The 72,089-nt window shown below is 40.0% G+C and overlaps 3 protein-coding genes and 2 long non-coding RNA genes across 5 annotated transcripts in view; 1 reads left to right on the forward strand and 4 right to left on the reverse strand.

The window, feature by feature from the left end:
* Positions 1–12,383: 12,383 nt before the first annotated feature.
* On the reverse strand, positions 12,384–23,175 carry eif4eb (eukaryotic translation initiation factor 4eb). Its single transcript, XM_034210065.1, has 7 exons — positions 23,027–23,175; positions 21,641–21,744; positions 19,426–19,521; positions 19,077–19,140; positions 15,294–15,407; positions 13,114–13,253; positions 12,384–13,020 (listed from the first exon to the last, which is right to left on the reverse strand). The coding sequence occupies exons 1-7, from the start codon at positions 23,042–23,044 to the stop codon at positions 12,906–12,908; spliced, it is 651 nt and encodes a 216-aa protein (XP_034065956.1). The 5' UTR covers positions 23,045–23,175; the 3' UTR covers positions 12,384–12,905.
* On the forward strand, positions 23,077–45,391 carry metap1 (methionyl aminopeptidase 1). Its single transcript, XM_034210054.1, has 11 exons — positions 23,077–23,298; positions 24,485–24,536; positions 24,708–24,817; positions 25,310–25,370; positions 40,069–40,160; positions 40,246–40,329; positions 40,413–40,551; positions 41,765–41,896; positions 42,549–42,692; positions 42,801–42,866; positions 43,769–45,391. Exons 1-11 carry the CDS (start codon positions 23,143–23,145, stop codon positions 43,933–43,935), a joined length of 1,203 nt encoding a protein of 400 aa, XP_034065945.1. The 5' UTR covers positions 23,077–23,142; the 3' UTR covers positions 43,936–45,391.
* LOC117542409 lies at positions 29,416–30,645 on the reverse strand. The gene is made up of 3 exons (XR_004568431.1): positions 29,827–30,645; positions 29,617–29,696; positions 29,416–29,513 (listed from the first exon to the last, which is right to left on the reverse strand). It is a non-coding gene; the product is annotated as an uncharacterized LOC117542409 (long non-coding RNA).
* Positions 45,392–48,374: 2,983 nt separating the features above from the next.
* Positions 48,375–64,972, reverse strand: LOC117542400 (alcohol dehydrogenase class-3 chain L). Its single transcript, XM_034210058.1, has 9 exons — positions 64,917–64,972; positions 57,560–57,661; positions 56,651–56,792; positions 56,487–56,574; positions 55,392–55,611; positions 54,195–54,455; positions 51,602–51,737; positions 50,742–50,880; positions 48,375–48,477 (listed from the first exon to the last, which is right to left on the reverse strand). Exons 1-9 carry the CDS (start codon positions 64,932–64,934, stop codon positions 48,453–48,455), a joined length of 1,131 nt encoding a protein of 376 aa, XP_034065949.1. The 5' UTR covers positions 64,935–64,972; the 3' UTR covers positions 48,375–48,452.
* Positions 64,973–66,839: 1,867 nt separating this feature from the next.
* LOC117542410 overlaps positions 66,840–72,089 on the reverse strand; it is a 12,492-nt gene continuing 7,242 nt past the window's right edge. Inside the window, exon 2 of the long non-coding RNA XR_004568432.1 lies at positions 66,840–67,554. This is a non-coding gene — a long non-coding RNA (uncharacterized LOC117542410). The remainder of the gene's footprint in view (positions 67,555–72,089) is intronic.

A 72,089-nucleotide genomic window follows, 5' to 3' on the forward strand; every position in this document is an offset into this window, starting at 1 on the left:
ATTGTTGGTTTGTCGTTTGTCTGTGACTGTGTTCACCGGGGAGTGTTCTGATTTTTGACGTTAGCCTTGAAATAAAGGATTTTTCTGTGTTTGGGTCCTGCTTGCTTCACTCACCGTAACAGAATGGATGTAAATCAAATCGCAATTGTCGAGAAGGCTCATGTTTTTCAAATATTGAATATGTATCTTTTGTTTTTATATTTCTTGTCCACTACCTGCACAATTGAAAAAAAATGTTTGGCTTATGTATTTCCTTAATGCATTGGATGGTGGGAAAGCAGAATGCTCAAAGCATGTTTAGAATACACTTTTCCAGCGTGAACACACTAAAAAATCAGAAGTTTAACTGGTATGAAGTAGGCTTACGGAGTTTATCCACATGGAACACAGCTTGTGTGAATAAGAGATTAACTGGCTGAAAGCTCCTGTAGTCCAATCCCAGCACCAGTGGAAAAACCAAATGTACAATAATTGCCAAGAAAACATGAATCTACCAAAACACCATTGAGCGAAAAGGAGCAGGGAGAAGAATACAATCTTATGTGACCTGTCCCTTTCTAAAAAAAACAAAATAAATACAAATAGATGGTCTGCCCTTCATAATTTTTTTCACAGCCAAACATAACAGTATCTTAGGACACTAAGAGAAACACAAAAAACAAAACTTATTTCCCACTTGACGGTTAACGGAAAGAAACAAAACAACAAAAAACAACACCAAAACATCAACACCAAAACATCACATCTATAAGGAAAAGAAAAGAAAAGTGCAACAGCCTCATCTGAGTCCTACTGGAGAAGAATCGTTCCCAAACTATGGTTAAACAAAAACAATTGAAACCAAGGTACACAGACTTTGCGGCACTAATAAATTAGCTTATATCAGCAATATATCAAATGACTAAGTGTATGTGAAAGGGGCTGACGATAGTGAGAAACAATATGTAATATTCGCAAAAATCGGGAGTTCCTCTCAGCTCTACACATTTTTTTAGCATTCCTTTAACTAATTTGTGTTGGGTTACTGGTCCGCAATGCAGTGTTTCCTTCTAATACTACATACACGTTTTCTGACGTTAGATATGGAGTACTTCAAGGCTCTGGTCGTGGCCCCCTGCTTTTCTTTCTCTATATTTCCAACCCTGTCTCTTCAAAATTACGTCCCCACAGAACTAAACTGCATTGTCAATTACGTTTAGCTAGAAACTTATTTTCTCCCACATTACGTTTGTTTTGGACGTATCTCAAATACATTTATCTTCTACATATCTTTGCCATTTATTCTCTTGCTTTCCTACAATGCGCCCGACCACGCACAGGGCTGCTTATTAATTCGAACAATCTTGCTGGCCTTTATTATTATTATTATACGTTTATACAAAGAGAAAATAATGTTACGAATTTTACACCCGGAAGTATTCTCTCTAACGTCAATTGATTTTACAGTGATATCTGCATTACTCATCAACTCAAAAACACCAGATTATCCTTGTTAATTACACAACATTGATTGGTTTAAATTGTGTGCAATGCTTTTGTGTTTTTCCCCTTCGATTCGGAGAAACAAATAGTTTTTTCAGAGTTTAGGATAGCCGAAGACACTACACTAACCAAAAAATTGAGGTAAATGTGTGATTTGTTAACATTGTTTGCTATCACGTTTGCAGTAGCAACTTTAGGAGGATAGCAATTCAATGTTCAGCTTGATATGCTGCTTCCAAGCGGCCATAATGAACTGATTAACGCAGTTTAGGACTTTGGTTTTAATTCAAATCTATAGACCCTCCTCTGCACAGTAATCTAGGTTGGTAGTCATTTAACACTTTCACCAACACATCGTTTTTTCTGGTAAATGTCCTGCTTAGTATGTTTCTTGATCATAATTACATTTATTCATTAACACAATGTTGAACATTGCCAGTGGATTGTGGGTTCAACAGAATAGTATGAAATTAAATTTTAGGAAAATATTTACCTCAATATGTCTAACACAAATTGAATATGACTACTGAATCTCTCAAGCTCATTTATCACAGATGAATGAGGCATGGGGTTATTATTACCAGGCAATTTAATACATAACTGTGCAAACACTGTGAAAACGTCACAAAAGGCTACTAATGAATTAATAACTAATTAATCTCCAGTTTATGTCAGACCTTCCAACTGTGACTTCACCATCCTTTGAGATTATAAAATGCAGAGCTCAAATTAACTGTTCCACTTTTTTAATCGGAAATAACTACATTTTGTTCCATGCTTTCTTTTCAAAGCAGTTGTTTTTACATCCTGTGTTCTAATGAGGAATACTAACTACAATTAAAAAGATAGATAACCAACATTTCTGTGGACAATATTGACAACCGCTGAAGTAACTAATCACCACAATGCCTACTAAATGTCAATTCTTCAATTAGTAAAGAAAACAAGTAAAGAGTAAAGTGTTTTTTAGCAACAATTAAATGAGCAAAAGTCACAAGATGAACCCATGTCAAAGGATATGGGATATGACAAATGGCTTTAAGGAATAGTCTGGCATTTTGGAATAAGTTACTTACTTTCTTGTGAAGAAAGAGAAGACATCACTCTTATATCTTTCTGTTTATATCTTTTCAGCTAGCAGTTGGATAGCACAAAGACTTGTAGCATGCTAACCAAAAAAAATGGTTTTACACTTTGGCTGTTTACAAATTAGGTACACTTGTTGGTGGTTAATTACCAGAGTTGGTCAACCTTGTCGCACTGCCACTCCAACATCCAATCACAGGGCTTGATGACTAATCACGGGGTTTGTAAAGCAAGGCGGATGTTGTAGTCCCAAACGATAGCTGGGGATTCTGGGTAGCGTAGTGTCTAAACTCCGAAAAAACTATTTGTTTCTCTGAATCGAAGGTTAAAAACACAAAAGCATTGTACACAATTTAAACCAATCAATATTGTGTAATTAACAGTGGCGGCGGGTCATTAGGGGCACAGCCCCACCTAGTGTCAGAAGAAAGTATTACAAATAATGATTACAAAAAAATACTAAAAAATAAATAAAAAAACATATAAAATATATTTTAAGGTCATGTTTAATAATCTGATTCGTCTGTACATTTCTGTTTTAGTCTGTGTTCTTCTAATTAGTGTCTAGAGTGCCGTTTTGAGCTGTTTAGAGCCATGTGGGACAAAACCCGATCCTGCCCCTCCCTCTCACAGTCTAAGTGAACGGTGATTGTAAAAACTACACTGCGCATGCTCAGAGTATTTTTCTATTTAATGTGTGTGGCAAAAAAATAATGATCGTAGGGGCATAGTGCTCCCATCCCCACCATACGTCATCTCACATAATTCAGAATTGATTGGCTGTAAGTACTCACGTGTGCAGTGCTGCGAAACGTCACGTGTAGTTTGAAGAGGAGACGAGAGAGCAGCATATAGCTAACATCACCAGCGATTAAAAGAAGTAAAAAACTGAAAGAAAATGAATGAAGTTGACCATTTACTGGAGCACACATTTGAGACACTTAGTCTCGGAGAGAAACTGGAGGTAAAGCGCCTCGGTGCCCACCATCCACCGGATTTCCAAATGGTCCAGACTGCGGGCAAAGTTAAACGTGGGTTTAACGCTGAGTGGTTTGCTAAAAATAAATGGCTAACGGCGAGCATCCAGAAGAATTCCCTCTTTTGCTTTCCTTGCCTGCTTTTTGGTGAAGATTAAGGTACTTGGTCGAGGACAGGTTACAAGGACTTAAAGCATCTTTCGGAGAGGACAATGAAGCATGAGAGCAGCAACAGTCATTTGGAAAATGCCGTAAAATTGGGATTACTTGGAAGGGTGAATGTTGCAGCTCAGATTGACAGCGCCTACAGACGCGGCATTGATTCTCATAATAGGAAGGTGGAAGAAAACAGGTACGTGCTTGGTCGGATCATCACCTGTATTAAACTGTGTGGGAAATGTGAGACAGCACTGCGGGGCCACAACGAGTCGGTGGACTCTCTGAATCCAGGGATATTCAGGTCAATTTTCGAGACAATGTGTGAGGGCGATTCCAGGCTTCAACGGCACTACGAAGCTCAACTTGTTTTCAAAGGGACATCAAGCACCATACAGAATGAACTCTTGGACTGCATGTATGATGTGTACAGGGAGGAAATAGCCAAGCAAGTGGACAACACATCATTTGTTGCCGTTCAGGCCGACGAGACAACCGATGTCTCCTGTAAATCGCAAATGGTGATTGTGCTGCGATACATTATGCCTGACCTCACAGTTACAGAGCGTTTTTTGGAGTTTGTGGAAGTAAAGGACAAAACTGGTGTAGGTCTCTCTAACAGCATCAAGGCTGTTCTGGAACCCCTGAAGCTGAAAGAAAAGCTAATCGCTCAGACCTATGACGGGGCGGCCGTCATGAGCGGTAACGTGCGCGGGGTACAGACGGTGATGAAGGAGACGTACCCAAACGCTCAGTTTGTTCACTGCTACGCCCACCAACTGAACCTGACCCTGCAGCAACTGTGTTCAGCAAGGATGAGCATCCTGAAGGTGTTTTTTGCAGATCTAACTGCTTTTTCCACTTTTTTCTCCGGTGCTCCAAAACGTGTTGCAGCTCTTGCAGAGGCAACACAGAGACGCATCCCACGGCCACCGGCTGTGAGATGGAACTTTAAAAGCAGAACTGTGAACGCGGTTTGGGAGACCCGAGATGCACTACTTCAGTGTATGAAGCATATACGCGCACAACCAGGATGGGATGCGGTCACCATAAGTGAGGCATACGGCCTGTCAAAGAAACTGCGGGACCGAGCATTTATGCAGCTCCTGGAGTTTTTTTCGTTGCTTATGCCAGAAGTGGATGTTCTATACAACACTCTGCAAAAACGAAGCATCGATGCACCTGGGATCAACAGCGCGCTCTGCCGTTTCAAGGAAAATGTTCAGAAAATGAGGCAGAAAACTGATGCATTGGCCGCCACTGCTCATGATGGAACAGACGAGCCAGGCCGACGAGTCAGCAGCACAGCGCCGGTGATGAAGGAGGCTTGTGACACAGTCATCTCACAGGTGGAACAGAGGTTCTCACAGAGTGACCATTTGATCGCTGCAAAGCTTGTTGACAGCTCATTCTTCCCACAGCATGTCCTGTCATTTCCTACACCTGAGCTTGACTGCGCCGTGAAACTGTGGCCTGCGTTGGGAAACAAGGAGAAGTTGAAGTCTGAGCTGACCACGCTCTACCGCCACAGTGAGCTTCACACTGGAAACACTGCCCTGTCTCTGTTGAAATCCATTCACGAGAACAACTTGGAGGAAACGTTTGCTGAGACTGTTATTTTGGTCAAAATAATAGTGACAACTCCGATGACGACATCCGAGTCAGAGAGGAACTTTTCCACCCTCAAAAGGATAAAGACTTTCACTCGCAACACCATGGGACAGCCGCGACTTAACGCATTGGCCATGCTTTCAATTGAAAGCCAGTTGATCCAGCAACTACAGGACTTCATCCCCAAAGTGATAGACACATTCTGTCAGAGGAAGGACCGCCGTGCCGCTTTTCTTTTCAAGTGAGCCTTCAGCTTTGGTAAGTTCATTTATGTCATATATTTTGTTGATCTTCTGTGTTTGGCCTCTGCTGGATCGATTGATATTGTGACCTCGATGATGAGTGTCTGTGTTTTCCTTATATTTACAGTCTATGGTGTTTTAATGCTAAAGCATTACGGTTGTTGTTATTGTTAAGAATTACTTTGTGATGGTGACCTTTACTCCATGTATGAAGGTGCATTACTATGACATCCCCACGCTGTGTACGTAAATGTATGCGCTCACAGTGTTGCTCCTGTGGTCTTCAGTATGTAATTTGACACTCCCCCACTCTCTCTCCTCCCCCCCCTCTCTCTGCCCCCCCTCTCTCTCTCCTCCCTCTCTCTGTCCCCCCCCCTCTCTCTCTCTCTCTCTCCCGACCTCTTTCTGCCCCCCCAGTTTTGTACACCTAGAAACGCCACTGGTAATTAACAAGGATAAACTGATGTTTTTTAGTGGATGAGTAATGCAGATATCACTGTGTAATCATTTGACAGTGAGGGGAATATATCCGGTTTTATTATGAAAACTTCGAGACCGGAAAAACTGTTTTCACCCACGCTAACTTTAAAGCTGCATACACGTTATCCTGGCGAGATCTCAAATCATCTTCGTAATATCTATCAAACTGTAGATCCTACACATTGACTGGACCTGGATTCTAAGAGTACAATATACACTTCTCGCCAGAAATCGAATCAAAAAACATTTTAATGGCCAAACTAAGTTGACAAGGTTATGCTGAGCGTCAAACAGATCTATGAAATGGAATGGAACCACGGCAGACTTTCCAAAACTGGAATCATCTTCGTAATATCTATCAAACTATAGATCCTACACATCGACTGGACGTGGATTCTAAGAGTAGGCTACAATATACACTTCTTGCCAGAAATCGAATAAAAAAGCATTTTAATGGCCAAACTATTCCACAATTTAGGATTTTGCAGAGAGGGTTATTTGTGACTAAACGACCCTCCGGAGCGTTTGCAATGAACGGGCCGGGAGCATGTTGTTTCTTACACGACCACCTCTAGTGGTCGTGTAAGAAACAACATACACTTTAAAACGTGTCTCTGGGTCGTAATAAGGGCATGAACAATCGGCCTATATGGTCGTTTTTTGTAGGAGGACAGGCTGGTTTCTTCATAATTGTCTGTCAGGAGTTGAGCTTTATATACAGTTCATACAGACAAGTGTACAGGGAGTTTGGATCAATGCTTTTAAAAGCACACACCATGTGTACAATGACTGCTTTAGACTGCACTGTTGTGTTCTTTGTTATTGCATTGATTGTGTCTCATGGGTCCTCCTACGTATGTAATGTATATGTTATCCGAGCGTTCTTGGTCGCAAGTATAGGCTTACTGCCTCTCTGATTACCTTCCCCATTCATTTCATCTGGGTTAACAAATCCCACCATTGATCCCTTTACTACTGGGAGAGGAATGAGCGCCCGAGTGGACCCTGGGGAAATGGATCAGCCATATACAGAACGTTAAGCTGATAAAACACTAGGCTTCACAAATGGACGCAGCTCAGATGCTGATACACATTGTCATTTCCTTATTAGCTGCAACATGTGCCATGGTACACATTTCTTTGCTCAACTCTGCCAGTCGTACTTACACATAAAAAAATCCTTCTTGATGTTTTATGCTTTTGCTGATCATCTGAAATTCCCTCCTCACCTCAGCACACAAACATTACATTTTCCATCTTGTGTCGCCACCTAAGTTAATTTAGTTTCCTCTGAATTGTGAGCTGCCACCATCAAAGCCCCAGATAAGAAAAACCCAGGCAGACAAACAAGACCACATTGTAATCCACACAACACTGAGTGCCTAAATCACTGTCTTTCAAGTTTAAAGCCTGCAGGATGTTGACTTGTGCCTTCAACAAATCCATCCCTGTTACTGCCTACTGGCCTTTCAAGCACCAGTTTAAAGTTAAATGGGGTTGCAGCTCCCTCCAGTGTAAAGTGATGGACAGCAGTGAAATGATTACCTTAAAACCTGCCTTGAGTCTAGACAAAATGCCCCCGAGCAGCCCTAAAAGAAGTCAGGCGGATACATATTTCCAAGTAATAATGTTTTCGTTAAGGCTCTGTGTGCTTTTCTGCTGGATTCGGGTCGGAGTTATAACTCAAAATCAGATTACGTTAGCGACACATTTTCTTTCGGAAAGTCTATTCTTATTTTAGCTTTCATTTCATATTTCCCCTGCTGGATTATGTCCTTCTGCCCGATGGATTTGACCGGTTATCTCGAAATCAGTGGTCTGGGATTTCAATAAGTGCCTCTGATTGGAACACAAGGAGGTCCTGCCTGTGGCAACTGAGGCCGACTGGAGACCGAGAAACTGTGCTCAATTCAATTTACCACATTGATTACATTCATTGCTGCCAAGGTTAGTCTGTAACCCCATCTAATAAAGTGGCCGTGTCAGTGGCCTTGTGTTTACCTGTCTGCACAGGTAATGGTATTTTATTAGTATTCACAACAGAGAGCTGGGAAAATATTATATTCACCTGTGTTGGTGGATATTTTTGTATTCAATGCAAATTGTGGACAAACCTGCATTTATTTTTTTATGACGGTTGCAAAATGAATTTCAGTCGTACATTTCTAAATTGTACTTCGGGAATGCAACTTTACAACAACTGTATTTTTCTGATTGGTAATGTTTCTTTTTTGTTTAGCGTGGTGGAACAACACAGGAAAGTTTAATATGTTTAAAATATGAGAAAAAATTACTGTAGCTTTGATGAAAAGTCAACATGGTATAGTAATTCCAAAATATCAGAAAACAATATGTAGTATAATATGTTGAAACATCTACAACATGGACATGGTATGATATGTCAAAGCCATGTCACCTTGTTACGCAATGACAACAAATTATCCTTGAATTATTTAATTATTGGCCATATCTTTACAAATAATAAACTGAATAATTGTATTTTTTATTGTAATAAGAAACAGTGCAGCATGACATTGAGAATTCATTGATTGAATGTGTCCATTCTATTTATATAAGAAAGTTGACTAAATATTAGACCCCCCCCTTGGTATGACGCAATTCAACTTTACCACAAACTACAGCCTTTAAAATGACAATAAAGTAGAGCGTTTCCAGCTTTAATATGTTCATAATAACAGTTATTCAGATACACTGCATTGAATAATTGAAAGGCCTGCGTATTAGAATGTATTACCTATAAATATATGAATATGATGAAATAATAATGTAGAGTATAATGCACTTTTAATGACCATTTACAGATAAATCCATTATCAATCAATGATGCTTTACATCAATCAATCAATGTTTATTTATATAGCCCAATATCACAAATGTTACATTTGTCTCAGTGGTCTTCACAGTTTGTACAGAATATCAGTATGACAATACGACAGCCTCTGTCCTTTGACCCTCACATCGTACAAGGAAAAACTTCCGGAGAAAACCCACAGTTTAAAGGGAAAAATGGGAGAAACCTCAGGGAGAGCAACAGAGGAGGGATCCCTCTCCCAGGACGGACAGCCGTGCAATAGATGCCGTGTGTAAATCGAAGAGATAATACATTTGCAACATAGGTAGTCCAAATGTTTGGAAATGCATGTGTGTATAATAGGAAGATGAATCCACGAGGATATCCATCCAGGACTTATGATCTAGGACCACAGCCACGACTCAAGATCCAGGGCTCACGATCCAGGACACAGGATTATCCATGACTCTGGATCCCGGCGTATATAGACACCAAAAAGAAAGACATTTGGGGAAGCTGGGTTAATCAGAACATGTACACAGGTATAGACAGAGAGAAGGAAGAAGTAAGATGTCCCCCGACAAACTAAGCCTATATCAGCAAAACTAGGGGCTGAATCTAATCAGCCCTAACTATAAGCTTTATCAAAAAGGAAGGTCTTAAAAACGGATAGGGTGTCTGCCGCCGAACACAAACTGGAAGCTGATTCCACAAATGTGGAGCTTGATAAGAAAAGGCTCTGGCTCCCATTGTACTTTTAGAGACTCTAGGAACAACCAACAACCCTGCATTCTTGGAACGCAATGCCCTAGTAGGACAGTAGGGTATAATGAGTTCTTTAAGGTAAGATGGCGCCTGCCCATTAAGGGCTTTGTAGGTGAGAAGAAGAATTTTTAATTCTATCCTGTGTTCTATAGGGAGCCAGTGTAAGGCAGCCAGAACAGGAGTAATGCGGTCCCTGTTCCTAACTCTGGTTAGTACACGAGCTGCAGCATTTTGAATCAGCTGAAGCGACTTGACTGACTTCTTGGTACACCCTGATAATAAGGAGTTACAATAATCCAGCCTTGAAGTAACAAATGCATGGACTAGTTTCTCTGCATCGTTTTGAGGCAAGATATGCCTGATTTTTGCAATGTTACGTAGATGGAAGTAGGCAGTCCTTGAAATTGATTTTATGTGGGTGTTAAAGGATAAATCCTGATCAAATATAACACCAAGATTCCTTACAGTCTCACTGGAGGCCAAATTAATGCCATCCATAGTTAGTATATCTTTAGATAATTTGTTTCGTAGATTCTTCGGGCCAAGTACAATAACTTCAGTTTTGGTCGTGTTTAACATCAAAAAGTTTAAGGTCATCCACGTTTTTAAGTCCTTGAGGCAGTCTTGAATTTTATTTAGATGATTAATTTCATCAGGCTTGATTGATAATTATAGTTGAGTATCATCCGCATTACCATGAACATTTTCAGAATGATTCCTTATAATATTGCCTAATGGAAGCATATATAATGTGAACAAAATAGGTCCGAGCACTGAGCCCTGTGGCACTCCATGGCTAACGTTGGTTTGCGTGGAAGATTCATCGTTGACACGTACAAACTGAGAGCGTTCAGATAGATAGGACCTAAACCAGTCTAAAGCAGTTCCCTGTATGCCAACTAAGTGCTCTAGTCTTTGCAATAAGATATCATGGTCGATAGTATCAAATGCAGCACTGAGATCGAGCAAAACAAGAATAGAGACAAGTCCCTTGTCTGAGGCTATTAGAATGTCATTTGTGACTTTAACCAGAGCTGTCTCTGTGCTATGATGTGTTCTAAAGCCAGACTGAACAAATTCAAATAAATCATTGTTTTTTAAGTAATCACACAACTGTTTTGCGACCGCTTTCTCAAGAATATTTTAGAGAAACGGAAGATTAGAAATAGGTCTATAGTTGGCTAAAACCTCTGGATCGAGGTTGTGCTTTTTAAGAAGCGGTTTTTATCACTGCTACTTTGAATGATTGTGGAACATAGCCTGATAATTATGTATCCATTATGCATTTTTACAATACAAATAGTGAAGCAGAGTCATTATGAGATGTATTTTAATATAATCAAAATAAAATGATTACAACTAAAAATGTATTTCATTGAATTGAAATGTTTTTAGGTATTTTATCAATTAAGTACATTTTAGGGAATTCCCCCCTATCAAAATGCTCTATCTTCCCCACATGATTTGAATATTCAAGTATTTACTACATTAATTATTTGAGTTGGTGTATTGGGGTACGCATTATTCATATTTGTAATTTGTTTGTGCACTCTCATATTGCTTTTACTTTGTTGCTATTGTCATCTCCTTTGTGATATCAGCTCTGAAGGTGCTATAAAACATGAATTCCCTCACTGTTTATCATTCTCATGCATGCTTGCCAAGGATCTTACATGATAGATCAGCTGGCCTTTAAAGGTTACTAGCACAAGCATTCCATATCTTCCAAAGGAACCTAATGAAGCCTCAACAGCCACTTAACGCTTCATCACATCAAGAAGGATCTAGTTGGGGATACTTGTGCCTCCTGGCTTAAAGAATGCCGATACTTGAGGTTGTGATGGCATTTGTCATGATGTAATGACATTTTTAAAGGTGGCAATGAACTGAGAAAGGAAACCAATGTTGCCCAAAGTAACCTTTTCTTTCAGGGTTCTTTTTAGACTGACATTTCAAGAGATCCTGGGATGATGGGTTGGAGGTGGGAAGGTTGGGATTCTGGCACTTGAACGCTGAATCCTGAGCTATTTGGAAGCTGAAGAAAGGGACTTTCCTGTTTTTCTGAGATTCAATACAAAAATTGAAACGTAAGCCCATTTTGAACGTGTTTTTGGTTAAATGCGTGACATAAGAAATGTGGTTTGCACAAGCTAAAGCTATACAATTACCTTACTCGTGAAATTCTAAAGCTTCTGGTTCTTAAATATGAGACGCCATTAGTTTAGCGGTAGTGACGTGAATTATAGCTAATGTGATGTAATTTGCTTATAGCCTAGAAACATTTTTGTTCGGACACAAATTGTTTATACCCCACTCGTGAATGTCTGAAACTTCTGTGACTTGTAAAAACAGAGGTTGCTAACAAGAGACTAAATTAAATTGTCATCATTTCAAACATTAGCTGTTTTTAGCTTAGCGCTGACGACAGGGGTCATCTGACTGTCATGGAGTTTGTTTACGTTAGCTTTTTACTTCTTGTAATAGCATTTATGCATCAACAATTATAAAACTGTTAGGTGGAGATGTCCTGCTGAAAAACTGTAAGTATCATTAATGTTTGTTTGCCACCGAGCTTATTTTTGGCAATTTTCAATGGAAACAACCTGTTGCAGGAGCCCATGCAACGCTAACTTCCAGTTGGACATAAAGAAGATATCCTACCTGCAACACTCTATTCAGTCTCCTTGAGTATTATTTTATTGTCTACAGTGGAAATGTAGACAATAAGGAAATATATATGATAATACAAGTATTACACAATTGAACAACTAGTAATTGCAAAACCAATGTTTTAATTATATTAACACACAAAGTGAATATGAGTCATGAAATACTTTTTTTAAAAGGTTGATTACGTGCAACAAGGAAAAAAAGAAGCATAAAACAGAGGTCTAACAATCTAATCATATGCAGGCAAATTAATAATAAATTAAAAGGCTTTCATGGCATTAAGGATTACAGCAACCAGCAGTGCTGTAGTAAAAGGGAGAGAAATGTACTCGTTTCCCTCGCATTTCAGGATTCCCTGACATTAAAGAAAAAAACGAAACTTTCTTTAGTAGAGTATGCAGCACTCTAAATCTCATTCACTATTAATCCCTCTTATTGTTTTGATAGATTCATGTTCTTCTGTGTGTTTTTACAAGTGGATCAAGTTCTGGGTATGTTATGGAAACATTTGGCACGTAGGATTGGATTTTTCTTTCTTCCAGATTGGATTTCGCAGAGTCTTTGCAGCGCAGTAAACATATGAACCAACAACAAATAAGACAAGAAAAGGAAAGAGGCACGTTCTCAAACAACAAATTTGTTCTTGGTGGTTGAACCACTTTTGCTAGATGTGTCTGCGTGAGATTGGAAGCCGATTGTCATCTTCATGGGAATCCCCAAGCGCTCTTTGTAAACTCTCCTGTTGACGGTAATGACACCGTTAGAGGATGTGAAAGATGCCTTCAGCTGCAGTTATGATTGTAAATACTTTAAAACTGTATACCAGCCTCACCCAATGTGTGTCACAGCCTCCCGGTTCTCGTAGTCCGCTGTCCACACAGCGAGTTTATCTCCTTTTGTGCGGATGTTGACCACGGCTCCGCAGACCTGATCGCTGTGGTCATCAAAGGCCTCTCCGACTAAGCACAGGAGCTGGTTTGAGGATAGGAAAAAAAAAAAAGTTTAAATCCCACCTTCGATTTGACTTGAACTATAAATTCTCCAATTTCTCATAAAGGAGCCTGGACCTGGGTAGTGTTAGCTTTCACCTTCATGACATTTACAAGAAAGCTTTTGCTGCCATTTCCTGCAATTCATGTTTTAAGTTCAGTACGGTAGTAACAAATGTGCTTCTTAAAGAGTTTATTACATGAAGAATTTCATTTTTAAGTACAAACTTATAGAATTGTTGGGAATATATAGCAAAATATAAACTATACAAATATAAAGTAACTCATTGTAACTATTTGAACAGAAATCATTGTATGCCTCACCCACTTTTCCCCTTTTTTCTTTTAAGAATTCTCATGTTTATTTCTTCCAAGATATTGCCTGGACCGTGGTAGAAAAATGTAACACCGTCTGCCTAGCGGTCTGCCATTGAGGCAGGAGGCTTATATCATATACTTATCAAATCTTACTAATCTAGTTAAGCATTTCTCACAAACACAAAATCCATGTAATAGAGAAGTACAGTGTGTCCTGGAAATGGGTAAGCATTTTACTACTTATTTTTTTGGTTGGAAGCCCGAAAGGAGGTCTATGCATGCTTAACACAAGCTTAAGCTTTTTCAGGTTTTGTTCTTTGACATAAAATGAACCGTCATTAGCCTAGCCGTGGTGACGTCGTGAAGACACAGGAACGTGATGTAGTTCGTTTATAGGCTAACTTTAGGACTAAATACCAAAATCCGGTGAGTTATCATTTTTGCAACAACCAGTTCTCGAATGTAACTGTTTTTGGTTAGATGCCTGAAATAAGGTCCGTCAACAAAAGCTTAAGATTTTTCATGTTTTGTTCTGTGACATAAAATACGTCAGTAAAAAACACTTTAAGTCATAAAAAATACAATTGCTAGTCTAAACGAGACTACTACACGTAATCGCAATATGTGTAATATGTTATGTAATATGTTCGATTTACACACGGCATCTATTGCACGTCTGTCCGTCCTGGGAGAGGGATCCCTCCTCTGTTGCTCTCCCTGAGGTTTCTCCCATTTTTCCCTTTAAACTGTGGGTTTTCTCCGGAAGTTTTTCCTTGTACGATGTGAGGGTCTAAGGACAGAGGGTGTCCTATTGTCATACTGATATTCTGTACAAACTGTGAAGACCACTGAGACAAATGTAACATTTGTGATATTGGGCTATATAAATAAACATTGATTGATTGATGTGAAGCGCTTTGAGCACTTGAAAAAGCGCTCTAACAAAAAATGTAATGAATTATTATTATTGCACCGAACGTTAGCCGCCTTAAGCTAAGCGGTGGTGACCTAAGTCATGTGACCGTGATGTAGTTTGTTTGCTTTTTACTTGTGGCAATTGCATTTACGCTTCAAAAATCATAAAAGTGATGTGAATATGCAGAGTTTATCCCGCTGAACAAAAAGTGATAGTATCAAAAAGTGTGGGGCCACATCAGGGCGCCTTTTTCTGCAATGTTCTGAAATCCAAATTAGAAATCCCATTGTATTTGGTCGAGGGAGCCCTATGCCATGATAAATCCCAGGTCATCACTGCACCGGTCAATATGCAGTTAGAGATCCATGCAACTGTTGAGACAATCATTACATTTCTTTTTTGTTTAAAGCTTTATACGAGAAATTTGAGTGTCATTAACAAACAACATTACCCCCTTCCCCCTAGAAACACCAGTGGTAAAAAGCAGTAAAATCAGTGCCGTGTGCAAACTGGCAGGTCACGGCTTTCTTGACGCCTGTATCACTGTCAGTGACCTTTAGGGCTAACACTGTGTGGACTGCAGACTTAGCAGCAAGCAGGCCAATTTTCAGCTGCTCTAGTTAGACTTTTCATCAGCTCAGCATAAAGTCAAGGCCACAGTATATCGTTTCTAGATCTTTGACTCACTGCAGGTATGACAGGATGTAATGATAGAAGTGGTATGTAGGTAACAAATGTACTTGAGGCTCAAGACATGAGTAATAGCATCACAGATTTAGTCAAACGTACAGTTTCCAGCCAGAAGCGGTCCAGGTCTAATCTCCTCTGCTGCTTGTTGAGGGTGAGGAGCCAGCGCCCGCCACGCTTGTTCCTCTCGTCCTCCCACATGGGTTCAATTCCATCCTGCAGCAAAGGTTCAAATTGTCAATACACATCCCAGGCCACTGCACCAAAACTTCAAAACAGCCTTTTTAGTGAGGTTTCAGCATGATCTCAGCACTACAGTAACTGCAAGAAATTCATATTTTACTCTTTAATAATCCCAACAGAAACTCTTAAAATGTGATAGCAGGTGTAATACTTAAAGTGTTTTTTCATCATTTCCGCTTAACATTCTGACCCACGCAGCAGGGTTTTGTAAAAAAGCTGCATTTTCTAAGAATACAATTAAAATGATACACGTTATGAACTTATGATAAACAAAGTCCCCTGCCGTGAATATAAGGTGATCTTCACCAGAGGTGATCATGCTAATGATTTCAATAAGAACACACTGATTACAGACTGCAGTGATGTTGACTACCTTCCCATTTATTATAATGTCTCACACGGTATAATTAGTGGCTGCAATTTAACTAGTAAACTAAATAATAGCCGAGTTTGACACGGAGAGAACATCGTGTCTACACTCCAGTAATGATGATGTTTATATTTCATCAAGTATTTTTTCCTTTTTATGTTGCGTTAGGTTTTCTCATTGCAATTACATTTGTATTTTAAAAAACTGCAACAACTTTGCACACTTGTAAAATGTACAAGGTATCCTTTGCGTGTTATTCTCTAGTAGCAGGTTGGGCTATAATAGTGTATTCTAACACATTCTGTATGTTTTTGTTGTCTATTCTGAGACTCAATGGATAAATATACATTTGAACTGTTGCTATTTATATATTGATTGTTTATATTTTATTTTTCATTTGTATGCAATGGCTAGTCAACATGACATAACATAACAACATAACATAACAATTCTCCAATTTGAGATCCATTAAGAATATATAATTTACATCATTTTGATGTTACAATCTTGTTTTGGGGGATTTCTTGTGAACTTGTGATAGGACAATTTGATTGGATGTTTTAATTAAACTATTCTCACAAGGATGTCAATTTGAAACTAAATGAATTGAATGTTGTTAGTTAGCTTGCAACATAACGTCTAATGATGTAAATGTAGTCTCTCCTATGGTCCTTTTAGTTTAATTGAGAAGAAATGGGGAGAAAACACTGCTATCAACCTACACTCAATGCAATGTAGACACTGGTGTGACATTTTAATTATCTAAGCACAAGAGAACGTATAGGCATAACAAAATATTTTAATGAGGACATATTCTGTTAGTGTCTCTACTGGGACGTGTCTCCATGCTTTAATGTTCAGAAAGCTCTTTATTTTTCTCATACTGCCTGTGCTGCAGCACCTCTTTTCACCCTCTGTCTGAAACCAGAGCCCATTCTGCTCTGATTGGTTAGCTGGCTGGCTCTGTTGTCATTGGTCAAGCACTTAGAGATGTCCCGCTCCCTTAGCCTATCACGTACAATGGGTTGGAGTGCTAGTCAATAGAGTGCCACAGTCCTAAAACCTGGAATCCGGTTCCTTCGACAAAAACGCAATGCAATTTCTCCATAGGATTTAGGAAAATAGCTGGAAATAAGGTCTGTGGTTGAGAGACATTTAAGAGACGGATCACGTTTTGTTCAGCCGGATAATATCCACATGTCTATCCTACTTTTATAATTTTCTAATCATAAATCTAGTCGCCAGACGCAAAATGCTAACGTTATGCTATAAAGCAGGGGTGGGGAACCTCCGGCCTCCGGGCCGTATACGGCCCGCGAGATAATTTGGTACGGCCCTCGAGGTAATTTATAAACACACGCAAAAAAGAAAAAAATGTAAGAAATCTAGACCGCAAAAAAAATAAACAAGCGAATGCCTGTTTTTCCTGGCCAAGGTCAGGTTCCTTGAACACAACACGAGCCTAACGTGTCATCACGTGGTATATGTCTCGACTGACAGGGTCGAGACAACCTGGGGAGTGTTCTGACAGAGAGCACCAGAACGTCACTCCGGCACTTCAGAAATTGCAGTACCGATAAGGAGCCGTACACATGCCGCAGTTTCTGCGTGGCTGTGTCTTTAGTTGAAAGCCCAGTGGCGATCTGTTCATCTGTCATACTGATCATACAGTCAATAACTTTGTTGTTATTAGCATCTGGTTAGCTAGCTATGCTAACGAATATAAGAAGCTTTTTCTCCAACCAGTGAGGTAAAGGTACATCTTTATATGATCATTATAGTTATAAAAAAATAAGAGAATAAAGTAAAACAGGTATAAAATATACGGAAGAGGATTAGGGCCACATAAAACATTTTTTTGTGAGGATTTGAAAAAAAAAAATTTTTTTTTTGTTCTGAGAAAAAAGTCAGAATTCTGACAAAAAAACATTTTTTTGAATAAATAAATATTTTTTTCAAATCCTCACACATTTTTTTTTTATGTGGCCCTAATCCTCTTCCGTAAAAATACTATATGACAGTAAAAAAAAGTTGTTATTAATAAAGAAGAATACAGTTTGAAAGGGGAGTGATTTGTCAAATATCCATAAAGAAAAATAAATCTGTTTACAGTTCTGTTTCATATGGGTGTTGAGAGATGTATCCATAGATCTCCTAATTTTGCTCTCAAAGTGCACCAGATTGATGCTTTTAACTTCAACATTTTAAAAAAAACCTTCCCGGGGGAGCATGCCCCCCGGACCCCCCAAGAGGAGGTTAGGTCCCCCCCCCACTTAAATCAAGTTCACATGGATAGGAAACTAAATACATTTGCACACATCTTGTTTCCATATCTTTCTGTTTTGGTGGTCATGCCACACCGTGCATGCATACGCGAGTCATGGTGAGATATCTGGATTCAGAGGTTGCTTTTTCTTTGCACAGAATGAAATGAATGGGCTGTGATTTTAGTTTTTTTAAGCAGAGGTCAATAATTTGTACGGCCCTCTGAGGATATTGTAAAAATTGAAATGGCCCTTGAGAGGAAAAAGGTTCCCCACCCCTGCTATAAAGGAACTACAGCAGGGTCGCTGCTTCAACGCCACGCCAACTTAAGATCGATATTCAAAAATACAGATTCTAAATTGTTCAAGTTGAAGCGTTTGTTTGAACAGTTTGCAGGAGGCAGGAACTTGCTTTCAAGCAGAACAGGGCAAACAAACTTAGCGGGAGTGTTTACGTGTTCGGCGTAATGACGTACAACGGCCTCGACAACTTCTGTAGTCCTATTCAGCCACTTGGTAACAACCATCGTTTTTCAGACACGTAAACTCTTCAGAAATCACCAGTGTCGTAGAACAAAACGTGATCCGTCTCTTCAATGTGTGTCAAACACAGACCTTATTTCCAGCTATTTTCCAAATCCTATGGAGAAATTGCTTTGATATTTGGCGAAGGAACTGGAAATGGTAAAATGCTAACTTACTTCCGGGTTTTAGGACGCGTCACTGTGGCACTCTATAGAAGCGCGGGTGTTACATATTGATGTCACTATGTTACGGAAGTAAACAAATGAGTCGAATGAAGGTGTTTCAGGCAGGGGGGAGGTTTGTGGGAGAGAAACTCCCTCTGGAGGGATTACGGGGAATTTAGCCTTTGCAGACCGTTTACGTAAAAAAAAAACCTATAGAACAACAGGAAGGGGACATCTCCAAAAGGCAGAATAGGCCTCTTTAATCTGTATTAGAACGTCTAAATCTCATTCACATACATGGTAAACAAATCAAACGTACCTTAAAGAGGGAGTAATCACAGCCTGACATGAGGTTGCTTGACAACTGGATATGGTTGTAGAGACTGAAATAAAGAAAGCGCAGCATTAACAAAACGGTATTTCCAACACAGAATACAGGCGTGTGGCTTAGTGGGTAGAGCGTTGGTGTTCGGATCAGGGGGGGCACAGGTTCAAACCCCACTGCAGTCAGCATGTCGTTGTGTCCCAGGGCAAGACACTTCACCCCAAATTGCTCCTGTGATTGTCCACAGTATTGAGTATGTAAGTCACTTTGGATAAAAGCGTCTAACAAGGAACATGTCATGTAATGAAAGGAAAGGAGTATGGAGAGATGTATTGCCGCTTACGCCCAGAAATCTTCAACTGTGTCGAACTTGGAGATGAGCCGCAGGTTGGCCTGCCATGTTTTGCTCTTGTCATTCTTGAAGAACCACAGGGACCAGCTGTTGAGGTGAAAACAGAAAATTAATTTGCATAATTGTAACAAGCCCCTCATTAAACACGAGGTAAACAAAAAGTAACCAAAAGCTTTTGATGCAACGTGTGACACAAACTGTTCTATAAATCATGTCATCACTGTCATGGTCAATTAATTGTGAACGCTTTGTCATATTGTCCGACGCTGAATCCTCTTATAGCTCAGCAAGTTCTTTATTTTGAGGAATGATAAAGCAAAATGTGGTTGAAGACACTATTATAAAAGCCATAAAAGCAGTTAGTCTAACACAGTCGAAAGCACAGTCCAAATAAAGGCAAGAAAATTAAATACTGATACAAATGTAATTCTCTTGAGTGGCATTGTATGAGTACAACAGAACATTAGTTGGGCACATATGACTTAGTTTATGATATTTGTGTATTATTATTATTATTAGCTTATTTGACTGTTAAAATATTGAAATGTTTGATTATAGGTTATAATGTAAGGCAGCACATATTGTATAGTCCATTAGACGGAGCTTTACAGGGTTTCTCTTTGCATTCTAATGCGTGCTGGGATATCCTCATGCACAAATGACCCCATAAAGAAATAATAGGCAGAATTCATATATCCTAATGCTGTTTATCCTCACTCATTTCAATCATATAAAAAGGTCAACTTGGGGTTATAGTTGCCATTAGAATGCTACTGATGCATTTCAAACGGTCATACCTTTCCTTTGGCTGGCTTTCAAGTTGAGCTTGTTTTTTCTATTTGACCCTTTTTGGACTTAAATATCCCAGTGGAATTTAAATATTTATAAAATATTCAATTGTTGCTTATTTGTATTCAACACAGGAGGGACTCTGAATGTTTCGGAGTAAGGATGGAGAAGAAAACATTGAAAAACTCTAGACAGGTCACCAGACCATCACAGACAATCTAAGTCTAACTGTGACCGGGAAATAAAGTCTGGTAACACCCACAGGAACTGTAGGCACGACATTATAATCATTAAATGGCATATTTATACATAATAAGTAGCTAAAATCAAATGAAAACGTAAGAAATTATCAAAATGTAATTAGTCTTATATATTTATTTTCATATAACTTTACTTATACATTTGAAAACTGATTTTTGCTCGTGTTTATTCAACAATATTTAGCCAGTGCCCTGCACAGACAATACTAAGACTAGATTAAGTTGTGTGGAAGACATATCAAACCGTTTTAACTATAATTAGAGATCCTTACATCACATTTTTTCCCTTGAATTTCATTTATACATTCAGTTTTTCAGCTTGACATTGATCTAGTTTCCATGTATTCACATTTGGAAGCAGCCCATTTAAACCAGTAGGTAAACAGATAAGTGGTGTACCTGATCAGGGCCAATATACAGCTCTGTACAAAATGAAGAGACCACTGCAGATTATCAGTTTCTCTGGTTTTGCTATTTATAGGTATGTGTTTGAGTACAATTATTTTTGTATTCTATAAACTACTGACAACATTTATCTGTGATGGAATTCAACTAACATTGGAATGGAATGGCTGCCATATATGAAGAGATTGAGGTTTAATTTTTTTTGGAGTGGTCTCTTTTTTCCAGAGCTCTATGCTAATTCTCCATTTTGCCTAATAAGTGAAAGTCCAAACAAATATCAAATGTTTATTTAAATTACATTCTGACCTACATTTTCAATCAAAACCCTGTACATATACCAACGTTTTACAGACAAAACATTAATATTGTATTCACAGTTAATCAGTCAAATATTTCATTGATTAACCAACAGTTTTTACATCAAAAAACGTGTGAAAAATTCCCATGACAAGTCCTGAAAGCCCACTGTGATGTCTTTAAACATTGACAGTTCTTAGCCGATAAAATATTTAATTTACAATTATAAAATGTTGAGAGAAGCAGCAAATATCTAGATGTTTTTGCTTGGTTTTAATACAAAACAGAATTACATATTGCTGTTGTTTCCGCTTGCTCTGTAGCACTCACACAAGTTGATTCTTTGATGTCACAAAGTTATTACCAGTGTATTTGTTCAGGGAGTTCTTATTTGACATTACACCCTCCATAACTTAATACGTGTGTGTCTATCTCATTTTAAATGCAGAGCAAACCTGTTCTGGAGGGGGTGTTTGATGTAGGATTCTGGGTTCACTAGCTCCTGTCCCGTCTCCTCAACTCCATCTTCATCAGCATGGGGTGCAATAGGGTTGATTTCCTAAATAAAAAGAATGGTAAAGGTGAAATGCATGGGAAGTGGCCTAGGCATTTTGATTTATATTCTCGTAGCAAATGACCACACAGTATGTTAAACTGGAGAGACACTCCTGTAACAGTCACATGTAACTACTCTTTTCCCAGTTATCAAGGCAGGGTAACTAAATGCTGTTACACGTAAATACAAGTCAACATTTTAAAAGAGCAAACTAAATAAAACAATATTGTTGTTTTTTTAGGCTGGGGTTTTGACCTCATAGGGATTGGCAGTCTTCTGAATACATTTTAAATATGGTTAAAAACATTTGTTTTAAAGCCGTGACATCAGCGTTTACTAGTGAAACCCGATATGAACATCTGTTACACATTTCACCGCTATGAGAAGCTAGTTTGGCTAACTAAAGTGGACTCTACAGCTAACATTGCACACTTTTGGTGGCAACTAACTCCAAAAAGTGTTAATATAATTTTTTTTACGATTGTATTCAGTCCGAATATGTTTGTTTGATAAACGAAAAGAACACAACGCAATTCCCATTCATATAACACTACTCATCTGCCATGTTAAGTTTCGCTAACGTTACTTGCTTACTTTGTACAAAAGTTCCGCTATGGCATGACCTTACAAGCAACCATCTGGACACAGTCTTGAATTCGGCTTGCAGTTGGTTTACCACATGTTTTATATCAATAAGAAAAACACTTTTGAAACTACCACTCTAGCTTTCCATCATTTAACATTAGCCAAGTCAACATTAACCTCAACCACCAAAGTGACAACGCTGCATAGTAGAGGTCAGCATCGAGCCCTGTCAACCAAGTTTGACAGCTTACATTTTAGCTGCAAACATCCTATTGTAACTTGAAATGTGGCTTATATTACACGCCGAATTAACTGATATCTACTAATTATTATAACTGTTTAGAATTATATTGACTTAGGTATGTACTTGTATGCAGATAACCTAGGTAATAGCAAACTCATTCATAAATGAAACGCGGTTTGGCTCTCCTCTCTAACTTGAACGGCACGTCGGTTAGCTGTAACGTCAGCCTTAAAGTAGGGAGATCTCCACACACAAGCGTTCGTCTTATACGCTCATGGCACAGAAGACAAACTTGAAAAACTAGTCCTAACAGCACGTGTCATTGTAACAACTATCAATATACTTTTGGAAACTAATGTTTAAAGTTATACATAAACTTTAACTGTAATTTCGCCCTGTTATAGCGGCCAGAAGCCCCCGAAACGTTTTGATATGTTCTTTAGAGAAAGTGCTCACCGGTTCGGCGGTCGCCATCTTACAAATCTCTGTTGGAAAAGTTTCTGTCTCATTGGACCGGGCAGATCAACGTGACGGCCCTCCGCGGACATGCGCTGTGTGCCGGCGCTGTCTGGATGCTTTTCCGCGACTCCACCCCTCCTGCAGACGAAGGCATGGCGAGCACCGAAGCTAGAAGGGAGTGTGAGACTGAGGGCTGCAGCGAGGACGCCAAACTCCAGTGTCCCACATGTATCAAGCTCGGTATTCCAGGTTCCTATTTCTGTTCACAGGTACTACTGCTTTTTCGAATTGTCCGGTTTAAACGTCCGCTGTAGCGTCTCAACGAGGCCCTCTGTGTCATCACGAGGCTGCTAACTGTCAAGCTACGTACACATGGTGCTTCGTTAACCGCTAATAACGTATTTGTTATACGTTGTGGTTTCCCCTTTGGCTGTGAAATACTAAACAAATGGCAGTATACATACAGTCATTGATTGTAATTGATGCTTAAGTCATACGTTAACTGTAGGCCGAGGGAGCTAGCTAACTATTGGCTGATTAGCTAGTGAGCTAAAATAAAAAACGTTTATTGGGGTCTTTTTTTTGCTGACAGGGCGAACTGTATTGAATACTTTATTGTGCGTAGTTATTTAACATGTATAGTTATCATCTAGCAATAAACTGCAAGAAATGACAAGTGACACAGAGTTAATGTCGCGTATCAGAGCAGTCAGTGTCACGATGTTTGACCCTCACCCTGGTACTTGTCCCCCCAGACCAAACCCCATTCACAATTCTGTCAATTTAAAGATGGGTTTCTTTATCCAGACTTTATACTCTGCTGATACCCTAAATGGCTTAACAGAAGCTACTTTACACTTCCGTTGGATCTGTTCAGCTGAGCAGGATTTTGTCTAAGCAGTACGAGCACTTAAACTACTGTCAGATCTCATTTGTCTACAGTTGTACAAGCAGACTTGTAACAAATCACATTTATATCATATCATACAGATGCTTGATTCCTTTCTTATTTTTGCTGATCCTACATTGGACATGTCTGTCAATAAAGCGTTAAACGTTAATATACAGCAATTGCTCTGTCTGCAGAAGTGTTCTGCAATGTTCTATTAGTCAAAAGCTTTATAAATAGTAAGGTTGGGGGGGGGGGGGGCAGTTATGCCATGGTATGTGACCATAGAGCTTTAGCTTGGATTGCATTTTTGTCTGCAACTTGACCATGCTATATATATATATTTTTTTTCTGTCTCTATCTGCTGTCCAATTAAAACACCAATGGATCTAGCAATACATGTTAAGGTGCTCATGTACGTTTGTAAAGTTCTTTGGGCACTTTCTAGAGTGCAATATCTGTCACAAAATGCAACCAACGTTTTTGTTGATGTTGAATTGGTTTTGCATACTGTATCAGCTTTTTTACATCCCCATTTAAAGTTTCATCTGTGTTTCTATTCCCAGGAATGTTTCAAAGGGAGCTGGGTGTCTCACAAGTCGCTGCATAAAAAAGCAAGTAAGTACTACAGATCATTGTCTTTTCTGTACTGTGACTTAATCTCCCTCGTACTTAGTTGAGGTTTTTAAAAACAGTTGAACATTGTAGCATATACATATACATTCATATTACTGTGAACTAACACAATGGTGCCAGATGCTTGAGATACCTTCTCCTGTGTTTTGTTAGAGGACGACAAGAACCAGAATGATTCGAAGAACTGTGTGGAGAATGACATCAACACAGACCCATGGCCAGGCTACCGCTACACAGGAATACTACACCCTCACTACCCACTGGTAAGTTGCCGTTTAAAAAAAAAAACGTATTTATTTTGCGTCTTTTGCCATGTATGTTTCCTTAAATGGAAAGAAGTCTCAAGTGCAGACATGCATTAGCAATGCCACCCTTGCCTCCAACTTCTTGTACTTCTTGTGATCTGCCTCTGGGAAGAGACATTTTAACTTTAATGTTTTAAAACACATTTTCGTGACCTTGATTTCTCTACCGTGACATAATTGTTCACCTTGTTGGTTAAAGAATACCCGTTCAAATGTGTGGTTTCATGCCTTGTAGTCATTAATTACACAACCATAAATGTGAAACCATGAAAAATCCAAAACATGATCCTAACAGTAATATCTGTCATCTTGGATTTCATTTTATCATTATTGTTTTTTTTAATATCCAATCTTCTACAAAAAATGAAGGACAGCACATGTGAAAACAGAACTAGATTTTCATTTGACTTTTCTATAACTAATCTGTCCTCTTCTTGGCCCCTGTCGCAGACTCCCATGAGGCTCGTGCCTGGTGACATCCAAAGACCTGACTATGCTGATCATCCCAGAGGTAACGATGCTTCTCTTCTAACAAGGACATTTGTTTTTAGTGGAAACTCACATTGTTTAATATAAAAAGCAAAAAAAAACCAGTATTTTAGCATTGTTTGTTACTATATAAATGTATATGAACAACACAAAATCCTTGCTATGTAGTCTTACATATTATTTACCTGGAAGCACAGCTAAAACAATCTGGCATCTGCAGAAAATAAAATGTCATGTGAAAATGCACGCAGAAATGTAAAATTATGGTATTTACATTCACCCGATGCTACCTTATTCCACTGGCAAAGCTCCCCTTTGACATTCACACTGCAGTGTAATTACAGAGGAAAGCCATTGTTATCCAAAATGCTGTGTTGGCACAGGGCAGAGTTATTGCCCCTGCCATAGTTGGTTGAAGTTTTGTGAAAGTGCTGCAGTGTGTGTTGGTCAGCCAGTCTAATTTGTTAGCGCTACGGTTCATGCTTTTGCTAACATTAGTCACAGAGTGGTTATTCCTGCAAAGATTTGTCATAAAATCCAAAAATCTCCCAAACTGTTGCCTTCTTTGAGGAAACTGTTGAAGGCCTCTCTCACTGTGACAATAGCAGACAGAGCAGTAATGCATGCATGGGTTGTCCTGTAACTGTATGAAAGGTTTTGCATCACTTCACAGATAAGCCGATATGTCTCGTGCTGTACGCTAAAGATCTCTGTGCACGTCATGTGACTTGAATTTCGAATTGAACCGTCCCTTATCTATCTATCTCTTTGCGTATGCACACCAGGCTTGGAATTTCGTCATTTTAGGGGCAAGGCCATTTGGCCTTTGGTGTCACACATTTTTTCAGGGCGCAAAGGCCACATGCCAGGGCACAAAGGCCATTGAGGGGAAAATTAGGATTTGGAGCTTACAAATAAATAACTTCACTTTCTGATAAAAAAAAAAAACACGAGTGACATGGAAAACAAATCACTTTTTTAATATCAATCATGTCAAACATTATATCATCATATAGGCCTATGCCTCCTTAGTAATACCGTATATCAAATGAAATACTTTACTTTGAATAATTAGTGTTTGGTATGTTTTCCATCTACTACTTCTCCCATTCACAAATCCGAAATCAAATAAAAAAATCAAAAATTCTATTAATATGTAATATATTCAATTTCAGAGCAGAAGAAACAGCCTTCAATGGTCAAACTCTGCACATACATCATTCAGCAGTGCACAGTGACGCTCCAACATTCAACTGTATGAACAAGCAATACTTTAAAATGCAAATGTGTGTGTGTGTGTGTGTATACGAGAGTCTCTTTAATCAACTCCTCACAGCTCCTCATATCTGTTCAGAAACTGGACAAAAATTAAAGATGTACAAACCACAGACTGTCTGTGTCATGGCGAATACAGTCGCTGCTTTAATTCTGTCTTTAGGACGTTGTTGTGAGTTTGGAGGGAGCAGCTACAATGTTAGTTTAGCCTGATCGATCCAATCTCCATTCACAAAACACGCATTTTAAAAGGTTTTTCGCCTTCCGTCTTGTCTGCACACTTGTCAAATCATTAAAGCATGGTTTTTACTAACCGTTACCAGTATTTAGTTGCTTCGGCATCATTTTGAAACGTGTATTACAATTAAATCACGGTAAAATAGGTTAATTTTGTCGTAGTTGGTTTCCACCACAGTATTTATATGGATATAAGCTAGGGATGGGAACGATTAATCGAATATTCGTAATTATTCAGGTATTCGAATAATTATTCATGTGTTCGAATATGAGTTATGAATATTTTTATAATTTTTTTTTTGGGAGTGATGCCTAAGTTGATTACATATTATCAAATTGAATAATTCAATGTGTATATATATATATATATATATATGTGTGTATATATATATATATATATGTGTATATATATATATATATATATATATATATATGTATATATATATATATATGTGTATATATATATATATATATATATATATATGTATATATATATATGTATATATATACACGACTGTGCCATAGCTAAATGTGTTAGGTGACGTATAAAGGTGTGTTTTGCTCCGCTCACCGGTCCCTCACAGCGGGCAGAGCTGCAGGTGCTGATCTCTCTCGTGTCCGGTTATACTTCACTCGTGTTTATGTCCAAATCCATCAGATCTAGCTAGTTCTAGCTAATGATATGGCTGCTGCCCCTCCCTACACGCAGATCACGCAGACTCAAACCTCATCTTAGGCCCAAATGTGGCGCAAATGCGCTCCGCAGCCGTTGCGAGGTTCCGGCGCTAGTTCATGAGCGTGCTCCCCCGCCCCCTGTCAACACTCGCGACACATGAGTGGCCAGCCTAAAAAACAATAAGCGCTGCTTGGCAACCGTGTGTGGCGGCAAAGTACATAGACATTTTGACAGGAGAGATTTAGTTTTGCCGGTATTCAACATATTTTACCAGTCATAGTCCGGTAATTTTTTACACTCCAAGAAGAGTCCTACACAACAGACATGGCGTCAAAAAGGAGTAATGTGTGGAAATATTTCGACCAGGTTAGTGAGTGTGGTGTAGAGGTCAAACTATGCCAAATTAAACTTATATATACATGCTATTGGCTAGTTGCACAAGATGGCATCTATCGACTTCCGGCGGCTGGGTGTGCAGTTGTAAACTTCCGGTCTACGGTGTGGAGTGGTTGAGCGGGTAGATAGCGATAGATAGATAGATAGATAGATAGCAAATGCACACACAAATAACATAGGACAATACATAATATAATAAATCCACAATATGATAACTTTTTACAGATTCATTTAATAAACTTTTACAAAACATAGGTTGATGTTATATCGGGGAAAACAAATACATATTTAAACATTTCAATTAGTCTCTGCATATTTAAGTAATGCTAGTTTATGTAACAGATGAACAGATCAATGCAAGATAAGTTAGTTAGCATCCACAACTTTTGTTAATGAATAACGTCATATGACATTAAATGTCTGCCAATAAACACCCCTTTCTTCCTCACATAGGTCCTTTGAGTAAAGGATCTTTTTGACTTATAGAACACACTTGGTTCTGGTTTTAGCAATTGAAATAACTATATACAGGAAAATATTCATGTTAGATCAGTAATGTAGTATGATGTAGTGTGGTACACTAATGTGCATATCAGTCCATGTACATGTATCAGTCCATGTGCATATCAGTCCATGTACAAATAAAAATAAAAATAATCTCCCTTCTCCCTAATGGTTTTAGCCACCTCGTAGTCTCTGCAGATACGCTGTATAAGGATATCCTCCTCCGCAAAAACGACGAAATCGCACCACTCCATCCCTGTGAGTAGGAGCTGGCCTTGCACCTGCCAATAATAGCTATGAGACTGCTTCAGTTTTAATGTGCCACTTTGCATTTGTAAGTAGCTACAGTCCACATAACTTTTCATATTTGGGCATTTTATTTCTACAAGTCCAAAAGGTGGGCTCTCAGTTGGGTCAAACACCAGACCGTCAGGAGATGACCCTAACCAGGGGGCATCTGGGTGAATGACAAACCCACACGGCCAGTAATTAGTGTTTTTAATCCGGCAGTATTCCTGGATGGCAACCGGTTCCAGTGCCAGTCCCCTCTTCATTGACGCTGTTTGCGCCACTTCCTTCCGAATCCGTTGTGCCAAGTTTTCAGCCGAACTCTGACCTCCAACATGGCATACTTCCCTGAAACGGGAAGAAATTATTCTTGGCCTCCTAACGCGGTGCCATTCCACACTGTCGCTCTGCTCCCTTGTGGCCACCTAGATTTTCCTTGCCATGAGCAATGTTGTCGCAAGTGACAGTAGATGGAGGTGCTGTTGGTGACTGCACACAATCTCACAGGTGGTAGGCTCCAGCCTATTGCCATCCACAGGTAGAGGTGGTGGTGGAGGGGTATCTGGGTGACGCAATATAACCCGGCTAAGAGGAAGTGGATGCTGGTATGAGCTGGGGCTACCTTCCTGAACTTTTCCAAAGGTGCAGTTAACCAGTGGCACGTCCACACTTATAGCCATGGTGGTGATCAGTGGTGCGATGTCTGCTGAGAAGTCCTTGTATGCCTCGCAGACTTTGAGGACATCTGGGTCTGGCAGCTCCCCCCGCACGGCCTTGTAACGTGTACTCCTTTGAACATGTGTATATGATAATTAGGACTTTAAGAACAATTTTACACTCAAACAACAATCACAAATTTGTACATACAATTACTTAGGACAATAGATATTACCTTACCCCGTCAGCAACTGTAAACTGCTTTGGCTTAGTGGAAATGAACACCATGTCACTCACTCTGCCTGGTTTCACACCCTATTAATTACACAAAATAATTGTCACATTAATTGAAAAGGTTATTGATGCAACATAAATAAATCAGCTCTTGGCACAAAGGAAATACTCATTAAAGGGTGGATTGGTTGTGAACACATACTGTACTTACCATGGTTCTTGGCTTGTGCCATCGCTGCTCTGTTTCAGTGCAGCTGAGGACAGGGGGTACAGCAGCCAGGTTGAGTGTGGAGTAGTGTGCAGTCTGGAACAGCAGTGCAACATTGTGGTTGCAGAGTGCTGTTCCAGCTACACAGGAACACTTTGTCACTGCAATCTCCACAGGTGAGCAGTTCTCAAAGACAATCTACACAGTAAAACAAAATGTCAGTCATTTTAGCTACATCAAAACCCCAGAACATGAACCTGATTGAGGCTTTGAACCGATGAACACTTTTTATTTTTCTCCCTACTCTGAGATCGTGAGGCTTTTCATGCTTTCTCAGGGACCTGTAACAGCTAGCCCTGATGCTCACTCTCCCTGAAGGTAGATCTTTGTTTGAAACTGTGGGGAATTGGACATCATTCATGTTATCCAAAAAAACGTAATAGTACATCATTAAAACACTTTACACTGTATCAACACTGTCAAGTTGTCAAAGTTAGGCAGTAACTACAGCTTTGTTTGTCACTTACCTTCATAATTGTCGATGTAACTGGATATGTACATCTTGAACCCCTTTTCTCTTTTGCTCCTCGGGGCTGAGCTTGACGCTTTTACCAGCCGATGTACATCACTGATGTTAACCTTCGGTAGGTCTTGGAGACATCGAGTGTAAAATAGTGCCATCACGTTAACGTTAGCCTTCTCACTTTGCTCTACCGCTATCTGTATGCTATCTGTATGCTATCTGTACGCTATATATCTATCTATCTCTCTATCTATCTCTCTCTCTCTATCTCTCTATCTATCTATCGCTATCTACCCGCTCAACCACTCCACACCATAGACCGGAAGTTTACAACCGCACACCCAGCCGCCGGAAGTTGATAGACGCCATCTTGTGCACAGAACCAATACCTTGCTATACCCGCAACCTCCGTTCCAGCTGAGAGGGTCTTCTCTACAGCTGGCCTGATTGTGAATCGCCTCCACATGAAAGCTGTAGGCCTATAGCTGTCAAACTGTGATCACCAGTTCAATACATTTGACAAATTCGACTTGGTTTCTACACTTATTTGAACATGCATGTATTTTTTTCAAAAAATAGTTGGAAAAAAATTGGGTAAAAAAATAATTAAAAATGGAAAAAATAATTTTACCCAATTTTTTTTTTTTATAGGATATGTACATTTCGGTTAACCGGTTAACCGTTTTTTGGGGGGTCGAATATACATTTGCTTTCAAATTCCCATCCCTAATATAAGCCCCGCCCCCTCTCCAGTGCGTCCTGTTTGAATGACAGGAGTAAACACAGCTGACAGCCGCGTGAAACTCCAGCGGTTAGAGCAATGCGAATATTTGCATCGCGTCCGTTGTGAACGCATCATAATGCAGTTCAGAAACCACTGTTCTAACGCTTTTAAAGCAACTTCGAGATTTTAACAGTGTGAGGGGCCATGGTGGCCGTAGGACGTACGATTATTTGTGGGGCATAACGGCCAGACCAAGGGGTTACGACGGCCATGGCCGCCGTGAAAATCCCACCCTGATGCACACACACACAATTTTGAATTGCGCCGTCCCTTATATATACTATCTCTTTACGTATGCACACACACAATCACATAATCCCACCAGACTCCTTTGCCCCTCCAACAGAGCGATGTCCTTTTCCTTTTCGTAATTTCAAGCGATAAAAACTCGCGATCTTCTCTCGAATAATTTTTTTTTTACGCACTCGGCACGAGTTCAGGGCGTTCCGAGCTGAATAAGGGCGTCAAATGACGGCAAGACACCCACCTGGCGGAAACGCTGGCTGACAGCTGCGAAGTGAGGTGTTGCATTCTCTGTAGATATGGTAGAATAATTTCACTGGATTTAAATTAAATCAGTATTACTATGAACACTATTGCTTGATTTGGGCTTTTATATAATTTGAGTTTTTTTTTCCGTTTTTTGCATCGATATTAAACAGGCCTTATAATGCTTTTTGGGGGTGTCTTTCCTGTCTTTTTTTTCACATAGGTTTTTGTGCATGTAAATGGTCTGCAAAGGCTAAAATCGCTAAGTTCCGTCCAGATGGAGTTTCTCTCCCACACACTAAGAAACACTCATGCTTCTATTGGCTAGCGCTCCAACAAATGTTACGTTATAGGCCAAGGGTCGGACATCTCTCAGCAGTTGACCAATCACAACGGAGACGGCCAGCTAACCAATCAGAGCAGACTGGGCTCTGGTTTCAGACAGAGGGTGAAAAGAGATGCTGCAGCACAGGCAGTATGAGAAAAATAAAGAGCTTTTTTAACATTAAATCATGGAGACATGTCCCAGTAGAGATACAAATATGAACTAGAAAATGTGCAGAATATGTATTTTAACATTTCATTCAATTCCTTAGTTCTTTTAGTATTTTAACACGTAAGAATCATTCAAAGTTATCTTTGAATGATGATATTTCTTTTAAATCTGGGATCAGTTTTGTTCAGTTAAACAGCTCATTAATCTCCCATTATTGGTTTCAGATTCATCGCAGGTTAAATAACCGGCATGATGTCACACTCAGTTTTTATGACCAGTTTGATCTTCTGTGTTAATAACCTCATTGTAACCTTGTGTATTTACTCCTGTTACTCTGGGCTAGTCATTAATTTTGCAACCATGGCAACCTCTACATCCATGATATCTGACTGCATAGATCCACACTCAGGTAGTCATGGTTACAGTCTCCTCTCATTCTACTGGGATGCCTACTCAGGGACCAAAGCACAATTGTTTCAGGCTAATGTTTTTTAAACACGGTGCTGTTGGTGAGCTGAAAGCTATACTAGAACTGTTAATATTTTATATAATTTACCTTTGATATTACTTGTAATCTAATGAACATATAAGGAAATGGACCCTACCATTATAAAGACGTTATAACAGAGTGGGTCTCTGATGGCTTTCCTGTTTTCTGAGCGGCTGTATCAAAGCGTGAGTAAGTCTAATTGATCGCTGCACTCAAGTCAGCGCTGCAGGTCAAGAAGAGCACTGTCTTTGACTGCTACACAAACCTGTTGTTGCTAGGCAACTGTTCAACCAGCAATCATCTTGAGTTGATACATTATACATCAGTGAATTGTTGATTACTCCAGTGCCTTTATATACTGTCTGCTATGCTTTTCAGTTAAACAAATATTGTGTTTAAATTATAGTGAAAATGCAGGTAGTAAAGTGCTGCTGACTGCACTGACACCTGTGCTTCTGTCCTTCTCAATGCGAGTGTCTTTAAAGGGACCAGTACTGTAGCGTTGCAAGAAGCATTTATATTGGTTAGAATATGCCATAACAGAAGAATGTTTCGATGTAGAGCATAACAAAGGCCTTAAGTTAGAGATGATTTTAGATGAGGGATTTAAAAGACAATGAGAGCAATCTCAAAGCAAAGAGTTCCACAGCTGTGACACTAAATCAAACTAAAAGGCAAAGCTTTACTTTTCCTGGCAATTTTGTAGTTGGCAGCCTGAATGGGTGGTATTTATGCAGATATTAACAAACGGAACATGTTTCAAATTCCCATTTTCAAGTTTGATTTTTTTGTTGGAAATCTTTTTTTATTTATTCTACTAATCCATCCAAAAAATAAATAAAGTATAATTCATACACACAAAGATAAACAAAATTAGTAGAAGCGGGAGGGCTGAAGCATAGCTTATGGGAAGTAGCCCTCCCGTGAATCATCCTAATATAACATTGGCATTATTGCGTCAAAAACGTATAGAAATTAAGGAGTATAAAGAAAAACAAGGGAAAAAATAAATAAATGCATATATATATATATATATGAAAAACTAGATATAAGGTCATTTTCTGCACATGTCAATAGCAGTTGACTATTTTTTTTGAAAACGAAAATACTTAGACATGTACTTGGCAAATAAATTATAATAGTATATGCATATACTAATATATGCATATAAACATTGTGGACACTTATTTTCAAGTGACTTTTTTTTACATTCATATTATGTTCACACATACACAGAATAGACATAAGCACCATATGTTCAGGTGTATAAGTACACAAATGCACTCATATACACCAATACAAATATTACAAGGCAATTTCCAGGCTGAAATAATAATTCAACCGCATAACGATGAAAATTAATAAGAAGGAAAAAATAAATAAAAAGTAATGTAAACAATATTAAATAAATAAACAAACAAACTGAGAAGTTAGCCAATACGTGCTGTCCTCCAAACTGGAGACATTAGAGGCTTCTCAATTCTTACATTTCCCCTCCTCGAGACTTAGTCCCGCCCACAGGAGATGCGAGCAGAGGACCGAGGAGAGAGGAGGGGAAGCAGCAGACGTTTAAAGAAATGAGAACTCCTCTCCTCTGAGCAGTCATTTTAAAGCGACGTCCGTTCATTATTACGTGGCAACAGCTGCATCAGCTGTCGAGTGTTTTGTCATAGCGCTGTATTTTATAATCTCTGTTAGATCAGCTGAACATTGTTCCCCCACATATTTACTTTGAATTCATTGAGAGTGCGGTATAATGAGACAATAACAGGCTACAGATGCGGACACACACACACAAATATATTTATATAAATATATACAATTTAAAGTATGAGAGCTCAGCACTCTCATAATAACGTAACACAATCAGAGACTGGATATATCCACCCCCCCCCCCCCCCCCCCCCCCGCTCTCTGGTTACTGAAATGGGGAATTGAAATTACGGGCCAAAAGTTGTATTTACAAGTAGCCTATTAAAAGTAAGCAGAGGACACCAAACCAACTGAGACCGTCTGTCCGCCGCATCTACGCACTGTACAACACACACCTACATACTGTACTACACACACCTACAGCTCCTAAAGCATAATCAGGATACAGCCGTTGTGTATTTTATTATGTGAAGCACTAAATGGTCTTAGAAAAATATCGACTCTTTGTTTGTAGTTATCTACTAAACTAAAGCAAATAAAGAGAGTAGGCCTGTTATACTGAGTGATATATATTATACACACTGCTCTGCTTTCTGCACGGACCTTACAGCTGTTCTCTCTGGAAACATCGCGACGCGATGAAAGCAGTTTCTAAAATCATATCCAGGGGATGCATGCAGAGCTGTCATTGGCTGAGATAAGTCCGGCCGTGCGTCACGCCTCCACCGTTCCCGGAAATGCATCCGCGGAGGAGCCGTGGAGGAACCATCAGTGTCTCCTCGGTTAGAGCTCCTCCAGAGAGCCTCCTCGACGCTCGATCCTCGGTCCTCGGTGTGCATTTAGAGAAATGAGATGTCCTTCAAAATGGCGCGCTGAAATTAATTTCCGGGTCACTACCAGAGGACCGAGGAGTCGAGGAGGGGACATTTGAGTCTTGAGAAGCCTCTATAACATTGGTCTCTATCTGCAGCCGGAGAAGAAATGAGTGTTCAGGGACCGTCTGCAAAGTGCAACTCCGAAAAAAGAGAATACAATAATATTCAATCACTTCACTATTATACAGTATATTTCTACCAAACTCACTACACACATCAATAGTCTCCTGTTGGTCAGACTACAGCAGAGAGTTTGGAAGAATGTGCTTTTGAATAATTTTGGTGAATATTTATAGTGTAAAATCTTCAATAAATATGGCATCATCTTCAATAACGTTACTATTTTACACTATAAATATTCACCAAAATTATTCCAAACCATATTCTTCCAAACTCTCTGTAGTATGAGCAACAGAAGACTATTGATGTGTGTAATGAGTTTGGTAGTAATATACTGTAGAATAGTGAAGTGATTGAATATTATTATTATTATTATATTCTCTTTTTTCGGAGTTGCACTTTGCAGACGGTCCCTGAGCACTCGTTTCTTCTCCGGCTGCAGATGTAATGTGTCCAGCTCGGAGCGAGGACGGCGCATATTGGCTTTTTTTGATCAACATGTGATTGTAGTTCGTTGTCAACCTTACCACGGTACTTGGGAGACGTCATTTGTGTCTGAATAACGTTTTGTTCATGAGTTATTGATCCGTGAAATCCGAATCTGCCAATATCGTTCTAACTTTACTCAACTACGTTTCAAACCATGCATTTTCAGCAGCCGAATCAAGTGCTTTTAGCTAAGGATGACACTGTGCTTAACTGCAAGGGATTGCAGAATATCATTATAATTCATACCCAAATCAAATAAAAAATGATCCATGCTTCGCGATATTAGCCGTAGCCTACGGTACAGAGTTTAGCTAATGTTGTCTATGGTTGTTGTAAGGGAAACTTCTGCAGCAATGGAGAGTCAGGACTCAGAGAGACACGAGGAGAGTTGGAGCTTTGATGTCAAACACTGGTAGTTTATTACAAGTCAAACGGCCGGAGAATTCATATCACAAGTCACAGCAACAAAAGGTTCTGACTGCACGGGTGGGTTGTCATGTCAATTCTGATCAGCCTATCTCTCGATAGACCTTTTAACTAGTTTACAGAGAGTTAATCAGCATATTGGGGGAGGCGTAAACATCTGTGGAGCTAGAGGAGATAACCCCCAACTAGAAATACTCAATCACTTGTCAGTGGTGTTTAGAAACCAGCATTCCCACAGTCGTAAACCCCCCCCCCCCCCCCCATCAGGCCATAAAACTGACACTCAAGTGCTGGAGCACATTCCTTAAAGGAGATAACAGAATATTGGTTGGTTATTAACGTCAACAGGTAATAAGGTTAAATATCTAGGAGTAAAGACACAATTATTCCCTCACAGTTGTCACTCAGTCATCAGTTTCTATAGACTATCTGGATTTAGTTATTGCGTAATAATTATTGTGTTCCCACGAATTACTTGTGGCCACGCATTATTAATATGTGGCCACGTATTAATATTTTTCTCACCAATGTCACCAGGGGGGCTCCGTAGATACTAGATAAGTTTGCACACTCATTATATATAATGATAATATATATGTTTCATTGCGGAGGACCAAAGTTACACCCTTGATAATGTCTACCTGTAAATAATAATAAAACCCCTTGATTTCTAACTTAACATCTCTGTCTCCTATTGATCTGAGTATATTATAAAGAATAGCAGTTAATTGAAGCATTATAGCACAGGCCTTTGTCAGATGGTATATTACGCTGTTTTTTTCTGCTTCGAATAGTTCTCTCTTTTTTCACCACCTGTGTTTGCATCCCTGGAATATACCAGCTGTAATCATTTTTTTCTCAATGGTGTTGGTAATTTCTTCAACCAGTTAAGTTACTGCTGAAGAAGTAGAGTGATTTTTCTGAAATCCATATTGGCCATAGTATATTACATTTGCTGAGGAATGACTCCAGACGGTTGTTGAAGAGTTTTTCCAAGATTTTTGAAAATGGTGGTAGTAAAGAAAAGGGTCTATAGTTATTAAGACTTGATTTATCACCAGATTTGAAAACCTGAAAAACCTGAAAAAATGTTTTATCACCTTCTCGATTTTCATTTCATTGGGGAAAATACCTTGTTGGAACGATTTATTGCATATATTTACTAGGGGGGGGCTACAACGTTTGGTGCAACTTGTTTAACAATATTCATACTAAGTCCTAAATAATCCTTGGACTGTTTACTGTGTTGAGTATTGACAATATCAAGCAATTATTTTTCTGTTATTGGGTTCAAGAACACACTCTGTTGGTTGCAATTTTTCAGGGAATCATCAACTTTCCATGAAGTTGGACTGATTGTACTCGCCAGGTTTCAGTAAAGAACTCATTAAAGCTATTTGCAACATCTGTTGGGGTTTTTCCTTCGATTTGGAATTTCTTAAATTCATTTCTGTTGTCATTTATTTTCTTCTTAATTATACTATTTATTACCTTCCAAGTGGTTTTCATATCTCCTATGGCATTTTCAAATTGTTCAGAGAAGTATCGTTTTTCACAGTTTCTAAGGATTGTAGTCAATTTGTTTTTATACAATTTATAACGACTTTCATCTTCAGTGCTTTTACTTTTCAAACATTTCCTGTGAGTGCATTTTTCTTACAACAGGCGTTTTTCAGTCCATGAGCGAACCAGGGTTTTGAGTCATTATTATTCTTTTTGCAAATCTTAATTTTTATATATGGACAACATTCGTTCATGTTTTACATGAAAATCCTTACAAACTCATTATAGGATTTGTTTACATCTTGAGTCTCAAATACTTCTTGCCATTTTTCACTTTTTAAGTTCACATTTAATGTATTTAGAGAAATGTCATTTAATTTCCGCTTGGTTATGTATGTCTTTTGTTCTTTGTTATAAATCCACTATTTATTTAACTTTTCATGTTCAAAATGTATCATCTTATAGCTTAAACATCACAAGTGTGGATAAGAAATGTATGCAAAGCCAAACGCTGACTAATTGACCATTTACATTTTGTTAAACCCAGCTCTCAGACAATGACATGTCTGAGAGTGACCCTGCTCTATCGAAATCAGTCGCATTGACCCGAAGACACATTTTGAGTTGAATACACTGTTGGAAAGAGGATATTCCTAGCTTTCTAATGATATCAGGATTGTTTTTGTACTTCAAATATTAAGCAATATATGTCACATTATATAATGACTATCACCGAATCATCATTTTGAGAAAAAGGCCTTCAAAGTTTTCTCTTCTCTGGAATCCATCGATCTGATTATTAGCGGAGCAAATGATCAAAATACTACGGAGGGAAGATATTTTCTTTTGGATTACTGGTCTGGGGGAAGCTCGCGTGTGTGTGTGTGTGTGTGTGTGTGTGTGTGTGTGTGTGTGTGTGTGTGTGTGTGTGTGTGTGTGTGTGTGTGTGTGTGTGTGTGTGTGTGTGTGTGTGTGTGTGTGTGTGTGTGTGTGTGTGTGTGTGTGTGTGTGTGTGTGTGTGTGTGTGTGTGTGTGTGTGGTGTGTGTGTGTGTGTGTGTGTGTGTGTGTGTGTGTGTGTGTGTGTGTGTGTGTGTGTGTGTGTGTGTGTGTGTTTGTTTGTGTAATTTTGTGTAATTTTGCATTTGTGTGTATTGTGTTTGTTTCCCGGGGAAAACCTTCACGAGAAACACCAGCTGTTGTTATGCCTGCTGTGACGTCAAGTTACTCCGTTCTCCGCTTGTAATTATGCCGAAGCTTCAAAGTTGTATTTATCATCTGAATTTGCCGAAAAATGTTTAATATTCTGAAAGCCAAGACTTTGTTTAATTGAAATCAGATGAAAACAAACTGTAACGGACCCTGCAGTGTTATTTATGATTACTATATGCGTACATTCCCGGAGGGAGGGGGGGCGGCGCTGCGGAAGAGCAGATTGCCTGTCATCTTCCCTTTACAAGCTTAAAGAATGTATTTATCGTGTGAGTTTTGAAATAAAAGTTTCATATTCTGAAAGCCAAGACTTTGTTTGTTTAAAATCAAACAAAACACACAAACCCCGAAAAAATAGTTTTTTACGTAAATCCACGTTTATTTTGAAATGAGCCGTTGCGACTTCCGACTGATTTCGATAGAGCGGGTCACATATTATCAACTGTCACTTATGATTTTAAAACTAAATCAATGAGTAGTATGTTAGGGTTTTAAAATGTTAATCAATACGACTATTAGTTCCTTTTTTCTCCTTCATAATCTTCTCCATAAGTGACATACTGGGTATGGGAGGATCCCCTTCTAGGACCGCTCCCTGGTGCTAGCATCTCCAGTCGTGTCCTTACAGCACCTCTCTCCGTTAACCGGCCCTCTGACTTAAAGCTGGCTGCGACCTCTCTCCCTGCGGGGAGGAACAGGGATGATCAACTCCCTGACTGACTTTCAATGGGGAACCCTAGATTACAAAAAATCTGGCTCTGATGGTCCAAGTTGCTTCTACTTTTAAAAGATGATTGAATTACAGCAGCAAGGTCTTAGAGTGGTTTAGGAATAAGTCTTAAAATCTGGAAATGAGTAAGCATATTACCACTTCTGGTCAAATATGTCAATAAAACCCCCATTGGGACATTTCCGAAGCTTCTATGTGGTTGCTACATTTTTTCCAAATGAGACTACTAAACGTCATCACACCAAACGTTAGCCGCTTTTATCTTAGCGGTGGTGATGTGCAGCCGTGCGACCATGAACTAGTTAGTTTATAGCATCATTTTTACTTCTGCGGATGGCATTTACATGAAATTCCGTTAATATATGGATATTATCATGCAGAACAAAACGTGTATCATAAACCTGTGTTTGCAATATTTCAAAATACCTGACTGTCTCTCCTTGTTTCCTTTCCTCAGGGATATCTGAGTCCGAGCAGTCTCTGAAAGGGACGTCACAGATCAAGTCCCTTTGTCCCGAGGACATTGAAGGCATGAGGGTAGTGAGCAAGGTAACACTTTACTGTTGCTGTTCTCATGATGTTGCCATGGTGTGCATTGTTAGTTTTTTGTTTAATTTAACTATGTTATTTGCAGCTTGCACGAGAAGTTCTGGACATCTCTGCCTTGTTGGTGAAAGTGGGGGTTACTACAGAAGAAATCGACCATGCTGTACATCTGGTACACATACAAACTTATCTTACCCAAACACAAAGGTTTTCTTGTCTTTCTATATCTGTAACTAACATGCCTCGTCTTTTCAGGCCTGCATAGCGAGGAACTGCTACCCCTCCCCTCTCAACTACTACAACTTCCCTAAATCCTCCTGTACATCTGTCAATGAAGTCATCTGCCATGGAATCCCGGACAGGAGACCCTTACAAGACGGAGATATCCTCAACGGTATGCCAATAATGTAACCGACAGCTGTTTCCTCATGATTGCTTCACTATCAGGAATCTGTTAGAATTAACAAAAAATAACTGATGTTGGACTTAAAATAACGAGTTTCTTGACCGTCCTGAACATCTTTATATGACAGATCTCTACCAAACAAACACTAATCTTTCCGTAAGTTTTTAAATGCCCACATTTTCTTACTTTTGTAACATTTTGTATAAGAAACCATGTCCTATAAACAGTCAAACTAAATTAGGATGAAGGGAAATGTTTTATTAAAGAGAGTGGGGGGGAACAATCGATTCCTCTGCCTTGACAAATGGTTGTACCAGCATCTTGAAATGGTAACAGCGGGAGTTTGGCCAATTTTAGCCTCTTTATGAATATTTCTGCGAAGGCGATGTCTTCCATCCGCCACCCCCCTCAGAGTGTCTGATGGAGCGCTGGCCAACAACTCATCTCTCGCTGCATGCGCCGACAAGACAAATTGTTTCATCAACCTTTAGCAGTGGGGATGTGCTTGTCAGATCCTCTGCTCTATATTTCAGTGGGAAGAGTCCCAGTTTGTCCTCTAGCAATTCCATTTTCATCAGTAATTTGGCCTTGCAAATAGAATGATGCAGGAACGAGTCCTACAATCTGGAAATGAGTTAGCATTGAACCACTTCCTGTTCCTCATCTCAAAAGTAGTGTGCTCGTACTCTTGTCTGTTTCCTGTAAACTGGGGACATGCTAACCATAATCTGCTGTAGGTAATAGAGTGGTGCAGGAATGAGTCCTGAAACCAGGAATGTTACCACTTCCGATTACCTCGTCTCGAAGACAACGTGTTTTTGTATGTGTTTTGCTTAGATGCCTGAAATGATGTCTCTGGTTAACACAAGCTTTTGTTCTATTAACATCAAATATGTTCATATATACCCCCCTTGTTAATGTCTGAAGCTTTTATATGTCCAGGGGTGCACATCACTTTCTCAGTGAGGTACTCAGATGAGTACCTGGAGTCAGTGTTTGGTACTCCAACTTCTGGCTCCACTCAAAGTTATTTGATGAAGCCCTCTGTATCGCGAACGTCAACGGGGGGGGGGGGGGGGGGATGGGATGGTCACCCATTCATACCATTACATCTCAGGTTATTCATTACAGTACTTTGTTTGTGTCAAACATAATGGAATCCAATTTGTCTTGTAACACAATGGCGCTCATTCTTACACAGTGGACATCACCGTCTACCACAACGGTTTCCATGGTGACCTCAATGAAACCTTCTATGTGGGCGAGGTGGAGGAAGAAGCGAAGAAACTGGTGCAGACCACGTATGAATGCCTTATGCAAGCCATCGACTCCGGTAGGAATTCAAGCTTTCTTATTTTTTAACCCATGTGTGCACAGAGAATACTGCTCCAACAGGGAGACGGAAGTAAACCCACCTTACTGCATTTGTATAGTCGTGCAGTCTGTGTGGAGTATAATAAGATGTCGGTATCAGCATATATGTCAAATAACAAGAATTGCGGTTCAGAACTGTCCATTTCTAAAAGGTGTCGCCCTTACATAGTTTGTCCACAAGAGAGCGCTGATATTCCAGAAGAAGTTGAGATTTAAAGTTATTTCTGAACTTTTAAACGGTATTTAACTGTTTGGGACCTGTCTCCAAGGGCCACAATGAACTTTTAATACCAACTTTTATTAAGTTTACATTGAACAAATTCAAGTCAAAGTTATTGGTCATCATAAATGTTGTTTTTCCAATTGGTACACTCATTACAAGATTTTTTTGTGTGTTAATTGTCAGCCTCAGAATTGTTTTAACTACAGTTACGTTTTGTTAGGCTACAGGAATAGTCAACGCTTGTTGCAGCTCTGACAGCTGGACAATTTTCCGACATTTTATATACCAAACAATTAGTCTAGAAATCTGCTGATGAATCAATAATCTAAATGTTTTTGTTTTTTTTTGCATCCCTACCGATAACCCTCATGCTAACCTTTTTTCACAGTGAAGCCTGGTATCCGCTACAGAGAATTAGGGAACATCATACAGAAGCACGCTCAAGCTAACGGCTTCTCTGTGGTGCGCAGCTACTGCGGCCACGGCATCCATAGACTTTTCCACACTGCTCCCAATGTGCCACATTATGCCAGTGAGTAGTCACACACCTGCCATGGTACATGTCTTAAATGTATGAAGGTTTTTTTGTTGTTGCTTGCTCTCGTACAAAAGAATGATTTATTTATTCAATGTTTCCCAGAAAACAAAGCAGTGGGAGTTATGAAGCCTGGCCACGTGTTCACCATTGAACCCATGATATGTGAAGGTGAGTGGTACTGCCTTTGTTTGAGTAATGTGAACAATTATGATAATTGTAACGTCACAATGTGCTCAATTGTAGCAATTATTTGAGACAGATATTGAAGAATAAAGAGTAAACATAAACACGCTGTCCTCCAGAAAACCTGCTATATGTAGGCTTTCATAAGCAAGGGAAATGATTTCAGCTTTGTCACAATGCATTTTACACATACATTATAAGGTTTTATATGGTCTATTTGTCTTTAGAATGGTGGTGAAATGAACCTTTCATTCTTCAGGTTGTGTGAATTTTGAGACACACACATTTTTTAGGATAGACATATAACAGTCTCATGGCAAGTTAGTTGGTAAAACAGACTAATCTGCATTTCTTATAATCACAATACTTTAGTTATACTGTATTCTTGCTCCATTTTAGAATAATTTTTGATTCAAATCAAATATACTTATATAATCACAAGAAGGTAGAGTAAAAATTAGCCATGAGTTAAAATGGAATAAAGATAATTATGAGTAGAAATGTGCACATTATTCTACAATATTGAACTAATAAGTGAAAATGTGTATATTACAATATATATAGAGGTTTCTAAGTTATAGTAAAGATATTGACGATGAAAACTAACTAAAAATATATTATTGGTATTATCACAGTTAGAAGTATTTCAAATTGACAAACAAATTGTAATACTTTTAAGTACATTTGGTTGTTAATACTTCGGCTAGTATTTCAAAGGATCCAATAGTTTTTCCACACCAAGAGGTTTAATGTGTAATTGAGCAGAGCCAGCCATGCTTTAAATCACCCTCACAGGTGTCCAGTGAGTCAGGCTCCAAGTGTTGGTTTCGACAGCTTTGTTTAATTGATGCTGTGTAAGCTAAATCCGTGAGTGTGTCATGTCTCAGGTGGCTGGCAAGACGAGACGTGGCCCGACGGCTGGACGGCGGTGACCCGAGACGGGAAGCGCTCTGCTCAGTTCGAACACACCCTGTTGGTGACGGAGACCGGCTGCGAGATCCTCACCCGCCGCATGGAGGACAACGGGCGCGCTCACTTCCTCAACCAAGTGTAGACTCGCACGCATCCAAGGACTGGACTTTTCCAGAACGCAAGACACCCTCTGGGCCTCACACACACACACACACACACACACACACACACACACACACACACACACACACACACACACACTACAAACAAGAAGCACCACTCCTAGAGCTCAGTTTAACTGCCGCTCTCATTGTTCTTTGAATTAAATATCCTTGAAATAAATGGAAGTACTTGAATGTGTCTTATATCAAACGCTTTATTAGTGAAAACTGTATCCTCTGAAGGAACGTATTTATGAGATATGGTTTTGCTTAGTGGCCTGTCATGTCACCCAGAGTTTGTTACTGGCTGGCTAGTTGTTGTCTGTGGTGTGTGTGGTGCTCAGGGCAGATACACTAGTAACAACATGCTTCTTTTCTCTCTCAGCCTCTGCTCACTTCACACTTCGTACAAATCCCCCAGAGATGGACTGAAAAGAATCAGCAATACTAGAGACCGAGGAGGGTTCCCAGGGTTAGCTACTCTCAAAACCTCAACAACTTATTTTAGATATAGAAAATAACTCCGGGCCATAAAGCGTACTATATTTAGTTTATAGAGTACAGGCAACAAAAGTCATTCTCTGCCAAGAGCCAAACAGCCTAAATGTAAAGCAGTAGTTTGATGTTATAAAAATACACTTGGCAGATTTGGGGAAGACCAATACACCTGGGTGTCCATTAAAAATGTAGCAACAACCAGGAGACGGTTAGCATAAATACTTGAAGCTGGAGAAAACACCTGGGCCAGCTCTTTAAAACAAAATACCTTCCAGCACCTCGAAAGCTCAGAATTTAAACAAAAAAACTTGATTTGTGGTTTTTACAATTGTGTCAACAAAAAAAAAATAGCATATAAACTCATTTCTGTACTGTTTGTAAAAGTACAACCATCAATTGACTTATTGCGTCATGCCTGCTTGCTGGGTATTCAATCTCAGTACCAGAGAAACACTCAGTCTTATTTACCTGGTGACATGTCCACTAGAAGCACTCAATTGTTACATCCTGAATGTGGCTATTATTAGTGCAGTCGGAACCTTTTCAGTAGATTACGTCAGCCACGGTTGCTAGGAGAAGTGTGATGCAACCACAGAGTATCTTCATAGATATCGAGAATGAGAGAAATGACATTGAGCACACAGTTGTTGAAGCGCTGAGGTTGTTAATCTGAGGAAAGCTCCTTTAGTGTCTCGTGTTTTCTAGAGCCCTGCTGTAGCAAATCGAGCCTTAATGTGTGAGTCTAGGAATTAAAACATGCTGGATATCTCACGGAAAGTGACCTGGTGTTTCCCCTTGTCTCTACGGTCACCATTCATCTCCACATAGGGGTTTCTCGGTGAGAGCAGCATTCTTTCTATTTTCAGAGGACTAATGTGATCACAGTTTCTCTGCCATCTTTGTATTTCTTCTAATGGAGTAATAAATGACTCTTCTGTAGCTCTTGTGTGCGAGTTTCTCCTTTTGAAATGATCTAATAGCTTAATTATTCATGGATTTTATTACTGCCTTTTTTTCTTCAGTGAACCATTGTATTCATAAAGTCAAAATGAAGGTTCTCTCCTGCACACATATGATTCTAAAGGCCCATTTTAGTATGTAGTTTGCAGTGATAAATACATTACATTATTGCCCCGGACAGTAGTAAATGGTAGTTTCAGTTCAAACCGCTGTGCTTTCAGCAGAATGAATTAGTAAACTGCTGATTATAAATCAGGACTGCCAAAGCACCTCAACAACAATGGTACAAAGTATGACGGCAAGACACTTCCAATTGTCGCAACAGAAAAAGTGCAGCTGCATTGACCAGTTTGATTGCTCCAATCTCAATCCCAGGACTCATGCTATGGTCTAGAACAGGGGTGCCCAACCTTTTTTGAACCGAGAGCTACTTTTAAAGTTGCCAGTCTGCCGAGATCTACCAGTCCAAATAGAGAGGTAGCCATTACTGACAGCCTCCCAGGTAAATACACACTTCTACTTGAATAAAACTGACCTTCGTACGATTAATACTCCATAAAATACTGCAGATCCTTTATTTTACCTCTTTCTAATCTACACACATACAAGTATTTAACTGAAGTTACACAACAGTGTTGTTGATACGGAGTTGGTGTTTATTCACACGTCACTACAGTGGGTAATGTTTTCAAGAAACATTGAACAGTGCTGCCACATATGACACAGGAAAAAAGAAAATACTCTGAACCCTTTCTTTGCCATTATATAAAAATAGTTTTGCTACAAAAGTATAAATTAGGCTTACTAATAAGACAACTCAGATCTGAAGCTAAACAGGAATCTGCTGCCAAAGTGCATTTAAAAAAAGACAAAATTAATAGAATCAAACCCTTTTGTTGCATTTTAGTAGAATATAAAAATAAATGCCTTTAAAATAGGATGCAAGCAACACTAGTTTCTTAACCTGAATTGATAATAGACTATAATCAATTTAAACAGAACAGATCTTAATGTTTGCATTCTTATACCATTTTGTACAATAATTATAATGAATAAGTTCAAACAAACTAAAACTTACAGCTGATTAATAACGGTATCTAACTTGAGTTTTTATTATATCAAAAACCTGTTGAAATGCTTCTGTTATTTTTACTGTCCCCCAAAAGCGCGTCGGCAGCCTCCAGGAATGCTTCTTTCACAACTTCGCCGTCTTTGAAAGACTTCATGTGTTTCGCAAGAACGTGACTGACACGATAAGATGCTCTGGTAGCAGCCTTGCTCTTGTTGTTGGGCCTGGTGAAAATGGACTGCTGTGCATTTAGCTGTCCTTTCAGGCCCCTCCCCTTTTGGGAGCGTAGGCCAGAATTAGGAGGGAATTCCGTCTCGTAGCGTTTGTGCACTGTTTTGAAATGCCGCTCCTAAATTACCCTTCTTTGATAAAGCCACGCTCGCATTGCAGATGAGACAGATGGACTTTGAATTGGAATAGATACAAAAATAATCATCCTCCCACTCGGAGTGAAAATTATATATTTTGGGCTTTTTTGCTTCTGCCATAATTGCGGTCTTGTGTGTGTGCGGACTGTCACTCCTGTTGACACGGTCGGACAACAACGTCAGCGAAATAGTGCACTGCCCACCAGCCACGCCCCGACACATGGGGTCACGCCGGCCAATCACAAAGCTTTGATGCGTTCAAGTGCATTATTCTGGCACGGGAACATTATGTTACAGGACATTAACGATAACACAGAATGTTGTTGTTCTATTTTTAGACACATCTCGCGATCGACTGGGAATCTCCTCGCGATCGACCGGTCGATCGGGATCGACTGGTTGGGCACCCCTGGTCTAGACTCTATTGGGCCAAGACTTCCTTTCTCGTGGTCATTGTTTACAGTTTGATTATCATCCTGAGACGCAAAGATGGCGTAATGAGACAACGTGAACCAGATGTTTCACAAGTAGCCGGTTTACAATGTTTATTTTTTAGCTGATCGAAAGCTAAATTATTGTCAGACTAAAGCCAAAAGTACCTAGAGTGCAATAATGGGAAATGCGTTCCGCCTCTTTTGCTCTCCGCACAGATTATTTACCCGTGTTCAACCAAATCCCGCGTGAACGTGATTGGTCAATACTTCTTATACTACAATTGGAAGTCTGAACGCTCCTTCTAACATTTAGTATCATCGATCCTAACTTTACAAAAATCCTCACCTCATATCCAACAAATGGAACATCAAAGTCAAAATGTGTGTTTTGAAGAAATACATTTAAAATCAGAATAATTTTGAGGTCGATCAAGCAAAAGGCCCATTGTCCATTTCAACATAATGTGTCCTTTTATACATCTGCCCAACAGACAGCACACATTGTTCATCACCACAAACAACTGAGGAGGAACACTTACTTTGGCTCTGTGTTCTAGCTACAGAGCCAGAACTGAGCAGATGGGGAACATGTTCCGCCTAACTGAGTCCAACATGGCTGAGTACAAGCTGCTGTAGCTATTCTCTCAAGTCCAACCCAGTTGAAGTCTACATTTTGGAAACTAAAGAGCATCACCCAAGCTTGGGAGGGACACTAACGTTTACAGTGAAAACTTTTAAAGCAGCCTTGTTCTCAAACCCCACTGGAAGAATAATCAAAGGATGTTTTGCGAGTGTTTCAGAAGGCTTGTTTCACTTTCCACAGCTTCATCGGACCTCGATGTCCAAGCTGCTATCGCAAAGATCCACTTGAAGAATCATCATAGATTAACAACCTTCCAACACTGATGCCATTTGGTTGTTTGTAGTTGTATAGTCTTATTGTTCATTCAGTCTAGATCAAAGAATAATCTTGTTTTGTTACCTCTCTTTTTCCTTTCCACAATGTTCTCTCTCGTGTGCGTGTTCTTTCAGGGCCGAGACGCTGATCAAAGAAGTGTCAGAAGTTGTATTGTTCAAATAAGACACACATGAAGAGGGAACTGAAAGATTTATTCAACAGAGCAGGGTAAACTTGGAGTGCGATCATGGTTTCCTGGGCTTCTGTGCATCTAGAGCTGAAGGACGACACGAATGCTGAAAAGAATAAAATTGGATTAGATTGTGTCCTATTAAGGCTTAAGACATTTGTGATTTAATTAGCACTCCTATTTGAAAATAAACCTCATGGTGCAATCTATTATGAAACCCTGTCTCGTCTCATCACATCTCAGCTTTGTCCTCAACAGAGGGCAACAGTGACGCATTACATTCTCAACAGACAAAACCCAGAGAGACACTAAGGTGCTGTTTACACGGGAACAAAACGGGTTGTATCCGCTACTTTTCTATTTCGTATAGCCCGTTCCTTCACACAAGTCCGTAACGGACCCCTAAAACGATAACGGTCCCAAGGTGGATAGATCTGCGGACGCTCTGGGGGGCCAAACGGCTGCGTGTGTACGTCCTATACCAGGGATCACCAACTACATTTGTCCAAGGGCCAAAATGTATCCAATAGACACTATCGCGGGCCAGCGGGGGGGGGGGGGGGGGTACAGGTACTGCATAAAGCTTAGCAGACTCTTCACGCTAACGAAGGATCACTTCTAGGCAGGATTGGGAGGGTTACTTTGTAAATGTAATCAGTTACTGAATACTGAATACATGCTCTGAAAGTAATCAGAATACAGTTACAGTTACGTGTCTTAAAAAAGTGTTCAGGTTACTTTTAGAATACTTTCTTTTTCCATAACAGATGGGTATGTTTTGGTGAGCAGGAGACACTTGTTTTACTGTTTTAATGGCTTATCAAGAACTCAAACACAACATCTTGGTGTCATTCTGGACAGCTCCCTCTCATCTGCACCCCACATCAAAAACATCACCCAGACTGCATTCTTTGTACTGTCTTAAAACCTTTCCTTAGAATATGTTATGAATTGTAAGGTGTCCTTGGGTGCTTTGAAAGGCGCCCCTAAATAGAATGAATTATCATTATTATTTATTATTATTATTATCTGAAACGATGTAATCACTTTTAAAACTGTTTCCAGTCACTTGCCCCAAGCATTCGGCAGCAGCAGGCCATTCACTTTGATTTGATCCCGTTATAAATGTCATCATTTCGACAATAAAGAAATGCTACATCAACGTTATCTTGCACATGTTATCTAACCATCTCCGTTTCTAACTTTCAATATATTTTAAAAGAGATCTCTCTCTCATCTGCGTGCGGGGGCGGGGCCTCACAGACACGCTGCATCTCTCTCTCTCGCTCAACAGACATGCTGCAGCGCCTGCAGTGTGCACACAGTTCTGCCGGTAATGAATATTACATTTTGTGAGGAAACTTTTCCACCAATAATTCCAATAAGTATTCCAAAATGTATTCACTTCAGGTTTACGAAAGTAACTGTAATCAGATTACTCGTTTTTCAAATGTAACGCCAGCTGAATACAGTTAGCCTACTTGATTTTTGTATTCTGATTACGTAACGCCGTTACATGTATTCCGTTACAACCCAACCCTGCTTCTAGGCTACTGTCCCGCAGCTCCTGCCTCTCTGTTGGACTCTGTCGCAGCGGGGCTGCTGCTGTGGTGCGGAGCGCACAAAGCAGACTCTTCACAACGAAGGATCACTTCTTCTTCTTCTTCTTCAAGGAAGGGAAGGTTTCGCAGTACGCAGTCTACTGTCCCGCAGCTGCTGCCTCTCTGTTGGGCTCCGGTACTGCACCTTACTCACGAGACGTTGTAAAAAAAAATGGGTGGGGGGCGAACGCAGTAACCACTCCGCCAACGCCAGTCACCCACGTCGTGCGGGCCGGATGAGAATGTCTGGCGGGCCGGATGTGGCCCGCGGGCCGCCAGTTGGTGGTCACTGTCCTATACGATCATTTCCCTGATAAAGATGAAGCCATGGCCCCGCCTCTCCCCACCTCTGCTGCTCACTGCTGTAGCATGGTCAGTAGCTACTGCTACTGACCATGCTACAGATGTTAGTGCAACATCTACAGCTCCTCTACCACAACCATCAGCAACAAGTGGACATGGAGAACTACATGAACTACATGTTGCTAAATCCACCACGGAGAATAAACAGAAGGGCTGCCAGGCAACCATGGCAACCATGCTCGGGGTCTTCTTCGCTGCTTTTGGTGTATTTTGTGGCGGAAGTACAGCGCCACTTACAGGCACGGCATATGTACTACAGCGTCTTCAGCGGGTCGAGCGGTCTCGTGTGATGGGACACGTTTATTGAGCCGTATCCATGTGAACGGAAGACTTTTTTTATATCGAATTCGGTTCGTTTGCGTTCCCGTACAAACGGATTCAAAACACATCTTAAACTGAGGCTTACCATTTCCCAGCATGCATGAGATCAAATCCTTCATTGATCTTCTCAAAGGGCAGAGTGTGAGTCACAAATTCGTCCACTTTGAGCTTCTTTTTCATGTACTCCTCAACAAGTTTTGGAACACTGTCGACACTCTTGTATCCTGGGAAAAGTGTGAAATAGCTCATTAAAGTACAGAAAATAAATGCAGGGGTTCCATCACTAGAGGCTATAGACAGGGCAGATCACAGAATGTCATTTCTTCTTCTCAGGTCAGAACAAGTGTTAATGCTTAAAGCAGCAAGACAAATTAAATTAAAGGCAGAACTTTTCTAACAACTTTCTAGGCTTATGAAAGACATTCTTTCCTTTGTCGTACTTGCCATGAACTGACATGTAAATCCAGTTCCAGCCTCTGAACTTCTGAAATATGTTACCCTTGGCTCTTTACTCTTGTCGTTAATGCAATTAGATAACTTCTTAAACAACGTTCTACTATACTCCAACAACTTGCTACTCTGCAATGTACTCGCCATACATTTTTGTTGCCAACGTGAATTAAGCCCCAGCCTCTGATTTAGGTCTCCGATATGCAGCTCTCGGGTTATCTCAGGCCACTCAGGCAAATATTTGTTGCCCAAGTTTAACTAACTTTTGGGGCCAAAGGCCGGCACCTCTGCAGTGGTAACTAGGAAGACTTTTTCTACATCAGGATCTGGCCATGGGACTGCCTCGTTTGGAAAAGGGTACATGAGAACTGTTTGTGACTGCCAGGTGTCAGTTTGGTATTTCAGGCGACGCATTTTTGTCTAATATGATGAATTAGAAACCCATTCACATCAGCATCTGAAGAAAAATCAGTCCAAGCACAAGCAGCTTGTTACCCCCAAAAGCAGTGCCTTTCCACGTGCGTCCGGTCACCAGCTGGAAGGGCCGAGTTGAGATCTCCTGTCCGGCTGCTGCCACCCCGATGATGACGCTAGTGCCCCAGCCTTTATGACAGGCCTCCAGGGCAGCTCTCTGCAACCAAGACACAATATCAGACAGACAGTATGACCTCAACCTGATCCAAGCCAAACCAGACTGCTACCACAACATCACCCTAATTTATCTGGACATTGCCAATAATATAATTGTATTAAAAGACACTGAATCTGAATTCTAAATGTATATCATATTTAATAGAAGTATTTATTGTAAAAACGAATCTAATGATATTGGTGCAGTTTTCACAGACAATTTAATTGCTTCTTCACCTTCAAGCCTAGCAACTACCAATATTACAGGAAACTCTCCATTTTGTTTTCGGCAGTTACTCTGGTTGTTCAGCCATCTGCTATTGCAGCTACAGGGGAAAGTAACTCCAAATAACATACATTTTTAATATTTTATAAATACAGGCTTGCGAAGCGAAATTATGAAATCTGCTTATGTGTTTTATTGTTGGTCTACAGACTACTGCCTGAATATGCTTAATAAAAGGTTTTCCTATCAGAGAGCAGAGGACATATTTTTGTTACAGAAAAATCTAGTTGTTTTCTTTCTAAGGTTACATCAGGGTTTCCCACACATAGACTATACTTGGGCGGGCCGCCCAGGTATATTAACGGCCGCCCAAGTATATTTCGCGACCCATTTAGTTTTAGTTTTTTTATAAACATTTTTTTTAATTTTTTTTTTTTGTATTCGTCCGTGACCACGACGCCATCTGCGATCGATTAACTTGTAGACAATGATCCCTCGCTCCCTTGCTCTGATCTCGCCTCCTTCTGGCCTGTTAAGTGGCCTGCCTCACACAGGGTGACTGGCTGTCCACATGATGTGGCCTGCCGACATGGCCACTGTCATACAGATCATAAATCAAAGCCCTTGATTGGTCTCTGTGTGTCATTCAAGCTCGGGATAACCTCAGCTCAGGTGAGGTAAAGGACTCTCTGAGTGTTTAGATAGTTAACTTAGTCTAAGTTCTCAGTGGGTCTCAAACGGTGTGGTCACCATTTATGTAAACACATATTTCCATTTGAGAGGGTAGTGATTGGTCTAATGGATAGTGAGGTGGGCTGAAGATCGGAAGGCTGTGAGTTCAAATCCCGCCAGGAACACCACCACTAGTGTGCCCTTGAGTAAGGCACTTAGCCCTTAGTTACTCCAGAGAGAATGTCCCTGTAATCGGTCATTATAAGTCGCTTTGGATAAAAGCGTCAGCTAAATGAAATGTAATGTGATTAGTAAAATATGCATGAATAAATAAATAAAAAGTTAACTAGGTGAAAAAAGGTAAGATACACTTTTAAAACTTGTTGAGAGAAGACTAGTCTTTGCTGCTGCCTCAAAGAGGAGCAGGGGGAGAGGATGGAGAGGGGGGAGAGGAGGGAGACAGGAGAGGCTGATTCAGGAGCACAGACACACTCACAACTATAAATGAACCAAAACTAAATTAATAAACAAGTTTCAGTGTTTTTTTCATATTGGATATGGTATGTTATTGGTTATGGCCTTGATTTTATGATTATTGAAATGTATACAGTTCTGTTTCATATAGGTGTTTCCATAGATCTAGTCTCTTTATTTCCCCCTCAAAATGCACCAGATTGATGCATTTAACTCCAAAATAAAAAATAAAATCTTACTGGGGGGGCATGCCCCTGGACCCCCCAAGAGGATTTGAGGTCGACCCCCACTAAAAATCACATGGATAGGTTCCTAAATACATTAATAAATACATTTATTTTTTAAAATAGTAACCCATTTCCATATGTTCATGTGTGGGTAGTAGATTTAAACTATAGGGCTATCATTATGGACCCTGCCTGTACCTGTACCTGTTCGCTCTGCCATCGCGTGAAGGGTCTGCTAACAAGCGACCAACAGAAAGGTTAATGTTGTTGCACGTCACCTCAACCCCCCCCCGCTACCACCACCCCCCAAAGTATATTTCAGATCTGTGGGAAACACTGGCAGTTAATGGACCAGCACCAGAGGCATTCCCATACACACAGGCGTTGGAGCTGTTCTTCATGAAATCCCAGAAGGATGAAGTGCTCTGACAAACAGTGCCATCTTTGCGCAAAATGATTATACCAGAATGAAAAGTCAATAAATAATGTTGTTAAAACTTTTTTTTTTTTTCGCGCACCCCCCCCCCCTCCTTGCCACCACACGCCCAAGTATATTTCATATCTGTGGGAAACACTGTACATTGTTATTTTTTCTTATATAGTACACTTAAGTAAAAAACATCTTATTTTAATATATTGTTCTCTTTTATTTATTAGCACTGCCTTTGATATTGAGGTCATCCAAAAGTAATGGAACTTAAAATGTGTACTTGTCTGTCTTTATTAAAAAATTGCAGATAGATGGAAATATGTTTTTTTATAAAGCACTGTCAATAAAGCCATATTCAAGGATTCCTGTGTTTACTCAGCATGCAGAGATGAAGGGAAAAGGAATGGTCAATAATATTGTATAATTCACCATTATTGCCACATTGCCCACGCATTCAAAGGAGTAGTCCACGCCTCCATCTGTCATCTCCACCAGGACCTCTTGGATCGGCCTGCTGTGGTCCTTCGGGTTCACCACCTCTGTGGCACCAAACTCTTGAGCAGTTTTAAATTTGTCCGGGTTGAGATCCACTCCAATAATCCTGGCTGCCCCGGCTGCATTACAGCCCATAATAGCTGCAAGACCCAGCGCCCCCAGGCCAAACACGGCACAGGTGGAGCCAGCCTCCACCTGCAGGGTGAAGGAATGGAGAGGCAAATACAGGTCAGCGCCTTTCCGAACATCACAGCAAAGATAAGATGTTGTACAGAGTACCTTAAAATGAATGCTACCCAATGGTTAGAACGGTTTTGCATGTGTTTGCTTCTTTAGGCTTTAGTTGCGTTTTAACTGGCATCAGATATAGGTTAAATAATAATAATAGATGGACATATTACATCCACATTTAAAATCCTCCAAGCAGATCTGGGAGTCTGTACTTAAGCAAGGGATCCTTTGACCGAATTGCTAAGTATGCCAATATGCTAACAATGAAAATATAACATGCTGATATAGCATTTAGTATCCCGTTTTGGTGTGTTAGCATGTTAGCACATATTGATAGCACAGCAGAGGCTGATGGAAATGTAATTATTTCTGCATGTATTTGGACAAAATGTAAGTATTAGACATATTTTGTTTTAAACCTGCACCTAAAACCTTAAAATGTAACTGTAAAAAAAATACATATTTTTGCGACAGGGTTGTTCAAAATGTTTGCCAATTTATTGACGCTATGGCTTTACTGTACTGCTGCTATTGAGGTATTGTAATGATGCCTCTGTTGTCTTTACCCTGAAAAATAATTATTTGTAGCTCTTTAAATCTATATATTATACTGTAAGCTATATCGTGCTTTAATATATTTAATAGACTGTTTAATTTCCTCAAATGTCTTATTACTCCAGTAAAACCGTTTTTGTAAAAAAAATGGATTGAAGCACAGAATCCTTTGTTAGCATGATTACATTTATCTATTTCCAAAAATGTGGGTCAGGGTTAAGGCTTTGGAAAATATCAGAAGCGGGATATTTACTTTGGAGCAAAAGTAATGTGTTATTTTTCCTGGGAATTGGAGAATGAATACAGTCACTGGCTTTCATCACAGCACAGTGACAACAGACTGACCTTGGCAGTGTTTATAGCAGCTCCATAGCCTGTGGTGATGCCACAGCCCAGCAGACACACCTTGTCCAGAGGGGCCATGGGATCCACTTTAGCCAGGGAGATATCAGCCACCACTGTGTACTCAGAGAATGTGCTACAGCCCATGAAGTGGAAGAGGCTCTTGCCTTTGCAGGTGAAACGGGTTGTTCCATCTGGCATCAAGCCTTTGCCCTGAGTGAGCCTGGAGAGTAAGACACAAGAGCAGATGTGACAGCTGACCAGCAACTATGGAGGTAGATTTGTTTCAACATTATGTGTTTGAAGAGTCAGTGTAGTGTATAATCTTTAGATGTGAAACGCATTCTACAAATGCTAAAAATCGATGTTTGACAAATATAAATATAAAACTGGCCTGAAAAAAAAAATCCCACAAATGAAAAAAATAATTCTGTGAATACTTCAAATTGATTTACAAGTAAATGAAAAACTTTTATGAAAATCTTTTTAAATGTACAGCTTTCGAACAGGCAATAGGCAATTATAGATCTCAAGTCTATGTTTACTGATTTGCATGTAACACACACAGGGTTTTAAGACTAACTTAAAACACCGAAAGAATATCTACGTGTCGCTCAGCTATTTTATATTGTAATTACTGCTAATGATGGCTTCCCGCATTTACAATAAGAGCACACAGTCTGGCTACTTCCAACCCGAAAACAAATGCATAAAAAGTCTGTTGGTAAAAGCACTTAACATGTTATTAGTAGTGTATCCTTACTACTGTAGCAACTTCTAAAAGCAGGTATGACAATGGTGTGTATTAGACGTTTGCTCAAGCTTCACACAAAAAAATGTTTTGCCTGTTTTTTCACCAAAATTGATTTTAGTATTCCTTTAGCACTTACACTTAAGGAATTGGAAAATCTAGGTCTGAGCAAATATCTATGTGTGTCACTCGGCAATTTTAAGACAGGAATTGATAACTGCTAATGTTGTGGTTTTTGCATTTCAAAGTAAGAGCATGCAGTAAAATGTGGCAGTGGCATGTAAAACACAGTTGCTTGAACAACACAGAACTCTTTTCTGGTGAAAACATTATTAGAAAATATTTACCTGATCTTTTGACACAAGTTGGTTTTGGGATTCCTACAGAACTTGCACTCACCACACTGTGGGATGTACAAGGGTATGACTGTGTCCCCTGAAAGAGAAACAGCATTTTACATTTGAGCATTTACATAAAATGCAAAAATCTGAATGAAAATAAGATAGATAACCTTTTTGAAACTTGGTGACCCCCTCCCCAACACTCTCCACAATTCCAGCTCCCTCATGGCCCAGCACTACAGGGAACACCCCCTCAGGGTCGGAGCCACTGAGTGTGTAGGAGTCAGTGTGACAGATCCCTGTGGCAACGACCTGAAATATAAGATCTGATCCATGGTCATCCTTTTAAATATTCACCTCATCTGAAGATGAAAAACTGCTGTAACATGGAGAAATCAGTTCATCAATCAAATGTTTCCATTCATTATTTAAAAAGTATTAGTAGTAAGTTGAAGAATGATTGATTTCGTAGAATACATTAATAGGAGGTTATATCACTGGAGTAAAGCAAACACTTTCCTGATAACCAGAAATGGTGCAAAGTTCACTGTAGTGTTGTCCTGTGCACTAAATGAGGGAAAAACCCCACTATAGATAACCTTTAAGGTGGAGCTGGTCTTTAAATGAGGTAGATAACAGTATTTACATATACTGGTTAGTAAGTAGTAAATTAGTAACAGACTGTATGGCAGCCCTGACAAAACATATTGTCTAAGTCTGATAACACTTGCTTTCTGTCCTGTATCTATTTATGCTGATAATCTTTTTAGGTTTTACATTTTTAACTCAGTGAAAACAAGATTAATGTATCTTTGCTTATGTTTTAATTGTTGTAATACTAATTTCAGCCACAAGATGCTGAAGTACACCACACTGCCAAACTATGCTTTTTACATTACATTGGATTTCCCCCCTACCCTTAGTTTTCTACTTTTTTGCCAGAGAGGGTCTTTAATGGAGGTTCTTAGAGTTGAAAGGGGGAGACAGAGGGGAGGACATTGCCTGATACTGCCTCTTGCAGTAGCGTGTATTTTATATAAATGAGTGTTAATATCACAACATCTGGCTTGTTTCATTACCTTAAGGCGAACCTCCCCACTTTTAGGAGGGGCCACCTCCACCTCCTCCATCACCTGAGGTTTCCCAGCCTCCCATGCTACCGCAGCTTTGCACCGGATCACCTACAACACAACATCCAAGAGCAACTCTGTTGTGATTTAATCCACTTAGTGTTACAGTCAGTTCACCATCAGTTGTTCTGCTCCGTAAACACGCTAGTATAAGACACCCAACAAAAATGTATTCAAGGCAAACATTGACATTTGTAAGAAATAAAATCATTGTTTATATGGCGTAATTTAAATTATATACACTTTTTTGATTTAAAACTGTTTTATTCTGAAAACCGAATGTTCACACATGACTTCCAGTTTTCCGCTGGTAAATCTTGTCATTTCCGGTTAGCATTAGCATGTGGCTAATGCTATGTTTTGAAACCGTGGCCGTTTCTCAATCTCGAGGAAACTGGCTTCCAAGCCAATATTTCAAGGATGCTACGTCATGGAGTGCCGCCGAAGTACTGTTCCAATGTCCAGCATACTTGGAATTCTACAGAGCCCGGCGTAATTCGGTTGGAGAAATTTCGAGGCTGCACATGTGTAGACTCCCGTCTTAAAATCCCCACAATGCTTTGCGCACGGACCAATTTCCCCAAATCTGTGGCGGAAAATGTAAGGCGGGGCCTCTCATATGACGCACACCTGCACACTTGCTCGCCTGTTCCACTCTTCGTTTTCCGAATTCCAGGAAGAATTCTTGCCTAGCTTCTGAAGCAAGATGCTCGGCAGACATGTGCTACCAAGCAAGCGTATTCGAGATTGAGAAACACCCCGTGAATTGAAGGTGAAATGACCAAGCCCCCAGGAAGTGCGCCGGACTCTAAGGAAAATATTCCTTGTGGCCAAACGGCGGTACTACACTTCCGTATGGGTTGCTGGGCCCGGAAACACTTTTTCCCATTGACTTACATTGGGAAAGAGTGGTCTGTAAATCATTGTATAATTTGTTTTAAACTAAATAAACTACCCAGTATGAGCATTTGTATAGCCCTTATTCGGTCCTCAAGTTGTAAAATGTGCTAATAACGTTATTCTGAGAGTTATTTTCCTTGCATTATGGACGCGCATCTGAGAGTGGGAGCTCGGGGGGCGGGGCTTAAGGGGCGCATGCTCTGTGAGCGCACATACGGGAACTTCTGCTCTGAAAGCCAGGCATGACGGGTAATCTGTGACGTTTCGCTCTCTCTACACTAAACACAATAGGCTCATCTCAATTGAATATTTCACCTCCTCCTTTCCCTCACTCGCGTCCCTTCCTTGCGTCTTAGCTCCGCCTCCGTAAGATGCGAGCGAGAGACACGAGGAGGAGGCGCAATGACAGAGGAGTCCTCAGGTATTAATTGGGATGTCCTCGTTCACTCGAACGTCACTTTTAAACGACGTCTATTAATGATGACATGTGCACCGCTGTATCCCCTCTCATCGGGCTGACGATATAACCCTTTAGAACCGGCCCATTTATTGTTAAATATTTAAATGAATGAATTTTTCTCTTGTTAGTCAAGGAATTCAATGTATAATGGTTGGTCCTGCTTTTGTGTTCTGTTTTGGTGTAAAATGTAGCTTACATTTAAATAAAAATATAATTATAGTGATGTGAAAGCCTTTACTCTGAAAATGTGTGTCCTGTAGATCCCCACATTCACCACAAACCCACATTCAGGACTGTGAATTTTAAATAATTTAACTACTGAATATTTTAACACAAAACTATAAAATAATAGTTATTTATCAAGATCTAGCCATTTATGAAATAGCTTTCTTAATAGCTATGTTTTAGTGACGTTCAAGATCATTAAACATGACTTAAATTGTTAAGAAATGAATTGCACATAATAATTCCCACGGAGCTGTGAGCACTTAATACATTTATGTGACGCTTTTCAACTCATTCTTCCAGTTCTCCGTTTTCCTGTGTTGAAATCGACCAGCTGTGAAGGTGGGTTCGGGGCTTTCATACGCGAGTAGTGAAAACACTTCCGCGTAGTCTGTTCTCGTGTATCCTCCCTTTCGTCTCCTCCCTCACCCCTCCTCGACTCCTCCGTGTGCATTTCAAGTATTGGGGCGTCCTTCAACATGGTGTGTCTTGATCGATTTACGGGTCAAGTCCCGGAGGAGGGGAAGAGAGGAGTCGAGGAGGGGTATTGAGATTAACCTAATGTCTTTAACACTCATTTATTGACGCTGCAATACTGTTATTAGCAGTGGCGGCGCCAGAGTATTTTTGTTGGGTAATCTATGGTAGGGCTAACCCATACAGTGGTGGGGCTCAAGTCAGTATAATGTATGATGTCAATGTAATTACGCTCCCCTTGACAGTGAAACGCTACGCGTGAGGTTTAGATTATTTCCCTGTCTCAATCCAAATTGAACTGTATGAAATAAAAAGGCACATTTGTCATGTAGTAAATAAAAAGGGCGACCTGGAGCCAATCCTGCAATTTCCCCACAAGTGAAAGAGTTGACATGCTGAAAACCCAACCCCTGGATTCTCCCCCAGGAGATTTTTTTTGAAATACTAACATAAAATACACATTCTGGTACTCTCTTGAGAAGAAAAATAAATAAATCCATTACTACACACAACTACTTTGTTCTGAAAGCTGAACCTGCTGCTCCTCACAGAGAGAAGAGGGAAGAGGCTGTGTGAATGACTTTACATTGTGGATAAGGGTGGATAGCCCCCATTGTTCTGTGTGTCAAAATGAAAGACAGCCCACACACCTATCAATCATCAAACCGTGGGGTCTTATTTCATTACGTGTTGATTCCTATCAACACGTAATGTTGTATCGATGTATAGAGATGTACTACAGCAAAAGTGTTCTCCTTCGGGACTTCCTGCAACAACACCACGCCATTATCTTGATTCTGATTGGCCAGAAGACATTATCAAAGATGTTCTATTGAGAAGACGATCACTACGTGACACAAGTTTTCAAAACCGTTTCTAGTCTTCGGTATTTCCAGACAAGTGGCTACTGAAATCAATCTTTCGAACTGCTGTCTGTGCAATTTACTCCGCGTGAATTGGCGGACTTTATTTTGCTTACTTTAACATCATTTTTCAAGGTGGGGCTAAGCCATTCTTGGTATGGCTGTAATAACCAGTGGCGGTGTTACCGAACAAGATGTGGCCCGAACAACTGGTGATATTCTATAACGGTATAGGCAGATGTATCAGGGGCGTGGCCTTTGTCGAATAACCAGGAAATACACATTTCGATCGCTTCTTCTGTCGTTTACATAAATCTTTTGGTATATTTGGCTCCATAGGAACACTTTGATGCACTTTCAGTACCAGTGTGTGAGGTTGTGGTTGCGATGCCGATATGCGGACTCGTACAGCGAGGACTACAAAAAGACACACGAGGTGACTGGGGATGTGTGTTCAAAACATTGCAAGCTTGAATGAATAATTTAAACCATTTATTGTTGCCAGACTTATTACTGAATATGATTGATTGATTGATTGATTGAAAAGTTTATTAACAGCTTGTATATTGGGTACAGTACAGTACAGCTCAAAACATACAATTGTTAAGGGGATGCAGACCAGAGAAAGCCTTTCGTCTTGTTTACATCAGGGTCCCCCATTTCCAATTCATCATGTCATTTAAGACATATAAGACATATTTGACATACAGATGGCTTATTTACAATTTACATACAGGTGTTTTTTTTACATACAGATTGCTTGTTTACAATTTTCATTTTAGATTTCGTTCTAATACATCCTAACCGGACATTTAAGACATACCAAGTCTACAGATATACAGTTAGTAACAGAGTCTAAAATGCGAGTATATACATAGATGGGGGGGGGGGGGAAGCTGTCCATTGAACGACAGGTTGAGATTTGTACCATTACCGGGGCCAGTTTTGCAATGCTCTCCCCCGAAGGTGCTCTTTAAGAGAGGTTTTGAAGGTAAGTATAGTTTTACTTTCCTTTACAGTTGTGGGAAGAGCGTTCCACCTTGATGTGGCATAATTGCGAAACGTGTATTCCCCCTTTTTTGTGCCAAATCTGGGTTTCACATGATTTGTGGAGCTCCCTCTGGTGTTATGATCATGGTATTCCTTGACCTTTGGGAAGAATTTTAACATGTACATGGGTACCATAGAGGTGTAGTGGATCTTGTAGACCAGGGCCATTGCAAGTAGCTGTACTCTGTCGTCTACTCTAAGCCATCCTAGGTTGTCAAAGTGGGCAGAGGTGAGGTGGGTTCTAGATGAAAGGTCAAGCAGTAGTCTGACCAGTTTATTTTGCGATGTTTGAAGTTTTATTTTTAGCGCCTTGGAGGTGCTATGGTACCATGACGTGCAAGCATAGTCATAGTACCCTTGAATGAGTGCTCCTGCCAGAGTTTTCAGGGTGTTTTTGTTTACCAGAGAGGAGATCCGGTATAGGAATCTAGTTCTTTGATTGACTTTTTTTATTACATTGGATGCCATTTTGTCACAGGAGAGGTTTGCCTCAAGAATAGATCCTAGGTATGTAATTTCCTTCTTACTTGTGACAATAATGTCGCCCACTGCAACTGAGAAGTCGTCGGATTTGCTGAGATTATGTTTCGAAACCGAAGAGAATGAACTCTGTTTTACCCAGGTGTAATGATAATTTATTATCGGCGAGCCAGGTGCAGATTCTGCCGAGCTCGGAGCTGAGGGTTTTTTCAACCTGCAACCTGTTCCTGTCAGAGACCAGCAGGGCTGAGTCGTCCGCGAACAGGAACAAGTTGCAGTCACATGCTGATGACATGTCATTTACATAAATTAGGAACAGTAACGGACCTAATATGCTTCCTTGTGGAACACCACAGCTCACTGGGAGGGGGGGGGGACAGAGTACCGTTTACCTCCACCATCTGTTCTCTCCCCTCCAGGTAGGATTGCATCAAGCTCACCGATAGTTTATCAAAACCAATTGCTTTTAGCTTGTCAATCAGAATGGGGTGATTGACAGTGTCGAAAGCCTTTTGTAGGTCCAGCATCACCATGCCGCAGTACTTGCCCTCGTCCACCTCTTGTTTGATGTGGTCGCTCAAATAAAGAAGGCATGTGTCAGTGGAGTGGGATGTTCTAAAGCCAGATTGAAATTCATAGATTAGTTTATTTTCCGCGAGGTACTTTTCGACCTGTTCATATACTATTTTTTCCATGACTTTCGAGATGGAGGTAAGTATAGAAACAGGGCGGTAGTTGCCTGGGTCCAATTTGCTGCCCTTTTTGTGCAGGGGGGTTACTCTTGCAATTTTGAAGTCTTTGGGTACTTTCCCCTGTTTTATGGAGAGGTTAATTATGTGAGCTATGACTGGTGAGATGGTGGTTGCTGAGTCTCTGAGGAATTTGGAGGGGATATTGTTGTGGCCAGTGGCCTTGTTAGGTTGGAGGGCGCTCAGTTTAATGAGTACCTCTGCTGTTGTTACCCTTGCTAGACTGAAATCATCTTTGCGTACCCCTAGGTTTTTGTAGTAGGTCATGATGTGATCTACTCCAAAAAGCCCTGAGTGGGAGGGTAATTTATTTACAAGAGTTGTGGCTATGTTTGTGAAAAAAATGTTCAAGTACTTGGCCACATCCAGTTTGTCTGTGATGAGCCTGTTATCTGTCTTTATGTTTAAGTTAGAAAATCTCATTTTGAGTTTTTTACTGCAGCCAAGCTGGTTATTGAGTAATTTCCAAAGTTCACAGGGTTTATTTTTGTTTTCCTCAGTTTTGACATTGATGAAATTCTTTTTGGCAGTTTTGATCATGGAGCTTACGTCATTTCTTAGTCTGTTTCTTTCAATTTTGAGTTCAGTCACGTGGGCCTGGAGTTCACTGCTCGTGCTTTTGGAAAGCATTGACTGACTTTTATAAAACTCAGAGCATTTTTTGTCTCTGGTTTTCATGGCGGTCAGTATGCCGGAGTGCATCCACGGCTCAGCGCGATTTTTTATCCTGGTTGTTCTTAGGGGGGCCAAATCATTGAGTATTGCAGAGAATTTGTGTTTGAAACCAAGCCATGTTTGTTCAACATGAGCTGAGCTCATCTCCCAGTCCAGGCTCTCCAGTTCTAGGTTAAAGGCCTCGCTAGAGTAGTTTTTGAGGTCTCTAGAATATCATGCTTAATGTGATACCAAGTCCATCTGAGACCTGTGTACACCTTTAGACAGCCTCCAAAGTGCATCAAAGTGTTCCTATGGAGCCAAATATACCAAAAGATGTATGTAAACGACAGAAGAAGCGATCGAAATGTGTATTTCCTGGTTATTCGACAAAGGCCACGCCCCTGATACATCTGCCTATGCCGTTATAGAATATCACCAGTTGTTCGGCCCACATCTTGTTCGGTAACACCGCCACTGGTTATTAGGGAATGTTTAAATAACCACAGACATTAGAATGCTGTAATTTAACACCAGAAAAACGATAGGAATTGACTTGGACCCCGTCGACGCCGGCCAATAGGAGAATACTACAGGAAGAATCGATCTCTTCTTCACCCTCCGCTGCCCCAACGCGAACGGGACCAACAGCTGGGAGGGGGGGAGCCGCCAACTCGCAAATATCATAGTATATCATCGCATCATTTGTTTAATTAAATGCTGTTAACTTTTATTCAATTCAATTCAATTCAAAACCTTTATTTATACAGATAAAACCCATTGAGATCATAGACCTCTTTTACAATGGTGACCTGCTTCAATTAGTTCCAAACATTAATACAAACATGACAGAAAACAAAGGACATTATATGATACTACAGTTTGTATACTAGTAGCATTTACAGACACCAATATTTTCTGATTGTATAGCGTCTATCCTAGCTTTAAAAACATGAAATGGAATCAAACTGCTTAGCTTCCATTCCTTTTGTAGACTGTTCCATGCTAGCGGCGCTGCGCATCTAAAAGCTGTATTTCCTAATACAGTCCTAGCAGTTGGCACATGTAATACAACCACAGCTTTAGATCTCAGGCAGTAGCCATTTACAATACGCTGTGAGATCAGGGAACAGATGTAAGACGGAAGTTTCCCTAACATTGCTTTATAAATAAAAAGATACCAGCTTCCTTGTACTCTTTTCAGTTGATCCTAGTCTCGGGGCTTAAGAAATCCTAACACCGTCCCCCCACCCCACTTGTGCAAACATGTTTCATCAAAAGAAAGGCTGAACCTTAAGAATGTCAAGGTGTTCTAGTTATCTATTCAGGTTCTTACACTTAGACTGAGCAGAGGAAGTCCAGGAAATGTTAAGGTATGTAGAACAGCTCAAATTAAACCTTTACAGATATTCCTATCATTGCATGTGAGGAGAAGTCAGCGTTCTTACCTTCCCTTCAGTGGGCATGCTGTTTCACAACTGGAATCTCTCTCACACATGATCAGATACAAGAGGAAGTATTGTCAGAGTTTAGACCAATCACAAAGAAGCTTCCTGCCTGTGTTGGCTCTGTCCAAACACTTTTCTGCCCACCTTCCCAACAATGCTTATTCCCTCCTTTCAATGATTTTGAGGTAAAGATGAGCATAGGGATATTAAAAAATACATGTTCTGAAAAACCTTATCTGTTTTATTTTTGTTATATCCCAACTAGAATTTTTGCCAATTACTTTAACATTTTTAGAAAGTTAGGGAGGATCAGGAAATACAGTTTGGGATAGTTCATTATAACCATAGTGTTGAATACCACTGTTACATAGATGAGACACAATTGTATATTTCCATTTATTCTGAAAACCCAGATTCTGCTTGTATTACTAGACGCTTGGACAACTATAATTCTCTTTTGACTGGTCTCCCTAAAAGATCTTTAAAGAAATTGCAATTCATTCAGAATGCTGTGGCCAGGATCACATTCCCCTGTGCTGGCATCACTGCACTGGTTACCGTTTCTTAACTGTCTTTCAGAATTGCTTTTAGTGATTTACAAGGCTTTACATAACCTGGCCCCGACATACACCAGTGAATGCCTTTCATTTTATAACCCTACAAGGACACTCAGATCCTCCAATGCATTTATTTTAGAAGTACCAGAACTATTACACAATAAATCTGGGGAGGCTGCTTTCTGTTTTTATGGTCCCAAACTGTGGAACAGATCCATTGGATCTTAGAACAGCAAACTCCATTGGAGTTTTTAAAAGTATATTGAAGACCTATCTTTTGAATTAGCCTATTAATTTGGGGTAATTTAGTTGTATTACTGTTCATTTGTTATTGTTTTATGGTTCTGTGATATAACTCTTTCTATTTGTTTATAATTATGTTTTTAATTACATTCCTCACTCTTTATTTTGTATCTTGTCTTAATTTGTAAAGTACATCGGGCTACATCTTGTATGAAAGTTGCAAAATAAATAGTTTATTATTATTATTATTATTATTATTATTATTTTCTTTAATTTATTCTCCCAAATTTTAAATTGAGTGCATTTCTTATTTTTGTATATTTTTTTTTGTATGACTTATTATGACATATGACCTAGGCGTGAGGAACGTATGGAAATGTATTATGTATGTATGTTTATTTAATTTTAAAACAAAGAAGTATACAGTTAATTCAAATTTTAGTTATGACCACATTTTATAGATTTATAGTTCATTTCGTAAGGGAGGTGTGTACAGCATACACGGAAATAAACATCTGTCTTATTGGCTGACAGGTAGAAATAAAATAGAAATGCAAAATGACTTCAACATTCCGGCCCCCAATTGACCACTAGAGGGCAATTCCTTCGATCACAATGTTCAAGATTATACGGTGTCCATTCTTATTCCTTCATTAAAAAAAATGGTTTCAATGGTACATTGGTCAAGATTCCAAAAAAAAAAGTTCAAAGTTCATCAAAGAAGGATTAAAAAAAAATAGTCCCCGTTTTTGTTTTTTGAAAGGATCTTTCCGAGGGCAAGTATTCAGAAAATAAATGCATGTTCATAATCGTGAGCACTCAAAGGTTAGTTTTACAAAACATTTTAAATCATTTTCCAATAAAACAGAAAATAAACATTTAATTCCATATTTGAGTAATCATTTTAAGCTTTTAAAGCTTTTAGATTCTAGCCTACCTTTTGTCAAAAAAAGTGTAAAATAAGACTGGTAGGTTAAGGGGTGGTTCAGTATGTCAGGTCTGTCATGTCTGTGTTGTCAGGCCATATCTGTGGGGTATCTATATTACTTTGTAAGGGTAAAACGGTAACCCCAGCTCGGTTCAATTATACCAGATCCAGTGAACAGAGATAACAGTACTCGAGTTTCAAGTTTACTTGCTGCAAGGAGAATCGGCGAGTGACATGCAATGTCAACTCCTTAACCAACTCCGCTCGCCTTCTCCCATTGCATTCTTTTTATTTCAACAATACAGTAACATGACAATCATGTGGTGTTGACCAACGCCTTATTTGTTAGTGTGAATCTTGTGACTCTCAGTCATGTGAATCTGTGTGTGTGTGTGTATGTGTGCCATTTGAACAGACTATTCTCTGTTCCTCCATTATGCTTCTTGTAACACAGCAATGAGAATACATTATGAAAACACATTTATGAAAACACTTTTATCCTTCAATAAACTCTAACATTCCCTCCTGTTTTTCATAATTACTAGCTGGTTACAGTGTCTTTATTGTCATTAGCGTCAGACCCAGCAGGGTCACTACACACAACACCTTTCCCAACATAGTCTATTTGTGATAGTGGTTCTGTTGTTTTCTTCACCGGGGTTGAGACCAGTATTTCCTAATGAAACACCGCCCTTTGTAGCCGGACTTCCACCACTTATCCGTCGTTAAGTTGGAGAGGTATTATCTTTTTGCAGTGGCTCTGATGTATCCACGTAGTTCTTTCGGCGATTTTTAGTGCAGTCGGTGTTGTCAGCAGTACCGTGTAGGGACCGTCCCACCGTGGACAGTGCCAATGCTTCCTCTTAATCACCTTCACGAGGACCTGGTCACCAGTCTGCACTCGAGTATCCTGTAAGGGAGTAGAAATGTCTGGCAAGTTATTTGTTCGAGCTATCTCATTGCTTCTGAAGAGTCTGCTCATCCATTCAGTTAATGTAGTCTCTGCCTCAGCATCATCCTCCTCCCTCACCTCGTCTGTGATTGGTAGTCTGAATTGCCTTCCTGTTATGATCTCAAAGGGAGACAACCCTTTTGCCGTGGGCGTGATTCTCATGCATGTTTCTACTAGAGACACACATTCCACCCATGGTCTTCCTGTTTCCTCCATTGTTTTCCTTAGTCTTAACTTTACTGTTCCGTTTGTTCTTTCCACTAAGCCTGCACTCTGTGGATGATATGCACAATGGTTTTTTAATGTTATCCCCATATGTTCGGACAGTTTGGTAATAACCTGATTTACAAAATGGGACCCATTATCACTGTACAGTTTCTCTGGAATACCTCTGTTTGGTATTATTGTCTTGCATATGGCTTTTGCTACGGTAATAGCGTCTGCATGTTTTGCTGGGAATATTTCAACCCACTTTGAAAACGGACATATCATTACCAAACAGTATTTGTACCCTTGGCATGGTGTTAGTTCGATGAAGTCCATATGCATGTGTTGAAACGGGTATGTTGGTGTAGGGAACTTTCCTCTCTGTGGTCGCTCATTGCCTTGAGCATTGTGTCTGCAACATACTACACAGGCTCTACAAAAGTTTTTAGAAAATGTAATGTAGTTGTATGTATGGAAGTGTTCATTTATTATTGTCACCATCCCTCCTGTTGAGACATGGCACGGCCCATGACTCAAATGAGCTGCTGTTTTGTAGAGACTAACAGGGAGTACTATCTTGTTGTTTATTCTGAATGTTCCCTCAGGGTCTGTGGTTGCACCATCTGTCAACCATTTCTTCTTTTCTCTGTCGGGTGCGCTGTTCTGCATATCCCTTAATATCACAAGAGGTATCGGTTGTGAAACACTTTCCCCCTTCTGCAAGAGGATATGGAACCCATATTCGCCCATAGCTGCTAGCTTCGCTATCTTATCCGCGTGTGCATTGCCAAATGTTACTGCATCCTTCCCACTGGTGTGCGCAGCACATTTGCATATAGCGATGCTTTTCGGCAACAACACCGCTTTTAAAAAATCAGTCAGCAGCTGTGCATGGGTGACTGGTTTTCATGTTGACGTTTTCATGCCCCTGCGGGCCCATTGGGCTGCAAATATATGTACTGTTGAGTGTGCATACTGGCTGTCTGTCCACATAGTCACATCTTTTCGAACCCCCGCTTTGCATGCTTCTGTAAGAGCTACTAATTCCGCTGCTTGTGCAGAATATGTGTGGGGGAGTCGGCCTGCTTTTATGACCTGTGTGTGTGATACAACTGCAAACCCTGTTTGATTTTGGCCTGTTATAGATTTAGAACAGGACCCATCCACAAACCATGTTTCGCCACAAATCAGTTGTATGTCTTTCAAATCTGGTCTTGGTTTGCATGTTCTGTCAGTCTCTTCTTTACAACAGTGTGGTTCTCCATCTTCTGCTGTAGGTATTAATGTGGCTGGATTTAAGATATTACATATTTTTATCACAATGTGTGGTTGTGACATTAGTGTAGCTGTCAGTGCCAAATAACGTGCAGGTGATAAGAAAGCCATTTTGGTGTCATGTAACAACATGGTGACTGCGTGTGGAACCATCAGTGTGAGTGGGTGGAACAAAACTATTTCTGCTGTACAATGTACCGCCATTGCTGCCGCACATACTGCTTGTACGCATACTGGTAATGCTTGTGCTACTGGGTCTAACCTTTTAGAGTAGTAAGCGACAGGCCTTAGTTTTGTGCCGTGTTTTTGGGCCAATACTGATGTCATAAACCCTTTTTTGCAGTCAACTGTTTGTACAAATGGTTTTTCATAGTCTGGTAATGCTAACACCGATGACCCTACGAGACACTGTTTAGTCCTTTCAAATGCAGCTTCTGCCTCTTGTGTCCATTCTATCTTGCCGGACATTTTCATGTCATTGTCTGAGTATATGCAATCTAGTAGGGGCTGAGTCATTCCTGCGTAGTCTGGAACCCATGCTCTGCAATAGTTAGTCAGCCCAAGGAATTGCATCATTTGTTTTTTTGTTGTTGGTTTTGGTGCGTTTAACACCGTCTGTTTCCTCTCTGAGTGTATGCGTCTCCCTTCTCGGTTTAAATTGTGGCCTAAAAAGATCACTTCCTCTTTCACAAACTGAAGTTTCTGTCTTGAAACCTTGTTTCCTGTTTTGGCCAAATGTGTCAGTACTTGTAGTGTGACTTTTGTGCTTTCTTCCTTTGTGGGTGACGCAACAAGAATATCATCTACATATACCAAAATCTGCGATGTGTCAGGTATCTGTAATGTAGCCAAACAATTAGCTATTACTCATGAAAAGATTGTTGGGCTATCCACATACCCCTGAGGTAATCTGGTGTATGTGTACTTTGTTCCTTCATGTGTGAACCCGAACCATCCTTGTGAGTCTTTTTCTACAGGAATGGAGAAAAAGGCATTGCTCAAGTCTATCACTGAGAACCATGCCATATTTGGCTTAAGGCCGTTCATTAACGTGTGTGGATCTGGTACTGTTGGGGCTGTGCTTTGTACAGCGTCATTTACTGCTCTTAAGTCTTGAATCATTCTCCATGACTGCCCATCAGCCTTTTTTACTGGGAAGATGGGGGTATTGCATGATGCATCAGGGCACTCACGCAGGATCCCTGCTTTTAGCATTTCTTCAATTACAGGTTTGATGCCAACTTTTGCATCCTCTTTTAAGGGGTATTATCTTATGTTAGGTCTGTAGTTAGTTTTTGGTCTAACGTGTACAGGTTTTGCGTTCTGGTGTTATGATCATGGTATTCCTTGACCTTTGGGAAGAATTTTGACATGTACATGGGTACCATAGAGGTGTAGTGGATCTTGTAGACCAGGCCCATTGCAAGTAGCTGTACTCTGTCGTCTACTCTAAGCCATCCTAGGTTGTCAAAGTGGGCAGAGGTGAGGTGGGTTCTAGATGAAAGGTCAAGCAGTAGTCTGACCAGTTTATTTTGCGATGTTTGAAGTTTTATTTTTAGCGCCTTGGAGGTGCTATGGTACCATGACGTGCAAGCATAGTCATAGTACCCCTTGAATGAGTGCTCCTGCCAGAGTTTTCAGGGTGTTTTTGTTTACCAGAGAGGAGATCCGGTATAGGAATCTAGTTCTTTGATTGACTTTTTTTATTACATTGGATGCCATTTTGTCACAGGAGAGGTTTGCCTCAAGAATAGATCCTAGGTATGTAATTTCCTTCTTACTTGTGACAATAATGTCGCCCACTGCAACTGAGAAGTCGTCGGATTTGCTGAGATTATGTTTCGAACCGAAAAGAATGGACTCTGTTTTACCCAGGTGTAATGATAATTTATTATCGGCGAGCCAGGTGCAGATTCTGCCGAGCTCGGAGCTGAGGGTTTTTTTCAACCTGCAACCTGTTCCTGTCAGAGACCAGCAGGGCTGAGTCGTCCGCGAACAGGAACAAGTTGCAGTCACATGCTGATGACATGTCATTTACATAAATTAGGAACAGTAACGGACCTAATATGCTTCCTTGTGGAACACCACAGCTCACTGGGAGGGGGGGGGACAGAGTACCGTTTACCTCCACCATCTGTTCTCTCCCCTCCAGGTAGGATTGCATCCAGCTCACCGATAGTTTATCAAAACCAATTGCTTTTAGCTTGTCAATCAGAATGGGGTGATTGACAGTGTCGAAAGCCTTTTGTAGGTCCAGCATCACCATGCCGCAGTACTTGCCCTCGTCCACCTCTTGTTTGATGTGGTCGCTCAAATAAAGAAGGCATGTGTCAGTGGAGTGGGATGTTCTAAAGCCAGATTGAAATTCATAGATTAGTTTATTTTCCGCGAGGTACTTTTCGACCTGTTCATATACTATTTTTTCCATGACTTTCGAGATGGAGGTAAGTATAGAAACAGGGCGGTAGTTGCCTGGGTCCAATTTGCTGCCCTTTTTGTGCAGGGGGCTTACTCTTGCGTCTCCCTTCTCGGTTTAAATTGTGGCCTAAAAAGATCACTTCCTCTTTCACAAACTGAAGTTTCTGTCTTGAAACCTTGTTTCCTGTTTTGGCCAAATGTGTCAGTATTTGTAGTGTGACTTTTGTGCTTTCTTCCTGTGTGGGTGACGCAACAAGAATATCATCTACATATACCAAAATCTGCGATGTGTCAGGTATCTGTAATGTAGCCAAACAATTAGCTATTTATCGTGAAAAGATTGTTGGGCTATCCACATACCCCTGAGGTAATCTGGTGTATGTGTACTTTGATCCTTCATGTGTGAACCCGAACCATCCTTGTGAGTCTTTTTCTACAGGAATGGAGAAAAAGGCATTGCTCAAGTCTATCACTGAGAACCATGCCATATTTGGCTTAAGGCCATTCATTAACGTGTGTGGATCTGGTACTGTTGGGGCTGTGCTTTGTACAGCGTCATTTACTGCTCTTAAGTCTTGAATCATTCTCCATGA

This window comes from Gymnodraco acuticeps, unplaced genomic scaffold, assembly GCF_902827175.1.
Source record: "Gymnodraco acuticeps unplaced genomic scaffold, fGymAcu1.1, whole genome shotgun sequence".
Lineage (NCBI taxonomy): Eukaryota > Metazoa > Chordata > Actinopteri > Perciformes > Bathydraconidae > Gymnodraco > Gymnodraco acuticeps.

Coding starts and splice junctions, on each gene's coding strand:
- metap1 (XM_034210054.1), top strand. CDS start 23,143: ATGCTTTTCCGCGACTCCACCCCTCCTGCAGACGAAGGCATGGCGAGC. Junction 23,299..24,484: donor GTTCCTATTTCTGTTCACAG/GTACTACTGCTT, acceptor TTCTATTCCCAG/GAATGTTTCAAAGGGAGCTG. Junction 25,371..40,068: donor CTATGCTGATCATCCCAGAG/GTAACGATGCTT, acceptor TCCTTTCCTCAG/GGATATCTGAGTCCGAGCAG.
- LOC117542400 (XM_034210058.1), bottom strand. Junction 50,881..51,601: donor GAAAGGCACTGCTTTTGGGG/GTAACAAGCTGC, acceptor CACTTTTCCCAG/GATACAAGAGTGTCGACAGT. Junction 48,478..50,741: donor CTCATGCATGCTGGGAAATG/GTAAGCCTCAGT, acceptor TATTCTTTTCAG/CATTCGTGTCGTCCTTCAGC.
- eif4eb (XM_034210065.1), bottom strand. Junction 19,141..19,425: donor ACAGTTGAAGATTTCTGGGC/GTAAGCGGCAAT, acceptor TCTTTATTTCAG/TCTCTACAACCATATCCAGT. Junction 13,021..13,113: donor GAGGCTGTGACACACATTGG/GTGAGGCTGGTA, acceptor TACCGTCAACAG/GAGAGTTTACAAAGAGCGCT.